The sequence below is a fragment of the Melanaphis sacchari genome, unplaced genomic scaffold (assembly GCF_002803265.2).
Source record: "Melanaphis sacchari strain LSU unplaced genomic scaffold, SCAv2.0 Contig143_pilon_pilon, whole genome shotgun sequence".
NCBI lineage: Eukaryota > Metazoa > Arthropoda > Insecta > Hemiptera > Aphididae > Melanaphis > Melanaphis sacchari.
The window spans coordinates 1,456-73,544 of record NW_020270614.1 but is presented as its reverse complement, the minus strand read 5'-3'; the positions used below and the strand labels follow the sequence as shown (position 1 = coordinate 73,544).

At 28.4% G+C, this 72,089-nt stretch overlaps 8 protein-coding genes, 1 long non-coding RNA gene and 2 pseudogenes across 9 annotated transcripts; 4 read left to right on the top strand and 7 right to left on the bottom strand.

Moving 5' to 3' along the window:
* Positions 1–2,660: 2,660 nt before the first annotated feature.
* On the bottom strand, positions 2,661–5,218 carry LOC112591828 (zinc finger BED domain-containing protein 1-like). Its single transcript, XM_025335767.1, has 6 exons — positions 4,922–5,218; positions 4,694–4,811; positions 4,065–4,385; positions 3,650–3,985; positions 3,088–3,482; positions 2,661–2,990 (listed from the first exon to the last, which is right to left on the bottom strand). The coding sequence occupies exons 1-6, from the start codon at positions 5,216–5,218 to the stop codon at positions 2,661–2,663; spliced, it is 1,797 nt and encodes a 598-aa protein (XP_025191552.1).
* A 1,012-nt stretch (positions 5,219–6,230) lies between these two features.
* On the bottom strand, positions 6,231–8,896 carry LOC112591834 (annotated as a pseudogene).
* A 4,858-nt stretch (positions 8,897–13,754) lies between these two features.
* On the bottom strand, positions 13,755–14,393 carry LOC112591835 (zinc finger BED domain-containing protein 4-like). Its single transcript, XM_025335773.1, has one exon. The coding sequence runs from the start codon at positions 14,391–14,393 to the stop codon at positions 13,755–13,757; it is 639 nt and encodes a 212-aa protein (XP_025191558.1).
* A 10,383-nt stretch (positions 14,394–24,776) lies between these two features.
* On the top strand, positions 24,777–25,653 carry LOC112591823. The gene is made up of 3 exons (XR_003114527.1): positions 24,777–24,820; positions 25,246–25,438; positions 25,506–25,653. It is a non-coding gene; the product is annotated as an uncharacterized LOC112591823 (long non-coding RNA).
* A 6,944-nt stretch (positions 25,654–32,597) lies between these two features.
* LOC112591822 lies at positions 32,598–36,893 on the top strand (annotated as a pseudogene).
* Positions 36,894–43,435: 6,542 nt separating this feature from the next.
* LOC112591827 (putative nuclease HARBI1) lies at positions 43,436–45,658 on the bottom strand. Its single transcript, XM_025335766.1, has 3 exons — positions 45,313–45,658; positions 45,089–45,207; positions 43,436–44,182 (listed from the first exon to the last, which is right to left on the bottom strand). The coding sequence occupies exons 1-3, from the start codon at positions 45,656–45,658 to the stop codon at positions 43,436–43,438; spliced, it is 1,212 nt and encodes a 403-aa protein (XP_025191551.1).
* Positions 45,659–48,916: 3,258 nt separating this feature from the next.
* On the top strand, positions 48,917–49,942 carry LOC112591820. The gene is made up of 2 exons (XM_025335760.1): positions 48,917–49,626; positions 49,700–49,942. The coding sequence occupies exons 1-2, from the start codon at positions 49,434–49,436 to the stop codon at positions 49,933–49,935; spliced, it is 429 nt and encodes a 142-aa protein (XP_025191545.1). The 5' UTR covers positions 48,917–49,433; the 3' UTR covers positions 49,936–49,942.
* Positions 49,943–49,967: 25 nt separating this feature from the next.
* On the top strand, positions 49,968–51,514 carry LOC112591826 (zinc finger BED domain-containing protein 1-like). Its single transcript, XM_025335765.1, has one exon. It carries the CDS (start codon positions 50,021–50,023, stop codon positions 51,512–51,514), a length of 1,494 nt encoding a protein of 497 aa, XP_025191550.1. The 5' UTR covers positions 49,968–50,020.
* Positions 51,515–55,054: 3,540 nt separating this feature from the next.
* Positions 55,055–58,473, bottom strand: LOC112591825 (zinc finger MYM-type protein 1-like). The gene is made up of 3 exons (XM_025335764.1): positions 58,320–58,473; positions 57,889–57,982; positions 55,055–57,095 (listed from the first exon to the last, which is right to left on the bottom strand). The coding sequence occupies exons 1-3, from the start codon at positions 58,471–58,473 to the stop codon at positions 55,055–55,057; spliced, it is 2,289 nt and encodes a 762-aa protein (XP_025191549.1).
* A 3,040-nt stretch (positions 58,474–61,513) lies between these two features.
* Positions 61,514–62,697, bottom strand: LOC112591824. Its single transcript, XM_025335763.1, has 4 exons — positions 62,640–62,697; positions 62,337–62,564; positions 61,696–62,195; positions 61,514–61,600 (listed from the first exon to the last, which is right to left on the bottom strand). Exons 1-4 carry the CDS (start codon positions 62,695–62,697, stop codon positions 61,544–61,546), a joined length of 843 nt encoding a protein of 280 aa, XP_025191548.1. The 3' UTR covers positions 61,514–61,543.
* A 6,443-nt stretch (positions 62,698–69,140) lies between these two features.
* Positions 69,141–71,558, bottom strand: LOC112591821 (putative nuclease HARBI1). The gene is made up of 2 exons (XM_025335761.1): positions 71,100–71,558; positions 69,141–69,914 (listed from the first exon to the last, which is right to left on the bottom strand). The coding sequence occupies exons 1-2, from the start codon at positions 71,556–71,558 to the stop codon at positions 69,141–69,143; spliced, it is 1,233 nt and encodes a 410-aa protein (XP_025191546.1).
* Between the last annotated feature and the right edge of the window lie 531 nt (positions 71,559–72,089).

The following is a 72,089-nucleotide window of genomic DNA, read 5'->3' as shown; positions in this document are numbered from 1 at the left end:
TAAAATTTAACTGCAGTAAAGGAACTGTAAGTAATGTTGTCATTACCTGGGTTATAGTTTACATGCCATACTATTCACTAAATGTATGAGTAGTATTCCATCTAGAGAAAAAAACAAAAAATACTTACCCGATGCATTCAAATCATTTACCAACTGCCGAATAATAATAGATTGCACTGAAATATACAGGGTATTTCACGATGAATTGACAATTGCAATTACTTTGGTTCTACTGTACATTTTCAACTTTTTTTTTTTTTTTTTAATTTGTCAATTGTCGTCTGCGCTACATTTAAAATATTTTTCGATTTTTTTTTTATATTATTTATGTAAAATTAAAAATTAAAAAAATGTCTATTTGACTTTAAAAAAAAATTGAGATAGCCATTTTGTAAATCCGATTTTTAGAAAAATTTTGGTGTCAAAAACTTTCAATATGGTCCAGTCAATAATTTTTAAACAATTTTTAAAATTTGTTTAAATTCAAATTTATTTCCAATTATTCAGTGTTACAGCAATATTATCGATTTTGAATTATTTTTATCCAAGAAATAACAAAATTGTTATCACGAATAATCAACAAATATGATACTAAGCCTTATACAGCTGTATTACAAATGTGGTACACTATAGGGTCGCAAGGTGAACCGTACCAACAATCGAAAGGATAAGTCGAGGTAGTTATTTTATTAAATATAAAAAAACAAACAGTTTCAAACAAATCGCAAAAGACGATATTTATTTTAATAAATATTGACTGACAAAACAGGGACAATATTTATTAGCGAAAGAAAAAAAGTAATGCGATGTCACGAGGTTTCGTGCGAAAACGTTCTGTAGCGGAAGGTGGAGGTAACAGAAAAAATCGCGGTCAGGGAAAAGACAAGGTTGTACGATCGGACGCAATAAAAACGAGAGGGACTTGTCGGTGCGTCGCCCGAGGCGACGTTAACACCGTGGCGAGTCGTACAAGATGGAAGGGGTGTGCGGTTGACAAAGTCGGGGACGCGATTGGCACACGCGATAAGGAGCGATACGATAATTTTACAATGTTTTTACAATATATTTACAATGATTTTACAATATATTTACAATGATTTTACGATATATTTACAAGTACATAATAATTGTAGTAGTGGTGATACTACGGTATCACCACACAATCATAGATAATATGGCGTGTCGCCGTTGTTGTTTGTGTCGGTGACACGAGAACGACGCCACGACCAAGGATGTCGGGTTACCTTATGATAAACTAGTAGACGAAAGTTTTTTAAAGGTAACAGCTGTTTTAATAATATTAAAGCATATTACAGATTAGACGATGTCGACAACGATAAAAGTGATTCGACACGCGGAAAGAAAACAAATTAAAACACATTAATAATAATATATATATCGGCGACGTGCGGAGTTGTCGAGTTCGAGCGAGAGACAAAAGAGAAAAACGCTGGCTCGGCACGGTGACCGATCGGCGTCGACTGCGGAGGTGTTGCCAACCATCTCAGCCGCGCTTATCACTACCGGCGGCAGCTATGTGGTGGTGACCCGCCACAATAATAAAAGAATGTTATCATACCAGCAATTGGAGTAATATTTTTATGATGTTATATTGGGTAATGGGTATCATAATATTATTATCAAAATCTCAATGATTATTATTCTTAGGTAATATTAATATAATTTATAACTGAATTATTAATTAGGTATTTAATTAATAGTTATATTCATAAAAATAAAAATTGACCTTATTGTGCCAATAATATTGGCTATTTATTATTTAAATATCCGGGTATTCTTGTGAGTTGTATTAACTGAAAAAATGCATACTTTAAGAGGACGTCTCACGGAAACGTGTAGACATACAACGCTCAAGAGATGGCGTTGTTAGCCATATCGCCGCCGTCACGGCAGGCCACGCCCCTAGGTCCGCGCGTCGTAATCGCGGAAGAGGCACATTTAGGGATGACAAAAATTTTCCAGACCTCGATATATCGATAACCGATATATCGAAAACCAATATATCGATACACCGATATATCGGATCAGAAAATATCGATATATCGCGTTTTTTTGGAATTGGAATTTTAAATTTTTTTTTCAATCACTAGAAGGCGTGTTTTGACCAACTTTTACTCTCACTTGTGATGATGCGGTTCAAATGAAAACTATATAAAGGCTTTCCATACATATTCCCAAATGCAAATACTTTCCAATCTTTCCATATAATATATATAGTATATAATACTATATTATATTATATTATACTAATATACCTAATAATAATGTTGAAATACTTTATTATTTGCTAATTAGACAGTTAGTAAGTTGATGAGAAAAATATTTATGTTAAGTTGATAAACAGTTAATAAACAATGTATTCAATACTAAAATTTTAGTCATAAGAAAATGTTTATTATTGTTTAATGTATACTGATTAGGTTAGACAGTTAGGTACTGGCAGTAACATAAAACAGTACCTACTAAAGAACATAATTTCAAATTGCCAAAATGTAAAATATTACAATAATAATAATAATAATAATAATAATAATAATAATGCCAATCTGGAAAAAAATTATATTTTAACAAATTATATTTTTACAATATTTAACACTGTATATGCACACAAATGAACATATAGTGGTGTTTGTATTATATCAAAACCAGTATTTATCATCAATTGAGTTTAAGAATAGTAATTTTGACAGCCTTTTTCCCAACAACCTGTTGCATTCTTTTGATAACGTGGCTCCAGCCTTAGAGAACAACCTTTCTGATGGAACTGATGTCGCCAAAATACAGAACATTTTCTGACTTTCGTTGTACAGTTGTGGGTACACCATTTTCATTTCTTCCCATGTTTCAATAGGATCTTGGGAGAGATTTATAACCGGTGTTCCTAAGTATTGCATAACCATTTGGTCTGATGCTGATTCCTGATTTATAGATGTTGATTTTGATGATTTTTTTTTTTGATTTTTGATGCGCTAGATTTTTATGATGTTCCCACAAATCAAATTTTTTTTCGACAGCCTCAGGTTGATCATCTTCAGAAGAAGATGATATTATATTATGTTGACATACTAATTTTTTTAACTTTGTAATAGCTTTGGAACAATCATCAGGATCTTTGAAATGAAGGTTCTTAAATCTAGGATCAAGTAATGTAGCAATAGGAAATGAATAGAATTTTTCAATATTCCCAAATCTTTTGTTTAATTCAGCAACTGCTACATCTTTTAATTTTGACCCCAATTCAGTATCAGGTGTGTACGAAGTTATGCTATTATTTAAGCAACTCACAAGTGGAAGCACTTTGCTAATAGTCACATTACGTTGCGATGACATCTCTAAAGTAACGTTTTCAAATGGTCGCAGTACTACTAGGACACCTTGAAGTTCTTGAAGGTTGATGGCGGAAGGCATTGAAGGTGCAGATGGACGATGTAGTAATATATCAGATATTAATGAAGACAATTCTAGAAACCGTTGCACCATGTAATATACACTGTTCCAACGCGTGTTGACGTCTAAAATTAGTTTTTTGCAATTCCCTTTTTTTTTTTCCTAAAATTAATGTTACATAAAAATTAGGATAATCATAATGTAAACTAATAATATAAATGTTCATTAAAATAATGTTTACCTTCGTCAATTTGCCTTTTCCTAAGCTGATCACTAGCATGTGTACTGCGTTTAAAATATTTTACAACTTCTCGCACTTTTGATAAGAGATTTAATAACGAATCAGTGTTTTTTATTATGTTTTCAACCACAAGATTGATTGTGTGTGCAAAACATGGAATGTGTTTTTCAACACCAAATAATTCTTTAGCTGCTTTCACCATGTTTGCCCCATTATCGCTAGTAATTCCTACAATTTTTGATTTGTCAACACTCCATCTAATTAAACAATTTGATATTTCTCTGGATATGTACTCGGCAGTGTGTGATTGATTAAGTTCAATGACTCCAAAAGTACCTGTTAAACAAAGATTGTTTTTGTTATTGGTACATTTTGCAAGTTAAATATTTAAATTAATGAAAGATAATACACAAACCAGATTGTAAAGATTGGTTTTCCAAAAAATGTATAGTTAAACCAAGAAAACTCTTCATCTGTTGGGTATCAGTCCAAATATCAGTTGTCAGTGAAAAATAATTAATATCTTGCAATGCTAAACGAAATCGCGTTTCAACAATGGAATACTTTTGGTCTATAATATTTTTCATTGTATTTCTTGAGGGAACTTTGTATAATGGACATACTTGTTTCATCATATGAAGAAATCCCTTTCCCTCAACAGTAGAAAATGGCTTATTATCTTTACAGATATAATAAGCAATTGATTCATTTATACGGTGATATTGGGAACCGCCAACTATAAAAATAAATTACTAATATTACTTAAGTGTAATTTATAACAAAATATTCATATAGTTATAGTTTAAAGTAATAAATATATACATTTTGTATAGACAAACTTTTTTTACATTTATAATTGTGTAAGCTATTTATATTTTGTATAAATTATTTATAATGCCAAGTTAAGGAAAATTAGAAGTATAAGCAGCATTTACAAATAACATAAAATATTTGATATGTGTATAGAACAACCTTTCTAAAAATGTATGAGATTCAAAAAAACAAGCATTAGCTCACAAATTTATCATTCATTGAATAACTTACCAGCTATTGATGATATCTGGCCAAACATTTTGTCAATATTTTGTTGTTTAGGAATACATATGCTTGACGGTTCAGCAACAACACCATGTCCATGTGTATCACTTGTGACGCTACAAATCTAAATGGTAAAAGTTAAAAAAAAAGTCTTAGAATATTATATAATCTATAGCCATTTTGTCAGGATACTATCCCAATCTGCTAAATTTTAAAACCTATAAGTAAAATTACCTCATCTGGATCGTCTGGATCATCAACCACATTGTCCAAACTAGATTTTTTTCGTTTTCCGTATTCCTGGACCTGGCTACTATTTTGGCTACAAGACACAAAGCTTGAAATCGCAACCTGTTTTTTCTTGGTTGTGCCTTCGGTTTCATCCACGTTCTTCTTGGTATGCTTTTCGAGATGTGCTTTAAGATTTGACGTATTTCCACTGGTTTTTATGATTGTGTTGCATAAGTTACACTTAGCCAATATTTGGTTTATTTTAGTAAATGTTTTCCACAATTTACTGGGAGGGGCCATTGTTCAAATATCAGTATATCACCAAACACGGCAAACACACAAGACAGTAAGACACAACTTTTAAAAAGTGTAATTTATTGTTTATTGTTTATTACTATTTACTAATAAACAATAAACAATAAACTAATAAAAATTTTATTAACCTATAAGGCTATAAACTACTCGTACTATAGTCAGTAGTCATTATCAATCGGCATTTGGCGGTAAATGGTAAATGGTAATATTGTCGCCGAGTCGGTGGCGATAATTTGATAAACTAATTATTATCTTTTATCGACAGTATCACCACCATGAAAAAAAGAGATTCTAGATTTTCAAAGAAACAAAACCGATACGTATCACGTATGACGTATCGGCTCGTACAGTCGTACCAATTGATAAAATATCGATATACCGATAATGTAGAAGAGAAAATATCGATGTACCGATATTATCGACAAGTAAATATCGATATATCGATATATCGGTGCCATCCCTAGGCACATTACTCGTTTACGGACGATCAATTAGAACGTATCATAACAATACAGTTCACCGTAGCGTAGATTGTCGCTCAATGCTAATCTATTTCTTACGTACCAATACGCGGCTCGCTCGCTCCTAGCTCACAGTGATCATCTATTTACCAATTTAAGCTCTTCTTAGCTTAAATAGTTTTAGCAATATATTGTATAAGTATTCTAATTAATATACCACGTTATAATTCAATTTATTAATATAACTTTATTACTTTTTTAAAATACGCGTAAAATAATAAATTCTTTACTATTTAACACGCCTTTAAGTAAATATGTTACGTTATTTACGTTATTAATTTTTTGTTGACATTATATCCATTTATTCTATTAGTAACCTATAGGGAATTTTAAAATATAATAGACCAGTAATAGTTACGTAGATGATACAGTAACTGTTTATTTATACTTGTATACTGCAAGTTTACTGTATACATGCATATAAAATAGTCAATTCTAATTAGAATTAGAAAAATCGTTTTTTTTAAAATTATTTTCTTGTTTTTTTCTTTTTGTATTTCTTCTAGTATATAGTTAGGTTCTATGATGTCACTTATTAAACACCGTTTCCCGTACTGAGGGTCGACAATCTCTGGCAGTAAGCATTCACAATAAAATCTGACAACAAATATAATTATTATTTTTTATTATGTGTTAAGTATGTAAGTATTTCGTATAATTTATATTATGTTTAGTATGTTTTACAATGTATTATAAAATTATTTTTAAGTTTTATGTACTTATCAAATTAAATGGGGGTAATAGGATTTTTGAAAAAAGAAATCAAATTATTTTACTTTTTAATTAGGAATAGGTATGTAGTAACAATTACAATGAGTAATGACCAATACCAGTTAGCTTTGCAAATAAGTATTTTAAAATTTTTTAAATCTTACCTTTTTAATTTCCATTCCATTTTTTCAGTCCAAAACTGAAAATCATATTCGATTTTTTGTATATGAGTCCAGTTTTTGCGAATACACAACAAAATAACATAGTACTTTTGATGTAATTTTTAACTGCCCAGTTATTTGATAAAAGTAACTATGGTCGCGCTTTAAAATAACTTGTCCGTCTTCTTGTATTTTTAAAAAGTTGATCTAATAGTGTAATATAGGCAATAGGTATAATAATATTTATCATAAGACAATACATTTTACTATTAATTTCTTAAAAGTAGCTAGTTTATATAGGCACTTACTTTTTTAGTGTCAATAGCCTCGTTTAGAGTTAGGCAGTCTCTTGCTGCATATGGACATTTAACTTCTAAAATAGTATTATCATCAACAATCCCATCTGCAATTTATTACAAATTTGAAATAATATCGTAGAATACTTTTTAAATTTTATAGATTATTGTATTTTATATACATTTAAAAGGTTAACACATTCAATAATAGGTTCGTGTAATATACCTGGAGAGGCTCCCAAATATGGATATTGTTCGTCAATATATAAACCACATCGACGTACTTGTACTCCAATTTTGTTTTCAAAATTTTTGATAGCTAAAGGTTCCATATTATTGCCATACTTGCATGCTATTGGTTCGTTTACACTACCAGATGGATTGTATAATTTATTGAAGACTGTAATTTTGCATGACGTAGTTTGGCGCATTTTACAAATTTTTCCAAAATCTGAGGCAGTTAATCTGTTAAGTCTTTCTGCGAACCATTTAGAACTGGAACTTTGTTCTCTCGTATCGACTTCTAAAATATCCCTTTGGTACTTGCTTAATGTAATTGATCTAATAAACTCATTTTTCTTCTCTATCAATTCTTCCGATGTGCATCTATCTTCAATCGGCAAAGGCTCAGCTAGACCATAAAATTCGTTGGGACCAGTGTGTTTATATTTTTTAAACGATGTTCTATTAAAATTAAGTCTTCTTTTTCTAGTGTTTTCATTTTTTATTTTTTTTGAGTTTAAGAACCGTTTTCTATCATACCTTCAAAAACAAAATTTTTTATTATATTTATTACATTGCATTATGGTAAAAAGTGGTAGAACAAAAAAAATTTTAGTGGTATTTATTGTCTTCGTCTTACAAATGCGTAACATAGCAAATTTACGCATTTACCATTGTTACGTCCTCTTAAGGTCTAAATGTATACACTTTTTAAGGTATAGTAGGTTAGGTTCATGGTAATTTTAATTCATTTTTATTTTATTTATACTATACACTATAAAGTAGGTATATAGTATGTATAGGTATAAATAAATTCTAGGCTATATCTATACTATATACTCAATATATAGTATAAATATATAGATTATAGGCTTTAGTTACAACTAATAAATAATAATAATATTGACAAAATATTCATTCTTTTACCTGAACTTTTTTCCATAATGTTTTTATGAAGAGCGTTTAGAAAATTTCCGTTGGTATTATATGAAATAATTGCAGCTTGAACTCGTGTGTTGTATGATTGTTTTAATGAAAAATTGATTCGCTTTCCTGCGATAAATTTGTTAATGATACTGTTAAATTGTTCGCACACATTATTAGTAACATCGAGAATCAAACTAACAGCATTGTCTACCACTCTTCTTAATATCGATAAAATCTCCAGCATAAGACCGCATTTCTCTATAGCTGGTACATGATTTTCGATGTTTTTGCGTGTTTTACAAAAATAAGCGTCACAATTCTTATGCTGGCCGAAAATATGATAAGGACTGTTTAAAATGTCCTTTTGTAGTCCTAAAATATATTAAAATAATTTTAGTAATTTTTAATTGATGTATTTGAGAAAAATAAAAACCTTTTATTTTATATGCATCACTTGCATCCAACTCCTCGCGATATTGTATAGCTTTTCGAATAGCCATGCTAATTTAGTTATATTTTTGTTATGATTTGTCTCAGATACATCGGGAATTTTATACATTTTGTCAGCGCTGATAATTTTGTACTGTAATTCCTTAAAATGTGGTTTCGACATTCAATTTTTTTAACCAATTGATTAGAACCATAGGGAACTAACTCCAACAATCGTTTCGAAACACTACTGTCTCCATCACCTTTAATTTTTTTTTTAATTATATTTAATGTTTACAATTTAATAATTATAATATTACCAATCAATCTATTAAACTTCAAACCATGTAATTCGACACTTCTTACGAACCCCTCGGCTATACCATCAGCTTCCATTCCAGTCGAAGCTTTATCCCAGTTTAAAAAACATTTATGATCTCTGACAGTTAACTTTAGTGCATGCGCTCTTTCACAAATGCAGCAATACCGGTTTCTTATTCCTACAAACAGTATTTTGTTTGTGCGAAAACCAATGATTGTGGCCTATTTGTTTTCAATAATTAATAAACATTATAATTAATATATTTGTATTGTGTTTTGAATACCCAGCAGGCGCGCACCCAGAATTTTCGTTTGGGGTGGGGGGGGGGGCTTAATAATTTTTCTTTTTTCCTTACACACAAGTAAACCTTATCGCGTAATATTGAACTATTATGTAATATATAATATGTGTATGTGTATCTAACATAATAATAAAATTTGAAAATAAAACATTATCATGTATCATTGTTATACTATATTTGCTATAAAAATGTGTAAGTTAATGAAAAAATATTTTATTTTTTTTTTTTTTTGGGGGGGGGGGGGCTTAAGTTTGAAAAAAAAATTGAAAAAGTCAATAATTTTCGATATAATGAACGTAGTCAGTTAAATTGATTACTCTGTAGTCTGTACCTATAATGTATATCGCAAACATTTTTTCTCAATATACTTACAGCTCCTGACAACGCATCATATTTTGATTTATAGCTGCGTTTTCCCCATTGACCGTCAGCTACAACAATGCATAACGGTGTACCATCTGAATCAATATCTCCAGCTTCTATTGCCAAACGTTTTTCTTCAGCTCCTGCCAATCTCATTTGTTCCCAAGCAGTCTGTTCAATACTTTGACTAACTTGCTCGAATAGCTTACCATATGTATTGCTAGAAAAACAAGGTATGTCTACAATAGCTGAGAACTCGTTAAGTTGGGAGTAACCAATTCCAATTCCAATGGCAGCGGCAACAGTTGCTTTATTCACTTCAATATATTTCCCGGTTTCTTCTGATTCGATTTTGGTAGTTATATTACACATTGAGCATTTAAATAACCATGCACAGTAATATCCATTACGAATCTCCTTGACTAACTCTGAGTTTATAAAAGAGCACCCAAATCCACCATCGTGAATATCATTTTTTATTTATTGAAAAATATAAAATACATCAATAATTCTACGACCAGTACTGCAATAATTTTTATATTAATATTTAATTATACAAATCATTTTTAATATTTTAATATTTAATTATTAAAATCATTTTTAATATTTTAGTATTCAATTATTAAAATAAACTGTTTGAAATAAAAAATAATATTAAACTTACCGATTGTTATCAAGGTTCAAATCTTTTTCAACATTGCTTGAATTACTTTCATGTAATAAATTTGGCAAAATTGTTGAACTAATTTGTTGTATAATTATAAAAACAAATTATTTATCATGAAATTAATACAATACAATAAACAATAAATAGTAGATAATAGATATTATAATATAAATTGTGATCATACTCGCAACTTTGGAAATCATTATCAATCGATTGGTAAACATCTGTATAATTTATTGTACTACTGTCTACATATTTTGTGCTAGAACCACTCTGTTCATAAATCATTGCGTCATGTTCTACAATTCTATTTGGTATATTATTGTGGAGCTTGAAATTGTCAATAAAATACATAAAATACTTTATATTCTAATATTAATAGTTTATACCGTTAATGTTGATACAAAAATATTCGCGTGGACAAAATACTTGAAAATTCAAAACAATATTTCACAAACTTGACCTTAACGTCTTACAGCCATTCAATAATTATTAAAATACATATTCACACATTTTTTTTTTTAGAAATTTGAAGTTCATATATTAATATATTGACATCTACAGTGGAGGGAGGGGGGGCTGTTACTGGCCCCCGTTTAGAATTATTTTCCTAAAAGAGATTATTTAGAATTATTTTAATTTAATTATTGAACGGGTAGAGCCTGAAATATTATTATTTTATTTTACTATAAACGTTTAAACAGACAATGAAAGTATTTAAATTTCTAAAATTTCTAATGTAATATAATATTCATAAATCATACTTACTTTATTTGTTTGCATCGTCGTAGTGCAAGAGAACTTGTTATTTTTTTTTTTGATGACCGTTTCCGTTTTTGTTTATTTTCTTTATTTGCCATTGTTTAAAAAATGGAAAATAATTATAAAAAAAAAATTCACAAAAATAATTTGAACACAATGGCACGAAAATCTCGAAGAAATTATGTGATTACCTACATCGAATTATCCAGGAGCAATGATTGTGTCGGTTGTGTAGAATGTAAATCGAAAATAAATTGAATACGACGTCTTATTTGTGTACAAATTATTGAAAATACAGCTGTTAGTAGTCAGTAATCATAATGTCATAAATAATTATTATGGCTTATATAGTTATATTAGTAGTCGTATAATTATCATGACTTCTATATTGACTATATTAGTCCAGTCTATTTCTGGAAGCGTCCGATAACCATCGACCGACCGTCACCGCACGATAGTTGTGGTAGTGGGGGAAAATCGCGGCCGACGTCGCGGCGGCTGGCAGGTGGCAGCACATTACGGTAATGAAAAATTAAATTGAACAACGTGAACATGTTTACGGAAAACAAACAAAACATCGGTAAAAAACGATTTTAGAGCAAAAATACCTATAATGAAATTTATAGAGCACAATATTTCGGAGACAACCTCATCGGGATTTTGTTCTATTTTAAATATACAGCTCGTTATAAAGGCACAAAAACATCTTTTTTTACATTTTTTAAACAACTGTTACTTTTTTAATAATTCGTATTTCAAAAAACGCCGATGAGATTGTCTTCTAAATATTGTGCTCTATAAATTTTATAATAGGTAGTTTTACTCTAATACCATTTTTTAATAGCATTTCGTTTGTTTTTCGCAGACCTGTTTTCACCGCTAAATATTACGGGTGAGACGTCCTCTTAAGTATAAATGTAATTGATTTAACTCGCAAAAACATTAAATTGTTATGATGGTAGAATGTAATTTTAATAAAATATAAATAATTCAATATAAGAGCTTACCTTTTTTGTTTTATCATTTGAAAAATAAGAGTCCAGTGTTCTCATTTTCTTCTTTTTAGGAACTGAATCCATATTTTGCACTTTTTAATGAAGTTTTTAATAATTTTAACTTAAAAATTAGTTAATTTGTAAATTGTAGGGCAACAACAGTCAACACTCAAGAATACGTGGACTTAGAAAACACAATATTTCGTTAACCGTTTGATAATAATTTATAAATAGTAATCGCACATTTCTACCCATGGTAGCTGAACACATTACCATTTACCTAGAATACCATAAATGTAATAATAATAATGTAATAATTTCTGTCAAAAGGTTGACGGCAGACTGCTTTTATAATCGCGTATGCTTTCTAAGTATTTTCATTTTATTATTATGTTTTTCATACACGATTCATATATAATATAAATACTATTATTAGTAATTTATTACTATATATTATTCAGCAATAAGTGAGATCGACTATTTATAATTACTTTGACTCGTCCGCGCTAACATGCAATCTGTAGGAACTAGCCAAAAGTGACTTAGCGATTAATGATTATTATTAATTAATAATCGTATTGTTTTTTTTTTCAATTAAATACCTCCTATATCATACATGACTTGTTAGGTACAATGATTGTCGCATAGTCGCTAAATACCTAAGACCAGCTTTATGTAAAAATACTTCCAATGTTGTAACTGACACAAAAATTTTCAGGGGGGGGGCAATGGCCCACACTGCCCCCCCCCCTTCCGGGCGACCCTGCATTTATCCATTTATTAATGCATGTGATATGGCAGTGAATTTAGTTGAAGAGAAAAATGCACCAACTTTGGTTAAATATATAAGACTACTAGATTATTGGGTAGAGCTTTGGAAATGATAAAGTATAAGAATGTAACTAAGTGGATATATATTAAGAGTTATTTAACAGATCCTTTGAAGATACTATAACAGCATCAAGTTTACAAATACAGTTAAATTCTATTAAAATGCGTAATGATGAGGATGTTAATGATTATTGTCATAGAGTAAAAAAACTATATTACAAATTATGTACTGCATGTACACTTAACAAAGAAGTATCGGAAGCGAGAGTAATACACGAAACTTTAAAGAAACAAACATTAAATATTTTTATAAAAGGATTAATAAGTTCTATAAGAACAATTGTAAAAGCACGAAATCCGAAAACTTTATAGGTAGCTAAGCAATTGGCTACTACTGAGGAGGTAGAATATAATGCAGAGAGAGAAAATTATAAGTATAGGAACGATTATTCGAATAATAAAAATAACAATTTTTTACGAAATACTAATAATAACTTTCAACGATATAATAATACTAATAATCATGGTAGGAATTTTGAACCAAATAATTTTAATAGACCTGTAATAGAATGTTACCACTGTAACGGGAATCATTTTGCAGCACAGTGTAGGAACAAACCTATATCTAATTATGATAATAATAACAGTCGTCCACCTGCTCGGAATAATTTTACGCAACCACCAACTAGTTATAATGTACGAGTTTTGACATGTACATATTGTAAACGAAACGGACATAGTTAGGGATGCGCAAAAACGACAATGGTTCGATATATCGATATATCGATGAATGAAATATCGATGTAAACTTTTTTATAGGTATCAAAATATCGATATATCGATATAATTTTATATATTAATATTAATAGGTCATATAAATAAATAACAATTAAATATTTTAATATATAATTTTGTGTACATTCAATATTATAAAATTTACAACTTGTAAGGTAAAACATTTAGAAAATTAGAAATTCAGAACCAATACTTATCATCTAATGATTGTAAAAATACTATACTAGTTTTGACAATCTAGAGCCTAATATTCTATTTCTACTTTTAGTCATAATGTTACCGGTCTTACTAAACAATCTTTCTGATGGTACTGATGTGGCTGATATAAAAAGATATTGTCTGGATAGTTTATATAGATTTGGAAAAGCTCCTTTGATATTTTCCCATTCAATAATCGGATCTTCTTTGAGTCCAATAACCGATTTATCCAAATAAGAATGTATCTCATCTTTCGCAAGAGATCCAGACTTTGTTTTATTTTTTTGTTTTTTCTCAAGACTCCTGTGTAGGCTCCAAAGATCAATATAATTATTACTATTAGTAGAATCAACATTATCTTCTACTTCATTTTTCAAGATCTCACCGTTGTTTGCAAATGGGTTTTGTGCCTCGATCAAATTTACTAGTGTATTTAATATTTTTGATTTGGCTTGTGGTTCTATAAAGTATATATCTTTAAATCTTGGATCAAGTATAGTGGAAATAGATAATATTAGGTTATATTCCAACTTCCCACACCGGTATACAAACTCTTCCAATAGTTTAATTTGTAAGTTTTTTGCAATATTAAAAACTGGTTTCTCGTTTTTAATTAAATTTTGAGTGCACAGTATAACAGAGATGATCTTACTTGACATGACATACTTTTCCGTTGATAGCTCCTTTGTTAGTTTTTCAATTATGCCAAGTAGCAAACAGATTTCTTTTAAAGACTGAAGATCTCGTGCCGACAACATTTCCGGAACTTCATTACCCGTTCGAGAAAGTAAAATATTTGAAATTATAGTTGACATTGAAATAAATCGTTCTACCATGTAAAATGAGCTGTTCTAGCGCGTTTATACGTCAAGTATTAATTTTCTGCATTTTCCTTCGGACACTCCTGTAAATTGAACAATAAAAAAGGAATTATTATTTTGTCATAAAATTATTAATAATTGTATTTGTTACCTTCTGACTTTTGAACACTTCTTAATTCATCACACGCCTTGGTACTTTTTTTAAAGTATTTAACAATACATCTAACTTTATGCAATAATTGGGGAACTCCTCCACTTTTAACTCTAGTTGTGGCATTTTCTTCTTGGGTTTTACTAATACCTTTTTCCACAATTAAATTAATAGTATGTGCTAAACATGCTAAATGTCGTTTTTCTCCAAATTCGTCAACTACTGCTTTTTTCATGTTAGCCCCACTATCTGTTGTTACAGACACTACATTATTTTTTTCAATGCCCCATTCTGATAGTGTATTAACAAAAACTTCACCTAAATATCTGGAAGTATGACTTTCATCTAGTTCGGTTACTCCAATGACTCCTAAAATAACATTAATACCTTATGATTCCGAATAAATAAAGAAATATATACGTATATCACCAGAAATATTATGAAATTTTACCCGATTCAATATTAGTTTTGTTAAAAAAATGAACAGTTATTCCGATATAACTTCGCATTTGCATGGTTTCAGTCCAAACATCAGTTGTCAGTGATACATTTTCAACTTTGATAAGCTTATCTCGAAATTCGGCTGCTAATACGCTAAATTTTTCGTCTACTCTTCTTTTAACTGTGTCACGACTGGGAATTTTATAAAGTGAACATATTGTACTAAGTAAATTTCGGAAACCAGGACTTTCAATTGTAGCAAACGGGACATTTTCTTTACAAAAATAGTATACCACTGCATCGGTAATTTTTACAGTATTCGAACCATCGGCTAAATTAATAATATTATATAATTATTATACACACCTATATATAATTTTCAAAATTATAACTAAAAGTATCTATATTTAATCATAAAAACGTGTAGAAAAAGTATTTATTTTAGATATTTTATACATCAAACTTTTTTAAGTTGTATTATATCTATGTAATATAATATATACCTACTAGGTATTATAAATATATTATTATTATTCGTTAAAATATAAAAATATATTTAAATAGGTAGAAAAATAAAGTTATATGAATACTAATTACCTGAAAATGAAGAAATGTTGTACATCATATTCGGCAAAGTTTGCTGTTTTTTAATAGGATTCGATTGATCGAAGGCAATAAATATAGATTCCCTTATTGACGAGTCACTTTTATGAAAATCCTTAGTAGAAAAAATTTTTAAATATAAATATAACAAAAGTATAATTTATTGTTATTTTGCTGATTGTTAGGTGTAATTTAGATTTTTAAAGTTAACTATTATCATTATTGAAATTATATTAATTATAATTAATATAAATAATAATTATTATACCCGTGAACATCCTGCGCCATCATTAATTGTTGTAGCTAACGATGAAGATGGCGAAAGTTCTGCTTCAGTCGCAGACGGATCATCAATATTAAATGCATTTTCATTTTCACTTGCAATTTCCTGTGTTTTTGATATTTTTTTCAAGATTAGATTATTAGTAACTAATATAAGTACCTACCTAGACAATTTTAAATTTTGATACCAAAGTATTTTTATGCATATAAATAAATAATAATTAATTAAAAATGTTTCTAATTTTATAAAAATATATAGGTATTACAATTATTCATGGACGCCCAAAATAATAAATATTAAAGAGCTACTATAAAATTATACAATATTTCAATACTAGCTAGGTAATAAAATATAAGTGTTGATTTAAAGAATCGAAATCTGTCGTATTAAATATTAAAATTTGTGCTGCAAAATATAATACTCCAGGCAATACATTTTTATTGTTATTCAGTATATTATATTTTATTTTTCAACACCTACTATTAAAATTAAAACTATTAAAATTTTTCAAAAAATTATTTATATATTTAATAATACTTTGTAAATATTATTTAAGAATATAAACCACATGTCCTCATAACAATTTTATTTTAAATTAATTTTTATTGCATTTGGACTTGATATTTAACTTTAATTTTTACTTAATTTTTATACTTACCGTTTTTTTACCCAATGTTTGCTTTTTATTAATATTTTCTAATGTAGGTTGTGATTTTCTTTTTTTATCTCTTCCTTTTTTACCCTCGGTTATTAAATGGCTTCTTAAATTTTGAACACCACCATTGGGTGTTTTATATACTTTTGTACAGATATTACACTTATACAAATATTGACTGACTTTAGTGAAATATTGTAGAATACGTGAAGAATTCCACTTTGAAATTTCATTAACATCAGTAATATTTAAACTCATTTTTAAAATTTGTTTTCCAAAAATCAATTAATATTTTAAATCGCAGCGATAAACAATTAATCGTTACTGACAGTATATCAACTGGTAAGCACCAAGTAGATTTAGATTTGATATATTTAAAACTATATGTAAATATGTTCAATGCTAAGTAGTAAGTAATAAACTAATAACTGACTCTTGAGTTCTTAACGACAAACAACAGGTCGACAGAGCCACAGAGCAAATAATATTTAATACCAATAATACCTATACTTCATAGGTAGTCTATTCAGAGTTACGATTTTACGACTTTACGAGTGCTTACGACTATCGATAAATATCGACATGTCGGTGTTCACTGTGAACTGCGGTGCATTCCAGGAATTTTATTGAAAAATAATCGTCGAGTGCCGAGTGCAAGACTTCCGGGTAATAATAATATTCACAGCGAGCCGCAACTCGCAAATACATATATACGGATACACTGTCCCGGTGACCGACAACGGCGACAACTGAGATAATTATAAATCCATTAAAGCCTGCATCAAGGCATGTCTGAGAAATAACTTGGAAAAATAAGTATGAAAAAATAGATGGATATATCGATATTATATATATGCATCGATATTATATCGATATATCGGTATAAAAATATCGATGCGATATTTTCGATAATATCAGACTGTAATATCGATGAAACGATATTATCGATGTTGTTTGCGCATCCCTAGACATAGTATAAATGAGTGTTATAAAAAACGTAATAATGAAAGTAGAAATAATAATTCGGGAAATGCAAACGCATCGAGCGAAGGTCACGGTACTCATTCGATAAACCAGATAATCGCGGAGGATATGCACGGTGCTTCCACATCGTCGCATCATTAGAAAATAATCATATAACATGTATATCACCTACAGGCTACAAGCAAAACGAACAAATTAAATTTATTAATAGATACAGGTAGTCAGGTGAATGTACTTAAAATTAAATGTTTACAAGGTCAATTAACTAAAGATGAAACAAGAAAGATTAAATTAAGGAGCATAAATAAAGAATTAATGGAAACAATAGGCAGAATAATGATACCAATAGTAATAAATAATGAATAGTGGAACAAAATATAGTTTAGGAGTTATTAAATAAAAATTGGGAATATAATATTCAGTTATTTAGGAGAAAAATACAAAATTATTAGAAGTAACATACATGTGTAATAACATTAATTGTTCGCAGATTTATTTATGTAATAATTATTAAGATGAAGGATTTTTTTTTATGTTTTATAAAGGAATATACTAACAAATTTTTTTTATTAAGTAATTGATGTATATGAAGTGTAACTGCATACATATAAAAATTGTAAAGATTTCTGTCTTGCAGATATAAACCTTTTTTTTTTGCGGGGAGGTGTTAGAATTTATCGTATCGTCAGTGGCGGCTCGTGTGCTTTGAAAGTGGGAGGGCGATATAAAATTGCTTATTTATGGAAAGTAGGTATCGAACACAAATAATATTAATAATGGTTATTTAATTAAATTAATTTAATAACATTTTTATGTGTGGATGAATCCATGATTAAAAAATTAATAATTCCAGTATATATTTTTGTAAAAAAAAATATCAAATTGAAATAATTGATTGCGAGTTATGACTGCACAAAGTAAATAATAAATATACGCAAGTTTGGAATCCATGTGTATCGGGCGATTAAAATCATCGCCCCGGCGGCAGTATTATTATTGTGTTCCCCCTTCTTAGTTTTTGTATTCCGATCATAGTTATGACGAGCGACTTTTAACATCGCCCAAGCATGGCGTGCGCTGCTAGCGGATCTTGGTAAATCGTTATCGGTTATCGATTTTCAGAAGCTACAGTGTTGAATGATTTATTTTTAAACTCCCATTATCTGATAATGTTTTCATAATACTTAATAATGTAAATATTATAGAAAACACAATTTTTATTTTTGATAATATTATACTACAATATAAAATTAAAAATTGATAATAAACTTATAAATTTGTAATAAATGATAATTTTAAAAGGGGGGCGATCGCCCCATCGCCCCTATCTACGAGCCGCCACTGCGTATTGTCATATATTATATACTACTGTTTTTTTTTTACGATACGATAAATTATTTATCCATATCGAATACGCGTCGTTTTGTTTTCAGTGTCTCCACAAGTGATGGGAATAATCGAATGATTACAATAAATATTATATAGAATGAAAATTGAAATGTATTACATAACCATCATAAATTCATAACTGATATATTCTTTGATATATTCACTCGATTAAAATAATCAAGATATTATTATGAACTAATACATAAATACATAATAATTAATAATCAATCAACAACCAACTTAATAATAAAAATTCGTAGTAATATTTTTAATTGAAATAACACTTTACATTTATTATTATAAATTATAAAATAAAAACAAAATACTTTTTAAAATAAAACAATTGACGATTTATATTTCATTGTGTTAGGCTTATAACAAACAACTACTGTTCAAAACTTACAAATAAAAATAATAATTAAAACTGATTGAGTATTTTACAACATATTTAAGTTACTATTTAAAAATATTATACAGTCTAAATTTTTTGGTGACAGCCTATTTCTTCGAGTATAAGTTAACAATTCAGCTTTGGAAAATACTCTTTCGCTGGGAACTGAAGTCGCAGGAATACATAAATATTTTAGTTGCAGTTTGTATAACTCAGGAAAAGTATGTTTATGCTGCTTCCAAAAATCTAAGCAATTTTTTCCACGTTGCAAATGAGGTAACTCTAGATATTGACGAACCATTAATGTTGCACTAATATCAGGGCGACTAACACTTCTTACTTGAGATAATTTATTGTCGAAATATTCCCACAAAGAATTTGAGGATTCGCGGATTACAATTGGGGATGCTGGTGTTTCACTTATATTGTTTCCAATGTTTTCATCGTCGTTATTACTATATATATTCAAAGTAAGTTCTTCTATTATCCATTTTTGAGTGTTGTCTGCATTATCAGCCAATCCAAATGCAGTTTTTTTAAGTCTCGGATCTAAGAAAGTTGATTTTGCTACTATACTATTTTTTTCTAGAGATCCTAAACGCCTCGCTACTACATCTAGTAATGTATTTTATAGCAATATACCTGCATGAGTATCTGGTTTTATATTTTTTACTGTGTATTGAAGTCCTCTTATTAGTGGTATTACCAAGGACAATGTTGGGTATTTTTCTCCGGACAACTCTGACGTCATATGTTCAAATGGTTTTAAAATTGGAGCACAATCTGCTATTAAATCCCATTCTGTCGCAGTCAAACAATTTGGTGCTCGTCGAAGAGACGACATTGCAGTAGATATTGGATTTTTTATTTGAATGAGCCTTTCCATCATAATTAAACATGAATTCCACCTAGTGCTCACATCCTGTTTAACTTTCAACTCAGGGAGGCCCATTTGTTTTTGAAATTCACGTAATTTCTCAGTTGCAGAACTACTATGTTTAAAGTGACCCACTATAATAGCTCGACATGTTTTTAATACCTGGAGAAGTTCTGTGTTTTTATTTATGGCATCATTAACACTTAAGTTTAAAGTATGAGCTACACATGGGTGGTGATATTTTTTCAGGTGCTCATTAATAGCATTTTTTATATTTGCTCCACTGTCAGACACTATTGTAACTATTTTATCAGTTATATTCCATTCATTAAAAATATATGATAGTACGAAAGCAATATTTTCTCCGGTATGACTTTCGCATACTTCTCTGGTAGCAATAACTGGCGAGTATAAATTATCGTTGTAAATAAAATGGCAAGTAACAGTAATATAAGACTTTGTGGAATCAGATGTCCATATATCTGTTGTTATAAACACATCATTTACATTGTTTAATATAGATTTGAGTTTAGAAACAATTATGTTATACTGATCAGGCAGCAACTTTGTGGTTAATAATTTCCTACTTGGAGGAGTGTAAAGCGGTTGTAACTTTTTTGTGTACTCTAAAAATCCAATATTTTCAACAATTGATAAGGGTTGATAGTCAGCCGTGATCATTTTAATTAAAGACTTATCAATATCATTCTTTTCCGTAATAGTAAGTTCAGTATGTTTAGTTGAACCGAATAATTTTAGTTGACGCGGGCGTTTAGCTGGAGGAAGAGTTAAAGATTGGTTTTGTATAATATTATGTGTACTTGTCGAAGAAGATTGAACATTTGAAAAATTGTCAATGGTCACGATATTTTGTAGATCAGAATTTGGATCGTCTGTTGTAGACACAGGAATAGCAATAAGCGTGGGATGTTTTCGTTTTATGTACTCTTTAAAAAAAATAATAGTTTGTTAAAAAATATAATATAGGTAAATATATAGTAGGAATTACGAATTAGGAAAGTATGTATAACTAAATAATATAATATAATATTGTAGTATCTACCTGTTAAATTGGTTGTATTTCCATAAAACTTTAAGTCCTTCTTACTATTTTCTACTTGGCAGGTTACTGTAGTTTTGTCACTATTTTTTTTTTTTAAATGCTCCCACACTATCGAACGTTGCCTATTTCCTGGTCGCATTTTAAAAAACTCGAATTTTTGCAAAAATTTATTATTATATTAGCTTTTAAATATTGTATTAGTACATCTTTCCGTGTGTTGCGGGGTCGACCAATTCTTCCGGGTTACCCCGGAGACACTCGGCCACTTTGTATAACCGCGAGGTTATCTCTTCCGGGCAGTAGCCCCGGATGACTCCGGGGGTCCCACGCGGGGCGCCGCCTCACCTCGGGCGCCATAAAGAGTGACCGCCGCGGCCAGGGCCCTACGGATTATCGCCTGAGTCAAACCCCTTCTACTAAGGCGGTACTCCTACAACCACCACGAGTTCTTCCTCAAGTGTGCCTTTCCCGGTGCGGGCGAGCGCGTGTCTTCAGTGAGTCCACGCGGTCGTGCGCCTCGGGTCCGGCACCCCCGGAGCGTCGAGGCGCTATTAGCAAGCCGACTCGACGGGGCTTACTCCAGGGCTTATTTTAAGGTATTTTTAGAAGTGCATATGACTTAAAATCCTCCACTCCCCTCCTCTAACTTCCCTCCTTTATCTCCTAATCACACCAAGCAAATAATTTCTCTTCCTATCATTTCTCAATAATCTTTCCCATCCTCCAATACCATATTGGTAATTTAGATTAAGATGTTCAAAATATGGATGAAAGATAAATAAACTGTATTAATTCTTATATTTTATTAGCTCTTTTTTAATATCAAAAACAAAGAATGTATATTTATAATATTATGATTTATACTTAATATCAATAAATTCTTAACACAATTTTACAATTTTTTTTTTTTTGTTTGATTGATGAGCATCCTCAAGGTCACGCTTTTTTTCTAAATTTGAAGCTTCTTCAAATATGCCCTTGAATCATTCCTGTTGTCTGGCCTTTGGTGTGTGTCGAACTCGACGGTCAGATGTGTTAATCCATTTAACTATAGCTGGTCTTGGGTCCCATGACATTAACGGTGGCATGTTTAAATGTAGGTAAAGAAACTGATTTTCAGTTTCAACACTAAGAGACTGCCGATCAATAGATTTCAATATATTACTAGTACTAATGAGTCTTTCAACATCTGCACTATGGGGTTTCACAACCAAAATTCTTGCAAGAATATTTAATACATTTTGATAGTATTGTGAATCAGAAATAAATTTAACAAGATCTGTTAGATTCATTTTTTTTTAAATCTGAAATGTTATTAGCTTCAAGTAATTCTCCATACTCTAAAGAAAGGTCTTGAAGTGAAAGATCGTGGCCAACTAAATTATAAACTTTCTCTATATTTGCTGTGTTATTCGTGTTAACAAACGACTTTATTATATCAATATAAGTTTTATCAATATCAAATCTAGAGTCTAAGAAATTAATTAGAGTATCAACTACCTCGTCACATACTGTTTTTAATTCTCTTCGATCTGAGACAAAAAGATGGTGTATTTTCCGACGCCTTTGACATATGGTTTTTAATGGTATTCCATGGATTGTTGATGAATTTTTATTTGATTGTACTATGCTATCATTTAATGCATTCACCCATCCACCTATCAATGGTTCAGATTTTAATAAACGTAATCGATTTTTTACAATATCCGTTTCTTTTGACAGGTCAAGAATTTTTACAGAGTCTGATTGCATAATTAATTGGTACCGACTAAAAACTGTTAAAACATCAGCCATAAAAGCTAAAAACTTAAGTTCATAATCGTTTTTTAAAAATTGACTATAGCTCTTGGCTTCGGTCTCTACAGATGAATCCATATATAAAATTAGTGCATTCCACGAAGTTAATACTGAGTTTAATAAAGAAGCCGTAAACTCTGTCCATCTTCTTTTAAAGAGTTTTGGAAGTGGTAATAATGCACAGTTATTTTCTTTTCCTATATCTTGTAATGATTTAAAAAGGAAAAGGTAATGAAGGGGTAATATTTATATCAGAGGTTATTGACTATACACCTTTAGATCAATTAGAAATCATTACATTATCTTTCTTCTCTTGGCAATGACTTCTTTGTTAATGCTGTTGTGAATAAGGTGACCAGTGCACGTTGAATAATTATAAGACTTTTTTCACTTAAATACACTTATTATTTTTATTATAATTTTTCTTTAATACATTTGACTTTAACATAAATTTATTTTAACACTTACGTCTTTTCGTGTATACGATCTGCGTAGTCTTTTACACTGGCTTATGATCATTTACACAAAAAGACGGGAAGAGCACTGCGCCTGGACCGTTGGTGACCGGCCCTCTTATATCGGGTGTCCTGTGTGTGTGTTTGATCCGACTATAGGTCATTTTATTGTTTTACATGATTATATTAATAGATGACTTATAGCTAAAGGTTATACATTAATTAAATATTTGATTTTTGTCATATTGATAAATTACTTATAGCTAAAGGTCATAATTTTATTATATAAATATTTAATTATGATTGCTTGGAGCACATCATTACATCCACCCTAGCCTTTTTGTGATGTGTCCTCACATCAAAATAATAACATGTATGAAAGTTATACAATGAAGAAAATTTAGACTTATTAACAATTATGTTTGTATGCATATTGAAATAATATTTAAAAAAAAAATTTTTTTTTATACTTATTATACATATTTATGAAATAATATATAGACTAATGGATATAATATAATATAATTTATATATATACAGAGTGATTTTTTTTATCGTGAATCAGTTAATACCTCGGGAAGTATAAGGAATTTTAAAATAATTTTTTTTTTTTAACTTTTTAGGTTTTACTTTTTTACACTGTATTACAATTTTGATAATTTTAACTTACTCCCTTATTTGATAAAACACTATCAACTTTTGATTTTCAAATAGCAAAACCTATTTTCGTTAACAAAAATCTATAGACATACTGAAAAAAATAAATTTAACGTTTATAGAATTTAATTTGAGTAATCCATTTGCGACTTATTAATGTTTCAATATTCGTTTAATTTACTGCTACTGGGCAATCTTACAAACCCAACAGTAAAAACCAGAAGTCAAAACGAAATTTTATTTCAATTTAACACTAGCCATTAGGGTCATAATTGATAATAACAAGATAGATAAACAATACTATTAGATAAAAAAAGTGTTTATAAAATGGTTTTATAAATAGTTATCAGCTATATGTAAAGTATAAAAATAACATTTTACAATTAACCATTATGGTTACACAATATAACACTGGTTACTGTTTCCTGGTATACGGTCTTATCACGTATTAGTAGATAAACGATAATAAATGCCGGTAAACTGTTTTTGAAAACATGTGGTTTTTGGTTAATCGTTAATGTTAGTTTCCATTATCAAATATAAAATATTAATTATTAATTAATTACTATTCTTAGAATGTTTAACCAAAGAATATGTTTTAAGTAAATACTAAATAATGTGTATAAGTGTATTATTTAAAATATAAATTTAAAGTTTAAGCCAATTATTCCAATGTATACCTATTATATTTTTTGATAGTGTTTTAATGTTGTAATTTGGTTAACAAATTTGAATTTAATTAAAAATATACTTCTATCCAATCAGCAATATTATTATGTATATGGAAATCAGATTTCATATTTTGCTGACAACTTTATTTGTATAATTTATTGGTAAGTTCAATCTAAAATTAATATATTAGAATTTTATTTTTTTTATTAAATGATTTATACATATTATTGACAAATAATAACCATAGTTCAAATATTTTAATTTTATTTCAGTGGAAATTAGTAGAGTTTATATAATTAATCAAAAAATACAGTGAACTATATGACTGGACAGCTCAATTTGACCAGCAATTAAAGCAAATTTACATCGCTTGCTACTGGTATCTGATGACTTTAAAAGAATAAAATATCCATATTTCTTTACATATTATATTTTAACCTTTAAACAAACTAAACAATTTATTATGTAAGTATGAATTTTTTTTATAAAATAAATAATTTGATGTTTATCATAATTTTTGCTTATTTTTTAGAAAATTAATTTTGTTTTCTTTCAAATTTCAACCGCAATTAGTAGTACTAACTTTTAATTCAAATATCTATAACATGATTGGATGAACAAATACAATTTGTTATTTTGGTTAGTCACAGCATTGGACATGTCACCTAATAACTTAATACGTATGAATAAATAATTTTTTTTTTGTTTATAGAATAAATAATTTAATGTTTTTTTTTTTTGCATTTAGATAAAAAAAAAACAACGCAGCATCAAGACCAACTACTTCTACATTTGTAAAAATGTTTGATTGTTACATTATTAGTTAATTGTATGTTTAAATAATTAGGTTAAGTTATTGATTTACTATTTTCCATAATTAGGGCTATGGAGTTTTTACTAACCTAAATTGGCAAATTGAAAATTTTTTTTAATATGATAGTGTCATTTTTATGTAATATTAAAAGATTTTTACTTCATAAAATATTAATTAAAAATTAACATAATTTCAAAAAAAGTGTAAAAATAAATAATTTTTTAAAACATCCATAGTCCTAAAAATATGTTATATGTAGTCTAGAGTAGATAATAAGTATAAAGTATGTTCAATGTTCATTTATTTTTATTAAATTATCTAAGGTAGTGGACATGTTAAGTGTTAATATTTTTTATTAGTTATGACCTTACTCAAATCCTGCAAAATTTTGCACTACGGAAATTTGTTCATACTCTAGTAAAATTATTGATAACTAATGTGTGTATTGCCTTTGATAGTTTAGTATTGAATTAATGTCCATTATTTGGTCTATCCATACACAAGATAGTTTTGATATAAAATGCAAATTATACATTATACAAAAAATATATCCCAGAATACCTAATATTATTTATAAATGGAAAGTCTATAGTCCCACATCAGATTAACAATACAGGACTCACTTCCTCGATGCCCAATACATTATAATATCAGTCTGATGTAAATTATTTGTTGTGTCACTTTATTTGTGTAATCATCAAAATAACTTCCCACACAGCAATTGTTAATCAATACGATTGTATAAATATTTTTATTTGATTTAAATTCAAATATTTAAAATTTATAGCTGAAACGATATTGAATATATATTAATTTTTATTGATTGTAACCAAAATATTCATCAATCATTATTAAATATTTAAATAATCATATTTTATTTTAAATTAATATTTGAGGTTTAATAAGTTTTAAAATTTAACAATTATTAAATATACTGTGTTTCAATAACTATTTAAAATTAAAATTAGACGTTTATCCAATATTTATATTTAAAATTAAATGTTGGTTTTGTGTTGTTTGGAATAAATATTTTTATTTTCAACTACTATTTAATGTTTAAACATCGTTACAAATTAATTTAAATTAAATATTAACATATTATATTGATATTAAGTTAAAAACTGCTTTAATTTGTATGTTATATAATTATAAATTTATTGTAGTCGCCTATAATAGGTATCTATATACATATATATATATTTTATAATCATATTACCTATATTATCTATGGTAATAAAAGGGAATGTTTGCACTTTGCAGGCGTATGTATAAGTACAAATGTACAATCCTGCACTCTTACTTATATATTATTATTATAATTACCTACTTAAAGTATAGTAGCTGGTACCTATATATAATAACTGTATAAATATATATTTATATTATACAGAAAAATCTATCTTTTTCTTTTTATAATTATGTTTTATAATTTTTAAAATGATGTAAAATATTTTTATTATATTATATTATATTTTGAACAAATGAATGTTTGTCAATCTAATAAAATTATACTAGATGGCAGCGATAGAGATTAGTACAAAATATAATGTTTTGTTGCAATAATTTAATTGATAGACGTTATTTTTATTATTAATATTTAATAACCCTATCGATTTTTGATTGTATCTATACAATTTAAATATATAAATCTAATAACCTGCAAGGATTGGGACTTTACGAATTTGCATATTTGTTCATTAGGTGAATATAGAAAAAATCTGGTTCGGTATAAAAATTTGTTTTGTGTTGTCTGGGTTTGAGATTTAAAGTTTAAACATCATTACAGTGCATATTTTTGATTTGTTCTATTAATGCATATTTTAATAGATTTATTGATTTAATTATTGCTATACTAACTGCGTCATAAAGAGTTAAGATACTTTGTCTAACTCTAAATTAACAACTTTGAGTTGGTAGTTTGGTACATTTAATATCTTGATACAGGCTTGATCTAGACGTTTTAGCTAGTACCTAAGTGTTTTATATAGTTGTATAATATGTAAGACCTACTTCAGCCTCAGGTTCCTTGTGATTTTATTTAATTGGTTTTAATAAAACAGTACCTATAGGTATTTTACATTGTCTCTGTATCAGTAGTTGTAGACTGCAGTGTATCAAAGGTAAGGAATTATACTCGCTATTATTAAAAAATGCAATTAACTAAATGCAGGTTAAAAGCGTATAGACTATAGATGCGGTTAGTTCTACATTTGTTTTATTTAAATGTATCAGAATATTCAGTGTTATTTTTGTAAGTATTATAGCCATTAAAACGTACAAATTATAATATTACAATACAATATTCAAAATTCAGTTTGTAAGAGATGATACTGTTTAAAATAGTTGTAAAATATAGTAAATTATTAAGCTGCGTACACTGCATTAGCGAGCCGAACCTCTTGCAAAATGCGAACTATTTGCGAACCGTTCGCTGCACGAATCCATTTACCGTCGGTTTCTTTTGACCAACTTCGAGCAAACTTGGTACAAATTTGGACGTCACAAACGGTTCGCAAGAGGTTCGGCCTTCGGCTACGTCTACGTGGTTACGCGGCTTTACAATTGTCTATTTCAAGTTATAAATATAGAAATCTGTTGTTGTTGAATTATAATTTTAAGTAATTTGCGGGGAAAACCATAAACGACCGTTGCGTCCACCGTACTCCGCACTGCCCATGTTTATCGTTCGGGCACGGCGTTCGTCACGCACTCACACTACAAATAACAATACGACATCGGATTTACCACATACATATTATATTATTATTATTACATACACTGATTCAAATGTCAAATAATTACAATTACATGATTTAACATAAAACATTCAACATACGTATTCGTCACTGTGTAATTATTAATTAATAATATTATTATACAGTATATTTTATTGTGTCGTTCGTTTTTGATGATGGAAGTCATAATATAAAAAATATCTGCAGTTTACAGTTCACGTTCACATATGTTTGTCTACATTTTGGTAAGTATACTTAAAGTTTTCATTATCGGGCTCATTATTGTTAATTGTTATTAATATAAGATATAAATTATTGTGATCACCTACTAAAACGATGTAGACAGAATCAGAATGAATAGTTAAGCATAAAAAATAATAAGTTATTTAATATAAACAAATAGGTATTACATTTTGTATTACGCGTATATTGTTATTACTATGTAATATGTAAATATATCTAGTGGCGGACCAGTTTCATTATACTCCATGATGCAGGTTAAGTATAGTATAGTATTAAGTAATTCATTTGTTTTACTAAGTACCTATATTAATATGTATCAATGTAAAATTATATAAATTAATTATTGTGGTTGCCGGTTGGACTCCCTACTTTCACTATAAGCTTATTGTTTGTGTATTAAATTTGTTGGTTACCTACACATTTTGACATTTACTACAATCTGTAAAATATGTAAATACTAAATGTATATAATAGTGTTATAGTGTTCTTAAATTGAATTAATTTAAATGAAAAATATATTAATAACTATTGGCTATTACTTAAGCAAGTTGTTTGATAACTTATAAATATATAATATACCTAAAATGTTTAAGTACTAGCCATAGTGGTGTAAGTAGCTGATAGTGTAATAAAATTATAATATAATATATAAATCATATTATGTTCAGAATTAATATTAATGATAGGTATTGGAATAGTCTGCCATTGGTAACAATACTCTGGACGTATAAATTTTTAATTACAATTTACAGTTAACTATAAATTTGTTTTTCCTTTTAAAAAGGTTATTGGATGAAGTAAAACTTGAGATATTCGCAAGTTGACAATTATTGTAATGTACCAAGCTATAAACATTGTACATTTATGTCAATAATTTATATTTATAACAACAACTTATAAATTATAAATTTACAGCTTCAGACACCACTATAAATTATTAATTTATATCAATTGGGATTTTGGTAAGAATAAACAAATTAAATTTACAATTAAATATTAAGTAGATAATAATTTTTTTTTTTTTTTTGTCATAAATTAGTTACCCTAAAGAAAATTCCATACTGTATGCTGATGAATTCAATGCTTGGTATTAATCGAAGTATAATTATTATAGAGATGGTATATTAGTATATTACGCTTTTATCATTTATTATATTTATATAAGTTTCCAGACGCCAACAAAAATATAGGTAGGTACACAGTATTATTTGTATATTATTTTCAACGTAAATTTTATTTAAGTTAGTAATAAGTTTAATTTATTTGTTTTACAATAAATATTATTAATAGTTTGAAGTTAGCTGGTAGGTAGTAAAGTGTTTTCATATCTACTATTATTTAAATAATATTTACACTAGTAGGACTTTTCTATAATATATCATACATATAATAATAAAGTCATTATTTTATTTTATTTTAATGACAAATATGTCTAGTAAATCTGATAGTAAATCTACTAAGCGTAGAAGATATTTGAACGATATGGAAACTATTGATTTTATTGTTGAAAATCAAGAACAATTAAACTTTTTCCCACAACCAAGTACATCCCAGGATAATGGTAATAATTTGGTTGTAGAAAGCCATGATAGACCATCTCCCAGCGTAATTGTTAATGATGAACACCTTTCTAACAGTCTTAGTATTGATACATCTACCTTTCCTTTTTCAAGTATTAATTTTGATAACAATAATGTAGACATATCTGATTATGGTGATCTACAAAATGAATCATGTAGCTCCGATTCAAATGATGAATGTTTAACAAATGCTAATAATATTTTATATGATGATCAATGTTCTATTCTTAAACTTATTGCTAATTGGACAATTGAACATAATATTACATTATCTGCACTATCTTCTTTATTAAAGGTTTTAAAAAATCATAAATGTTTTAGTCATTTTCCAGTTGATGCTAGAACGGTGTTGAAGACACCTAATAAACCTAACAAAATTCAAACTATTCAATCAGGATATTATTACCATTTTGGTATTGAAAATGGTTTAAAATCTCATTGTAATTTTTCAATTATTAAAAAAAAATATAATTAAATTGGTTGTTGGCATTGACGGTTTGCCTTTGACAAAAAGTTCCTCTAGCGCCTTTTGGCCAATTCTCGCATATGCTCTGTACAGTTCTTTTAAATCTAATGTGTTCATAATTGGTCTTTATTGGGGGAAAGAAAAACCACAAAACAGTAATTTATTTTTAAAAAATTTTGTTGATGAACTTAAATTTTTAGCAGAAAATGGTATGGATACTGGTTATGGTAAAAAATATGTGAAGGTAGATACATTTTGTTGTGATACTCCAGCCAAGAGTTTTATTTTATGCACCAAAGGTCATGTTGGATATTATTCCTGTCCAAGGTGCACCGTTGAAGGTGAACGTATAAATAATACCATGTGCTTTCTAGGCACAAATTTTCGCAATAGAACTCATTTAGATTTTATAAACCGTATTGATGATGAACATCATATAGGCAATACAATATCAATTTTAACTGAAATACCTTATATAAATATGGTGGACGATTTCAGTATTGATTATATGCATTTAGTATGCTTAGGCGTTGTTAAGAAATTGATTTTATTATGGTTGGGTATATTTAAAAAATCTCCTGTACATGTTCGCATACAAAGCCGATATACAAATATAGTTACCAATCGTCTCTTATTTAATAAAAAAATATGTAACTGTTGATTTTTCAAGAAAACCTCGGGGATTAAATGATGTAGTGAGATGGAAAGCAACAGAGTTTAGACAGTTCTTACTTTATACTGGACCTATAGTGCTAAAAGGAATTTTATTGGATGAATGTTATATTCATTTTATGTGTTTACATGTAGCCTTTAGAATTCTATTATCTTCTAATAGTACTGAAAAGTTGGTAAATTTTAGTAAAAAAATGTTGATACATTTTGTTGAGAAGTTTGAAGAAATATATGGATCTCAATTTTCATCTCAAAATATCCATGGATTAATCCATATTGTAGATGATTATAGGAAATTTGGCTCCTTAGAGGAATGCTCTTGTTTTCCATTTGAGAACTATATGAAGTTTTTGAAAAAAATGGTAAGAAAACATGAGAGACCACTAGAGCAAGTAATAAAACGCTATCAAGAATTTTTAACCTTTAGTGAATATAAATTAAACAACAATCTATGCAATGAAATAATATACAAAAAAAAGCATGTTAATGGACCTTTACTTGAACACTTTACTACCTCTCAGTTCCAAATAATTGTTAAAAATAGAATTAAAATAGATATAAATTCTGTTTCTGATTGTTATATAGGGTTTGATTATGATAAAAAATTATGTATTTTTAAAGTTATAAATATTTGTAAAGATTCTATTAATGGTAAAAATGTATTTTTGGTTAAACAATTTAATAAAATTTGTTGTTACTTTAAAAAACCTATTAATAGCTTAAAGTTAGGTGTAGCATTAGTTGATGAATTATCTGAAGATTACACAACAATTGATGTAGAGTTAACAGAATTTTCTAAGTATATGATATTAATTGATAATGATAATAATAATGTAGCATACCCCATTTTACATACTCTTGATGTTATTTGATTATTAATTGTAATACAGTTATTAATTTTATGTGTATGTTTTAACGTCATATAACTATAAATAAATTGATCTTATTATTTATTTTATTTACTTTTTATTATTACGAATTCTGAGTTGATAAAATACAATAATTGATAATATCTAAATAATATGTATAGGTATCCTTATAAATTGTAATTTATGCTATAATATTTATTGTTTAACAAACATTATTTATTGTTGTATTATTATAGTATTAGAATATGGCAACCTATTCAGTTGTTCACTTTTATGGTAATGACTCTGTAGAACCTGTACCCAGTTTTTGGTTCATAAAGAATGGAACTTGTGCGTGGCCAAAAAACCGAGCTTTGATTAAGAAATTTGTACAACTTAAAACTATTCCTAATGAAATTGAATTTGATTACCACAAAGCAAGAATTCTTAAAAAAAATATCAGTAAAAAATATTTTTTGATAAAAAATTTCCAAACTATTAAATACTTTTAAAATTTGATACCTTTTTAAACTATAGAATCATTTGGAGAAGCTAATAATTTGGCAGAAAAAGGGTGTAATCAAAGTGACCTGTCAGATATTGGTGAATTAAATAAGTCTAAGAGAAAATTAAAAGTAAAAACCAATAACCAGTCATATTCAGATTGTCCCGAGTATTCAGGTTATTATTTTTATTTGTTCTCCTAATTAAATAATAATATATCTATATTTTAATTTATAAAACTTACCTATCACAATTATTATTTTATTTAGATTCTGATGATGAAAAATTCAATAAAAGTAATAAGTCTGATCGTACATTAAAATATGCAGGTTGGTCTCCTTCTCCAAAAAAGTTGAAAAGTAAGTTTTTACTTGTTATGTATTATAATAAATAAATAAATATCTATTGTATGTTATTTTTTACTTATAATATATATGAATATTTTTTTTAAAGTGCTGAAAAATCAACAAAAACCATCAATAGTTAAACAGCTGTCTTATTATGATATACCATCAAATATGACTGATAAGTATAAGAATGATGGTAAGTCATAATGTATTTATTATTCAATATTCACTATAAAAAAAAATAATAATAATAATTATAATAATCGTTACAAATGATTTATATCAGTAGGGTAGATGTATATTATTTATAATCATGTTCTGTTTTTACAGTACCAACATTTAATTTAAACTATGATAAAATTGATAGTAATGAAGAAATCATTGAAATTCAATTAGAATCTTCTGATGTTCATCTTGGTGAATATTATTTTTTTTAAACAATAAAGTTATTATTTTTATTTAAATTTCAATTATATTTTAACAGATGAAAAAAATTCAGAAGTATGTTTCAGAACACCTAAACTATTAGACATATCTACAGAAGCTATTAAAAATAGTACACCACTAGGTAATTCTTCAGTTTGATTTAAAAATATACTTTATATTTATATTTACAAATTTCATACAGGCACAGATTATCAAAAAGAAACTTTACACATGTTGACATTTATCAAACATGAATTAAGACGTATCATAAACAATCAAAGGGATATGGCTCAAAGACTTGATTTTATTGAAATACGTTTAAATAGCATGCCAACAAAAGATTCTTCTATGAATGGAATATCCTCATCATTATTAAATGATATGACTTGTTGTCCGTTACCCATCGATAATATGGCAGATCTTGATACATTGGAATATAATATTTTGGGAGAAGGTACATTCCGCATAAACTTGGTAAGAAACTAAACTATCTTTGATTTACTTATCAAATGGTTGAAATATTGAGTTTTAATCAATTATAATTTAATTTTTGTAACTATATAAGTATAGTAATTGTAGAGTAATCGAAGAAACAAGAAAAAGTTCTGTGCTAAATAATATTATAATACGCTAGGTATTCATAATAATATAATATATATTACTATTCAAAATAATATTAAAAATACTATAGCTATTATTATATACCTATAAATATTTCTAAAAAAGCAACTAAGTAAAATAATTACCATGGATATATATTCGTCATATAGTTTAAGAGGATGCTACCCATGCATTTGTTGTCTCTGTCTTACACACGTACGACATATCAAAATTTTGTTCTATAGTTTTGATATTAGGGTGAATTGACCTTTTATACAATTTTTAGATGATAACATTATTTGTGCTTAAGCATTGGCTTTTACTAAATATGTATTTTAATTTTCAAGAGAGATATGAGCATTTTTAATTTTTGATATTCACATACCCATATCTTGCTTTAAAATGAAAAAATTTAAAAATCGCCAACGCTTAAGTACAGAGAATGTTCTTACCTAAAAGTTTTATAATAGGTCAACTCACTCTAATATCAAAATTATTAAAACTAGTGAACAAAATTTTGCTATTTCGTACGTGTGTAAGACGGAGACAACAAATGCATATGGTGTAACGAGACAAAAAATGCATCGCACAATAATACCAGTACTACAGTCACACTCCCGCCCCTAGTGATGAACAGCGACACTACTATCCGTCGAATACTGTTCGACGGCAGTAACAAATAACTATAGATGGCGTGAGTGTGCCACGACCTTTAAAACACTCAAAGTTGCTTTACAGAAAAGGGAGAAAACCTATCTTCTAGTTGCAATAATGGCAAGTTCTACCTTTTAACATATTAAGAATGACATCTCACAAAAACTGTACACCCAATATGATTAGAAAAGAACAATAAAGAAGCGAAACGACGTTGTACGGGAGGCATAACTGGCACAGATATGATGACCAATACGTACACATATACCACCCGTCCGAATGATCATAAGTAGTAGTAGTGTTACGATTGTATATTCGTGGACAACCGACTATAGCAAAACGCATAGTATACGGCATCGATCCACGAATATATATATCCATAACTTTGAGTACGCCACATAGAGCGACCAGTTAATAACTGCTGTTGAAGAGAAGCCGCCATTTGGAAATCACGAAGCCAACCATACCACCAGTCAACCACCATCGCAGTCAGGAGCCACATCCAACGCCGAGGGACTACTGCCGATACTTCCAGACTAACCCAGGTAGAAGTTTACCCAGTATAAGGTACGTACCACTAGTCATTCGACGTTCCCACAGACTACGTTAAAACACGTAGTAGACTGTGTGGAACAAGTCGACATTAGTACAAGTGTCATTCCCAACACCTCTGTACTAACGTTGTAAATCTAATGGTACGTACGTATTGTGGTAAGATAAATATTATCACCCAATATATAGTGAATTGTACGAAATATTTGTATTGTAAGTTCTTTAATGAACATAATCGATTATATTATTTTATTGTACATTCCTAAAGGGAATCTAATTTTGATATTATATGTAAATGTATCCATAATGTACAAAACCTAACCTTGAAAGTGAATAAAACAAAGAGTAATCATTAAACCATTCTAAGTTTTATTACAATGGGTACTGGGTAGTCTTAAGGACTTGGAAGATCGTGGCCAAGTTTCTTATATGTATACCAACTAATATTTGTTTACTCAGTTATTTAAGTATAGAGGATAAGTTGTTTTTATTTTCATTTATTTCCTTGGTTTTGAAATTTGAGAGTTTTGCCTTTACAATTGTTTTAATATATTTACATATTTATAGGTGAATGAACTATCTTATATTGGTGGAAAAAATGTTAAATCTATGGTAAAAAGGCTTATGGCTAAGTTATTTAAAGATGAGTTACTGAAAGACTTCTCTTATACAGGGAAAAAGGGAAAACAGAAATTTTCAAATTTAGCAACTTGTTCAGTAATATTTGGTAAGATGTATAATAATTATAATATACTGTAATATATAACTATTGATTTTATTGTGTAGTGATGTGGGGAAAAGATGATTTTTAAGCAATGGTTTTTAAAAATGTATGGGTGGGTGCACCCATGATGCTTAATTTAGTAAAACGTGTAAGTCAATAGTGCGGATAATACATGCTCAAACTACATAACTACTATAATCATTTATTAATATGATATTATTATCAGGTACAATATAATAATAATAATGTTCATTTATTATATAAATATAATTCATTTTATAACTAAAATAAAATGTGTAAAATATATCTTATTAAATCAAAATTTAAGTTAACTAATAGTTTACCAGCAATAAAATAAATAACTATAATAATGTACACACATACATTTTAGTAAAACTATTTGCAGATTTTTAAACATATAAAATATGCATATGTTTTAACAGGTTATATAAATCCATCAGGAAGAATATATTATATATCCTCATTTATCATAAATATAATCTTTGCTCTTAACCATAAATTAGTTAAACACACTAATGTGTAATTTCTGTTTAGTTATAATGTATAATGAATACTACTTATATGCTATATTTACCTATTATTAAAACTTTCTTATTTAATTTTTAGATGCCATCAAAACTCAAGGAAAGTTTAAACATAGTACTCAAAATGAAATGGAAGATATTATTAAGTATGTACTTGCTCAAGCTCCATTTAATTTGAAGAGGCAAATTGAAAAAAAAAACTAACCTTTATTTTTTATCATTCAATACTAATTCTTTTATTTAAAGTTGCATCAATTTTTTTTTAATCCAAGTTTGAATATTTTTTGTTTTTAAGCGATTTAAATATATTAAAACTTAAAAGTTTAAAATAAATAATATATTTTATTCAATGATATATTGAATTTTTTTTTTTTTTTAGATTGGAATTTCCTTCATTTTTAATTGTTTATTTAAAAAAGTATTTATATATTATAATTTACAATACCTAGACATTAAATACTTATTTAATTTTCATTTTATGTTGTACTTCATTTTTGATTATATAATATTAATTAATGAAAATAAAATGTTTAATTACTATTAATTGCAGTTGTTTATTTTATATTTATTTAACATTTGTTTTCCTCGTATTCAATCTAAGTTAACGTTGATGGTACATTTATTAACCATTACAAAATCATAAATAAATATAAATTTATAAATATTAATTATTTTTTTTTTACTTTCATTAATAATTATACAAAACCAATATTTATTAGGAATTATATAATATATAAAAATCTTTTATCTATGAAAATTTTACATTTATTTAATATTGAATATTTTTTTGAAATATTTATTTAACTTTGTATAAATATATCATTGCTGTGTGGGTTGACATTAAACCATAAGTTCACAACAGCAGCAGAAACTACATCAAGCTTTTACTCGCGAAATCATAGTTCAAATTCTAATTTTAGTACAAATTCTAATTTGAGTTCAAATTCCAGTTTTTCTGAAAATGGTGTCTACGTGTATCAAGAAAATGATGATTTTGCTGGCAACACAACTAATCAACAACAAACTCAACCAGAAAATGCTGCTTGTTATATAACTAATTTTATGAACTCACTTGAAAACTAAACTATGTACCTACATATTATAGATTTAAATAAATATTAATTATATATTTCATAATTCATAATATGACTTATAATCAAATAAAAAAATATGATGTATTCATTACAATATTTTGTATTTTTGTGTACTTACCCTTAAATATTCTTTATGTAGCACTCGGTACAAAGCATCACAGGTCTCTGGAATAATTTTTCCAAGTGCTTGAGATGAAATAACTGAAGTGTATTTTAAGTCTTCGTAAGTCCTTCCAGTTGCGAGGAACCTTAGGGTAACTGCTAACCTCTCATGCGGAGAAATACTTTTACGCATTACAGTGTCTTGTTTTTGTATTAAAGGCGCAACCATTGACAGAAGATTACGATAAGTATCCTCGTCCATTCGTAAATAATTTTTGAAATCCAATGGTTCGAATCTCAGTTCATTTAATAAATTGACATGACTGTAGGTTTTTCGTTTTAAGAGCCAATCTTTGGTCCATTTTTCGCGTTTTTTTTGTTTTTTGTTTTTAAGAATTAGAGCTAAGCCTACCAAAGCTTTGGCGTCGTCATTTAGGGCTGACATATTGAATGTGAATTTAAAAAAAATAATGTGATAAATATGTTAGAGAATCTAATTGAAAAAAACGGCAAAAAAATATAAATATTTTGAACATTCGACGACTCGCAGCTGAGGACTATTGGCCGGAAAGCATGAGACTGCGCAGACCTGCGTATCCGGCAAATCGTGGCGTGTATGTCGTCATCGGGAATCGGTTAAAACTGTACAGGTTAAACTGCGCAGTCCGACCTCTCCGGCAAACCGGATCGTGTATGGCTACCTTAATATTAATTCATACAACGCTACCTATTGGGAGCTATTATAAATAAAATTTTAGTCACCGAAAATCCCTATACCATTGTCTATCTGTCTATTCTATAATCAATGGTATAACTATATATTCTATGAAATAACTAGTTAAAGTATAATTTTCATGTATTATTTCATACTTAAACTAACATTCGTGGATATTTCATAAACTGCCTAGTTATTTCAAAAAAATAACAGAATTCACCACTTTTACTATAACACACATATATATATGTCGTAGGCCATATGGAAAATTAGTTTTTATGCAAAGACTAGATTCGTTGCAATGGGGTAGCCCGTTTGCGAATTACTTATTATTTTTCTAAACAGCCTGCTATTTTTCAGGCTCATTCCATACAGACTAACTGCAGTTAAACCTTTTAAGAACTACAATTATAATAACAATATAAATTATATTATTTTAAGGGTGTACAGTACATTATATGGAATATGTAAACTGAATAATTATATACGGTAGTTTATTACTTTTTATACGTATTACTTATTAATTTATTACTTATACAGTTATACAGTTATTGACTATTGAATTACTAGTTTTATTATACATTACTAACTAAAAAATATGTGAAATATTTATTTTTGCCTACAACTTTGAAAATATTATATTTTGAATATCTAATGGTCCACGATCTACTTTTTTAATATTGGCTAAAACATAACTTCCTAGTTCCTATTCATAAACTGTATGAATAGCGTATTTATAATTAATTATTAAATTATTTTTTATTTATTTAATCATATCAATCGTATACATTTAAAATTTTTGGTTTTTACCTACATTATTAGTAGGTACCTACATTACAACCGGCTATTTTAAGAATTTAGATACGGATTGACGACGTATACCTACCTAATAATTGATGGAATCTACAAGATAATGACTAATCAGTAGATTAGATTATAACTTTTCATTGTACCTATTTTTGTAACTTACTGTAGGTAGGTACGTACTACAGTAAGTAACATACTGGTACATACTACAGTACTATTCGTTAGTAAACCGAGTGTATTTCATCGAGTGCGTTAATATTTACGAGTGCATAATATGGAAAATGTAACAGTAGTGAACAAATTTAACAATGAAGTTACTAATTATTATAAAAATAAAACGAACGCAGTTAAACAACCATGGACAATAGCTACAATATCCGATGCTGTTTCCAAAAATAGGACTTTCTAGCAAAAATTTACCTAATGATATCTTACAGTCGATAACAACAGAAGAAGATTTAAATGAGTTAATTAATACTGAAGTAAGTGATGAAGTAGATAGTAACGAAGAAGAAGATAGTGAAAAAGATAACCAAAAAATTAATGAAAAGGATAATAACATATATGACTGTAAAAATTGCAATTCTAAAATGTCTATCATAAACAAAGAGTCTTTGTGCGATACATGTGTAAAAGAAAAACAAATTCAGAAAGAAAGAGTAAAAGCTTTTGAAGGACAAAAAAAAGCCGCAGAAAAATGATACAAGCTAGTGATAAGAAATTAGTTATAATTGAAGTTGGAAATTATGTTTTAGTCAATATTCCAAAGGTAGACCGTGGACCATTAGACACACAAAATATAATTGGTAAAGTTATCGACAAAAAAAATAACGTTTACCAAATTGGTACAAGATTTGGAATTATAAATACGTGGTTAAGCAGAAATGTTCTACAGACAACCGATGCAGAATTTCTTGACAATTACCAGATACAATGTTAACGTTAAGAGAAATAGCGAAGAGACATTCTCAATTTGGAGGACAGGGTTATCAAAAATGTTTTTGCAAAACATTGTGCAAAACAAATAGATGCGCTTGTCGCAAAAAAAATGTACTATGTAGTTAAAGATGTCACGAAAAAACTACATGTAACAATAAGTAAATACTTTATATAATACTTAATATTGTAATGTAATAATTTTTGTAATATTGCAATTTAATTTAATTTAATTTAATATTTTACATATATAATATATATATATATATTTGTTAGTAATATAATATAATACAACTAGTAATTCAATAATCAATAACTGTATATAAATTAATAAGTAATACGTATAAAAAGTAATAAACTACCGTATATAATTATTCGGTTTACATGTTCCATATAATGTACTGTATTACCCTTAAAATAATATAATTTACATTGTTATTATAATTGTAGTTCATAAAAGGTCTAACTGCAGTTAGTCTGTATGAAATGAGCCTGAAAAATAGCAGGCTGTTTAGAAAAATAATAAGTAATTCGCAAACGGGCTACCCCATTGCAAAGAGTCTAGTCTTTTTGCATAAAAACTAATTTTCCATATGGCCTTCGACATATATATATATATATATATATAAATTTAGTGTTATTTTATTGTATTTTACATCTTAAAATTCTGATTATTTTTTTTATATAATTATTAAGATAAAAAAACTCGATTCATATATATTATGTTTACTTAAGAATAAAGATGATAACATATAAAATATTTTAAGAATTAAATAGGTTTTATATCACATTTATGCATATGTGTTTAACCACATTTAACTCAAATCAATATAAATGTATAGTATACACAAAACACATGATAGTAAGGATTCATGATGCATAATTGTATTCATATATATTCATATATAGTTTTAAAACATACTATAACACAAAAATTTATATACAATTATAAATATAATTATAATTATTATTATTTATATATTTATATATTTGTATATTATGTTTAATATTCAATTATAAATTTGGTGTTATTTTATTGTATTATACATCTTATAATTCTGATTATTTTTTTTATATTATTATTATTATCTCATTTATTTTTTACTACCAATACACAATACATTGTGCGTTTTACAAGTGTTTACTCTAATGTTAGTATCAAATATTTTACAAAAAAATGGAATAGTATCACACTCACCGGGATCAATATAAATGCATACTAAATACAAAATATATAATAGCATCATTTTATAAAGCATAAATATATTCATACGATAACACATTAATGTAAGTATTAAAATCCTGTAAAATTATACTTCTATATCTGATATATATGATATTTAAACCACTACTTGAGGCTATAAATTATATTTCATTCTTAATAATGAATATTACATTTTTATAACTTTATCAGACTCACCATAGTTAATGGTCACCAATGACTGCAAACTCCATCAAAAGTATTAAAACGATTTAAGAACAAAACTTTTGTTATTTGTGTTTGTAATATATATATATATAAGAATCTGTTAAATCTAACGCATGTCAATGATCATATGCACATTTTTATTATTCACATAATTGTTTTATACACTATCGAAACAATACACGCGATACCGCAAGTACACATTTTCTGAACACGACGGTGACATCTACGAACCGAATTCGGGGACAAACAGCACACACGCGATTCATAAAATACACACGGTACGCGATTAGAAAACACACAAAAGCAATAGTGAAATCGACTCATTCTGAGAGAAAAACACGTGGCACATGTCAAGGGACGACCGACTTCGTTATGCTAGCTCCACACTCTCGCCGAGGCGAAGCGAGGCAGCGCGAGCACGAGAGTGTAGTCGGTTCACTCGTGTCGTCTCGTCTCGTCTCGTCTCGCCTCGCCTCGTACGCGCTCCACTCCGAGTCGGTATTTTGGTCGCGAGTAGAGATGGGACTTATCGTTCACTTGGGTGAACTAGTTCGTTCGTTCACCGTTCATCAAATTGAACTAGTTCACTGAACTAGTTCAACTGAACGATTTAACTAAAACTAAAGTAGGTACTGAACGAGTGACCGATACCTAAAGCCGGGTTCACACGTGTCAGTTAAAACGTTCATTATGACTGATTCATCAAAACTGAACCAGTTATGAACGTGTGAACACTTGTTTCAGCATGACTGAATCATCAAAATTGATTATCAGTCATATAGAAACTATTTCTATTTTGCGACATTTCCAATGATCAGTATCGCGTCATGAAAGGCAACTGAAACGTGTGAACTTGATTCAAAATCATTTTGAATTCATTCTATTATATAAATATTTTATAATTTCAGTACTTATTCAAATTATAATATTAACTATAATATTAATTAATATATTAACCCGAAATAAATTGTTAAAATGGTTTTTAAGTGGCGTGATGATTATATTGAACCATTTTTGGACCAATACAGACAACATGAGTGTTTATGGAATATAAGTAGTGACAATTATAAAAACCGAGAAAGGCGAGAAGAAGCATACGAAAGTATGCGCTCAGCTTTGAATTTACCTGGACTGTCAGTTGATGACATCAAAACCAAAATAAAAACAGTTCGTACAAACTATAAAAGTGAGCTCAACAAAATTATAAATTCGGAAAAAAGTGGAGCTGGATTGGCAGATGTTTATATACCTCGTCTATTTTGGTTTAAAAAAGCTGATGAATACCTAAGAGGCGTTAGTGTAGTAAAAAACAGTATTTCGAATTTGGTAAGTAATAATATTTAAGTTATAATTACAGTACAATTTCGGTATTCGGACGTGAAAACCCGTGTTATTACTTATTATAGTTATTTTTTGTTGTACCTACCGATAACGAAAACTGATATCGAAAAATTTTATCGAAAACTGATTTCAAATACAACTACATTGAACATATTTTTATTACAATTCTAATATATAATATTCATAATATTTGCAAATAATGACCAATACAACAAATTTCATAAACAAATAATAATAATTATTCTTGCATTTTAAAACAAGTAGGTACATAATATGTACATTATTTGTATTATTAAAAAAACATTAAATTGTATTGATATAAACAAAATTAAATCATGTTAAACTGCCATGGTACAGCTTCCGTCGTCATAAATTTGTTTGCGTATGTATCACGTAAAATCCCTGCAGAGGTACTGTAATGATTGCTTGAATAATTCGTTAAATTTGTTAAATGTGCTGGTGTTCCATCAAAATCATCAGAATCCGCATATGTTGTTTGAAAATATTCATCTGAGGTTTTCCTTAACCAATTATGTAATGTACAAATTGTTTTAATAATTATAGGTACATTTTCAACTAAAATCGGTATAGGTTTTTCAAGTATTCGAAATCTAGAGGTAAGAATACCGAACGCATTTTCCACTGTCCGCCTAGCCCTTGACAAGCGATAATTAAATATTTTTTGAGTTGTAGTCAATTTTCTAATTCTGCTATAAGGTTTTAGCATATCTTTTCTTAATGGAAATGCATCATCTGCCACAAATACACCATTTGATGGAATTTTTAACGTTTTGTTTTCAAGTGCTTCGTAAAAAGATGATTTTGAAAAAACCCTAGCATCGTTTACACGACCATTTGTACCAATATCAATATAAGAAAAACAGTAATTTGCATCGACAACAGCTAATAATATTACACTAAATGAGTGTTTGTAGTTAAAATACTCGGATCCAGTGTTTTTCGGACAACGGATTAAAATGTGTTTTCCGTCCACTGCTCCCACACAGTTTGGAAAATTCCATCGTGTATAGAATTCGTTTTGAATTTTTTTCCACTCGTCCTCAGTGTTTGGTACCTAAAATAGATAAATAATAATACAATAATTGTTTGTAAACTACATCAGTAATATGTTTATTTTAATAGTGGGGTATATTTAATGCTATGCCATACCAACATTGTATATTATTACACGTTATATGATTATACTAAAATATACTAACAATAATTGGATATTAATATTTGTAGTCTGTTAAGTCTTTGGAGCAACCTAAATCTCAAGTTATAAATGATGTCAATGACGAACAACCCACAGTTATTGATGAACCACAATCAGAAATATCAACGGTTGAAAATGAAATCGTAACAGTTGCAGAAAAATCGAATATAACACGACCTCGAAAATCTGCTAATAAAAGATGTTATAGCCAAATTGGTCAAATAGAAAATTCTATTAATAAACTTCAGGCTATAAGTAATTCATGTAAAGAAGACGATGATGAATTCGATTTATTTGCCAAAAGTATTGCTGTTCAGTTGAAAAAAATGCCACTCGATAGAGCTTTCGTTTGTCAAGAAAAATTGATGGATGTTATGAAACAAGAACGTTTATACCAACTCATTAACCAAGGATCGCAAAAATATGATTACATGGCACAATCATCTCCAGATTTATTTTCTGAGCAATCAATGTCTTCATCATGGTCACACAATATGTCAGATAACGAAAATCAACCTCAAGCAGAAACATCAGCTGATATTTTAGGTACAGCAATAAGAAATGCGTTATTATAATTAATTTTGTATTTAATTATATTTTTGCTTATGTTTTGTTACTTATATATTTAAAAATATTTACAGAATAATTTGATTTTGTTAAATATTTAAAGAAGGAAAATTATTATATTGTTTTGTTTTGCTATGAATATAATTTAAAAAATATTTAAGATTGAATATTTAATATTATTTAGTTAAAAAATCTCACCTTTATATACTCGCTTAAAGATTCACAAATTGATGTACAAACTTCTGGAAGAAATACGGATATGCTATTTTTTGGTATTCTATATAATGCAGCAAGTGAAGAAAACCAGTCTCCCGTAGCTATAAACAACAACAAAATACAATAATAATAATATAATATAAAGTGTCTTTTGATTCTAATCTAAATATTTTTTTATTTTTAAAAATTTTAATATTTTTACTTGCCTAAGTATCGAAGAGTAATTTCCAATTTTGTACGCGCTGGTAAAGCAGCTCTCATAACTGTGTCTTGCTTTTGAATTTTTGTAGTTATCCGATATAGAAGTATTTCAAATTGATCTTTATTCAATCTTAAATGATTTCTGTATGAATCTACATCTTCTGTTGATAATTCTTTTAATAAACGTTCACTAGCGCCCAACGTATCACGTCTTGAAACCCATTTCCTGACCCACCATCTTCGTGTTTTTTTATTTTTAAATTGGTTTAATATATTTTGTAGTTCTTTTGATATTTGAGCACATAATAACCTAACACTAGTTCGCATTAAAGACTTTTGTGAATTCGCCATCGAAAAATAATACAAGTTGGTAATACAATAAGAGATGTGCTAACAACCACGTGCAACAAAAAAATGCCACGATTCATACGATTCATTAAGAATGTTCAGTTAAATATTTTCATTATTATTGAACCGTGTGAACGATTTGTTCAGTAAAACGGATCGTCAATAGAAATGAATCAGTCATGATGAACGTTTTAACTGACACGTGTGAACCCGGCTTAAAATGACTTTAGTTCACTGAACGACTGACCAGTGACCGATACTTAAAATAACTATAAGTAGTTCACTGAATTGTATGAGAAAATTAAGTCCAACTCAACGACTGGAGAACCCCTAAAAATATAGTTCACTGAACGACTGAGCAGACCGCATAAAAATGAATCTAGGAAAAAAAATCTCAAAATCAACAATTTAGAATAGAAGTTATAATAAACATATACAAGTAAATTATTATTTCACGGGTGGGACGGATGATCACGGCAGATCAGAACGCGATATCCAGGGCGGCGGATTCAGATCGGCCCGTTAAGACCATCAACGCAATTTTTTTCATATTTTGTATTGTCTATTAAACATGTATTATGTCGGTAAGGGGGCAAGTCGAGGTTATTTTCTCAGTCTTCCCTCATTATTAACAATGTAATTATTATTTGATTTTAAATAAACGATGGCGGCGCTGCGGAAGTATTGTGAAAACAGTTCCCACGACGTTGTCGGTTCAAACAGCAAAAAAAAAAAAGAAAGTAAATTATTACCTATTGAAATGAAAAAAATGAAAAAAATTTATATAATTATAATATTATATAAGTATTTATATATTTTTCCGATTACCTATCCATAAAAATATAGTTCCTATCTACCAAATTTACATTTACCCTCCCTAACCCGATTTTATAATTCCTGGTCTAGAAAGAATACATAACAATGCAGAGTAGCTATATAGGTTCAAGTGTTTTGTTCACTCGTGTCTAATAAGTAATAAGACTTTGGAAAATTATATTCACTATCTAGTATCTGTGAAGTAATATGTAATTTTTAATTTTGTATTTATTAGATTATACTATTATATTATAGTACCTACCTATCTTGTTTTTTTTATTAATTAAATTTTAATCTACTTTTATATAATTGTTGAGCTGTATTAGTTGTACCTAACTTAAAGCTATCAATAAAAAAAAAAGATTATACTAGGGGTAGCAAAATGTTTATTGGCAGAAATCTACTACGAAAATATTTCTCCTTGAGAATCGTCTTCCGTAAAAAAAAAAATATTAGATACGGTCAATATGAATCTAAGAAAAAAAGGCAACGGAAAAAAGTGGACCAAAAAATCGAGCATATTTTTAGTGTCGGACAAAAAGTCCTAAAAAACTTAATATTCTATTAAATTATCATCTGTAATTGAATAATTTATTATATAGGTAGTTAGGTAGTTAGTCCTATATACAGGCTCATTTATATCAGTGTTGTTTAATATAAGAATCACACTGAATATATAATTATAATATATTATAATCAATTAGGTAAAAAAAGTTTGTACATATATATTTTATTATTTTTTAATCTGTGTTTTTTTTCTATTTTCCTACTTTTATTATTTCGTAAAACTAACAAAAATATTTATTTATTATCATAATTTATATTAATTATATAATTATATATTATATGAATTACCTTTTTGCCTATTGTGTGTTTGTGACTCATTAGTAATAAAGGTGTCCCGACTACCCAAATGTCAACTTGTCAAATGATAACATTATAGTGTTTTATAGTGAAATTAAATACTAATATACAGCTTAATTTTGAATTTCAGTCTACCTATACTGAACCCAAGATAATATTATAATATTACGTTATACACGCATGAATACATGATACACACACACACACACACATATATATACATACCCTTATATTAAACGTTTACAATTATAATGGGCCTTTTTTAAAAGAATGTTTTTTGGGAGGGAATCAGAAATTTATAACATTTAATAAACGTTTTTAATGTTTATTGTTTGTTTATTTTTTGACTTTGTGCGGTGAACATTAGTTCGTTTCCTAATATTATTTCAATTTTATGTGCATTGCGGTTTTATTTTTCAAATAAACAGCAATTGTATAAAAAGGTAAGTGTTTTATAATTAATTTTAATATTATGAGTAGAGCATGGATTTATATGAATTTAAAAAAAAAAATTTTAATTATGAATTATACCTATAAATTAGATTGAAAATAATCATGATTTTGACGAATTTTTGTCAGTATTTGAACTTAAATCGCTAATAAAAAAAAATTGTGCTTATGTATGCTTATAATTTTTGAATCACTATAAGCCTAACTTATGAGGAACTTTGTATTAAATTTTCAAGTATTTTGACTCTGCATAAAATTTTTTATCGATATTTATATATAAAAAACTAAACAAAAACGAATATTTCAAATGCCTTTATAAATAGATTAAAATAAGCGAAATAATTTGAAAATTAAATCATGTAAAAAAAAAAATGCTAATCTAAATAACTGGTCAAATTTTAGTCAAATTCAAGTATCTGCAACTTATACTTTTTTAGTAATAACAAATATTTAAAATCATTGAGGATAAATCGTTATCGTTACGCAAATTCGTAAAAATTTGAACTATAAACAATTATAAAAAAAAATTGTAGCTAATAATTTTTGATTTTTTTTTTAATTATTATAAGAACAACTCATAAGGAACTTTGTATTAGTTTTTCAAGTTTTATTGGTTAACCAAATTTTTATTTATCAATAGTTCAAAAAAACATACTTTTCTGTCATTTTTTTTTTTGTTTTTCTCGATATTTTTGAAATTTGATTAACTGTTGGAAAATATTTACTTTTAACCTCTATAATGCAAAGCTGGGCACTAACTAGTTGGAAAGTTAAAGTTAAATTAGTTTTAACTTTGTAACTTAACTAGTTGAATTTAATGTGTAAAATAGTCTAATTTAACTCATTAGAAAAAAAGTAACAATAATTATTGTTACAATTTTATTATATTATGTATTTTTTTTTATTTTGTTTCGCCTTTCATTTTCTAATAACCAACAAGTGATATACCTATTAATTTTCAAGAAATTGAAAATATTACTTACTTAATTAGAACGTTTTGACAAATTACTATGTGTTTAATTCAATTTTTTAGTTTTATTTCAATCAATAATTGAAGTTAGATAACTTATTATTTACATTTTAACAAAAAAGTTTTTTAATTTATAAAAAAAATTAACTTCTACTCTAACTTTAGTTTCTATTTTCACCAAACTAACTTCTAACTAACTAAGTTAGAAATTTTGACGTTTTCAGAAACTAACTTATATTCTAACTTAGTTAGTTTTATTATTAAAGTAACTTAACTTCAACTAGTTGAAAAAAATGACTAACTTGCCCAGCTCTGCTATAATGCATCAAGGATATACACTTTGCCATCGGTAACCACCCACGAAATTTGAAATTGAAGCATTATTTCGATAAGTTATGCTATACACAGATACAAAAAAAAAACACATTATTGTAAAATTAATACATTCATAATTTCGTTCAGAATTTAAAAAACCATCAATGGGTGACTTACAATAATTTTTTTTTAGTTTTGTTCCTAGTTTTTAGTTTATACTCTTATTATGCCAAAAGTACAGATTGTATTAACTGTACAAAACATATAGGACATAGGTAGTACTTACATATTTAATTAAATATAAATTTAAAACATTTAATTATAATTTTAGAAACTAAATAAGTTTTATTTATAATTAGCACTATGGCACCTCATCGATCCAAAACTAGTGAGGTATGGAATCATTTTACAGAAATCGAATATCAGAAGGCAAAGTGCGGATATTGCAGTATTATCCTCAGCACTGCAGGAGGATCTTTAAGTAACCTTAAACGACATATGAAGTCAAAACATTATACGATTCCATTAAATACAAATCAAAGGAATGCAACAGAAGGTTTGTGCAATTGTGTTAAAAAATATATTTTATAAAGTATTTTTGTAATGGTAGAAAAACTATATTTTTTTAGATATTGTTGATGACCCAATTATACCCGGATCCGAATCTACTCCAGGTCCATCTACATCATCTGAATTGACTCAAGGTCCATCAATATCTGATACTGCTGGACCATCAGGAACATCTCGTCGTCGCATAAATGGACAGTCCACATTATCTAGTTATTTCAGCAACACAAAGCCACTAAATGTCAATCATCAAAAAAGAGTAGATCAACAACTGATTAAAATGATTGTTAAAGGGTAAATATAATAATTACCTATAATAATAATATGAAATTTATATACACTAAAAAGTCACTATATTTTTATTAAATAAAAATGGTAAAATTATGGTTTTTTTTTATAGATATTATCCATTTGATATAGTAGAGGATCAAGAGTTTCAAAACCTTTTGAAGATGTTGAATGGTGGTTATAAGCTTCCTTCAAGAAAAACCGTATCCAACAGCATGATACCTCTGCTATATCATCAGACACATGAGAAAGTGCAAGCTCTCATGACCAACTGTTTTGCGGTGTGTCTGACAACAGATGGATGGACGTCAATTAAAAATGAGAGTTTTATGGGAGTTACTGCTCACTTTATTGACGAAAATGTATCACTTCAGTCAGTATGTCTTGGGTGTGAGAAATTTGATGATAGGCATACATCTCAAAATTTGGCTTTATTTTTAAAAAATACTATTCAAAAGTGGAGTATTCAGAACAAAGTAGCTGCAGTTGTAAGTGATAATGCTCCTAATATAGTAGGAGCCATTAGAGAATGCAATTTTCGGCATGTATCTTGTTTTGCCCATTGTGTAAATTTAGTTGTCCAACAAGGTCTCAAAGATATTAATAACATTAAAAAAAAAGTCAAATCCATAGTGGAATATTTCAAACGAAGTTCACATGCACAGTCTAAACTCCTGGCAATGCAACAACAAATGGGCTTGTCGCCATTAAAATTAAAACAAGACGTGGTTACAAGATGGAACAGCACACATGATATGTTTAAACGTATAATAGAAATTAAAGATGCTGTTGTTTCTACTTTAGCTATTCTTCAATGTGATGTGGAACAATTGACTGTGGCAGAATGGCAAATTGTTGAATGTTCAGCAAATATTTTACAAATATTTGCAGAAGTCACAAAAGAAATAAGCAGCGAACGATATGTTAGCATGTCCAAAATTCTTATCTTCATACGAGCAATGATTGACACAATGGTTAGTTTTCAAAGTAATACAGCATTACCACATGAAGCTTATGAATTGGTCAATACATTGTTGGGAGAATTGCAGTCAAGATTTTCAGGCTATGAAGAAAATGAAATTGTGACACAATCAGCTCTTCTTGATCCGAGGTTTAAGAAGATGGCATTTGACGGATATAGCCAAAGAAAATTGGAACTAGCAATTGACCAGTTGAAGAAGAAAGTCTGTCAAGTGACTTTGCCTGGTACGGATAATCCAACTGCATCAACCAGCTTTGTAAATGCATCTTCTTCTTCATCATCTTCATTGATATGGAAAAGGTTTGATCAACAATATGAAGCTAATCAAACTTCAATTAATCCCACAGCAGCTGGGATTATCGAATTGGATAGGTATTTACAGGAGCCACTTATAAGCAGATGTGAAGATCCCTTAAAATGGTGGACTGAGCATAAATTAATGTATCCACGTTTGTATGTGATGGTAAGAAAACGGTTATGTGTAACAGCTACCTCAGTTCCATGCGAGAGACTGTTCAGCAAAGCAGGCATGGTCATAACTGAAAAAAGATCACGAATACTAGCCTCCAAGTCTTCACAAGTATTATTTTTAAATCAAAACCTGTAAAAATGTACATATTACTTATCACTTTTAAAGGTTGTAGGATTTTTGTAGTTTTTATAGTATTGACCACAGTTATTCTGTTATAGTTTTATTTTATATATTTAACATTTTAATTTTTGCAATTTATTTATGTACCTATTAACAACATAGATATCCTGTTACAATTGTTTTAATTATATTTTATATTTTTATTATTTTATTTTTGTTTTATAGTTGTTAGTTGTAATTTAGTGTTTATATTTTGTTTCTATCTATATTGGACATTTTTATTAGAATTTAATCATTTGTTTTTTATGTATATAAAATGTTTAATATAAATGTTTTTTTTAACAAGGGCTTAGTTATTATTTTATTTTTCATATAAGTATGCAATAGTTTTTTATAATATGTAATAATTATTTTGTAATTTTGGTTTTATTTAAAATATGATTTACACAATCTTACAATACAATCTTAAGTACCTATTATTAGTAATAACACTAATAACTTATGGTTTATGGATAGGTAGTAAGATCAATTGCGGTGGTTTGCTTCACAGTTTAATTTAGTTAACACATTTTTACATTATGCTTTTGTTTTTTTTCTTGGGATGCCTTTACATATACCTACTTAACACTTTTAAGAACAAAATGTATTTAATAAATAATGATAGTTGATATCTACAAAAATAATAATGAATACTTACATAGGAGTGTGTGCATCATAAAACATAAGTCATACATGTATAACGAGACATAAGTAGGTACATAACCATTAATTCACTAAATATGAACAGTAGGTACTGGACACAGTGGACAGTGGACAAGCAACAACAGTAAAAAAAAAAGTATCACCATTCGTTATCATTATTCAGATCTAGTTGATTATAGTGAAAGCAGAAAGAGTAGAAAGACGACATTGTTCACCATCTGGGTGTGAACGTTTTAGTAGTTGGTAGTAGTGAACGTAATATCGGTATGGCGGTGACCGTTCAGTCTGAACGGTCTCGTTCAGTGAACTTCGGTGGCGAACACTGTGAACGTTTTATTAAGGTGGTGGAAACCGTTCTTCTGTGTACACTGTACAGTGTACAGTGTAGGTGAACGATGAACGACGTCGTTCATCTAAATGTGAACTAGTCCTAATCGTTCACTTTGGAGAATAGTTCAATTGAACTAGTTCGTTCACGAACGACACATCTCTACTTGTAAGTCGTTTGTACTCGTATATTATAGATGGCCGTTTTCGTCAATTTTTCTGTTTTTTATATTTTACATATTATTGTGAACATAAAAAAATGGCTCATAATAAATTATCCAGCCAAAATATAATGGACTTATTAGACGGTGACGAATCGGAACTAGATTTTTCTTATGATGAAGATGAATTCCCAAATGATGAACTAGACGAACTTTTACAAGAATTTAATAGTAATTATAGTTTTGATACTGAAATAGATAATTGTAATGCTAATAATATTAATGATGTGCGTACTGTTAATAATATTTTGCCTATGATCACATCAAAAAAAAATATTAAATGGATACAACAACCATTTAATACTCCTAATATTGTGTTGGATAATCTTGATATAACTGATCCAGTTATTTTTTTACGTAATCTGATCAATTATTTTATGTACTATTTTAATGACGATTTTTTTGAAACTGTTGCATTCAATACTAATTTGTACGCTATTCAACAAAATTTAACCAATTTTAAAGCAACAAATCAACAAGAAATACGAGTGCTAATTGCAATACATTTAATTATGGGTTGTCTTAAATTTCCTAGAGTTAGAATGTATTGGGAAGAAAATTTTAAAGTACCAAGTGTTTTTAATTCGATGCCAAGGGACCGTTTTTTTCAACTCAGACAAAATTTACATATAATTAATAATTTAGACATTTCAAATAACAATCATGATAAATTTGTTAAAATTCGTCCGCTGTACGATCTAATAAAGAAAAAATGTAATGAATTACCAAAAGAAAGAAATCTCTGCATAGACGAACAAATGGTACATTTTAAAGGTAAATTATCAGTTAAGCAATATATGCGCGGTAAGCCATGCCCATGGGGAGTTAAAATATTTGTTTTAGCTTCAGAAAATGGAATGATTTACGATTTTATACTGTACCAAGGAAGTTCTACCGAATTAAGTCAAGATAATTTACATTTATTTGGTCTTGGAGCATCAGTTGTCTTGCATCTCGTGCATACTGTAAAAAAAAATATGTATTTTTTATTTTTCGACAATTTTTTTTCCACATACAATTTATTTGAGCAGCTTTATAATCTTGGTATTTATGCGGCTGGAACAGTAAGACCAAATCGTTTCGCTAAACCTCCTTTATTACTTGATAAACAAATGGCAAAACTGGGTAGAGGAACCACGTTTGAAATAAGATCTGACGTTAAAAATTTATTTAGTATAGACTATAGGCTTAGTAAAATGGTATGATAATAAGGCCGTGACTTTAGGTTCAAATTTCATTACATCAGGAACAATTGATACAGTACAAAGATATGATAAAAAAAAAAAGAATATATCACTGTAGAAAGACCGGAGATCGTAAAATTGTACAACTCAAGTATGGGCGGAGTAGACAAAAGCGATCAATTAATAAGTTTTTATAGAACTTTTATTAAATCTAAAAAATGGACTTTACGCCTTATCACTCACGCTTTTGATTTAGTAGCTAGCAATTCGTGGCTTCAATACAAAAAGGAGGCTACCGAATTATCGGTACTAAAAAAAAAAATATTAGATTTGTTACACTTTCGTCTACAGTTGGCAGATGAATTAATACGTTCTACGCGAAAAATAGCGACAGCAAAGAAAAATAAAGTGGGACGACCAACAAGATTAACTTATAGTTCACCAAATTTTGATACTGCAAGTACGAGTTTTAGTCATCTTCCTTCACCTTCTCCTACATCGTCATCATCATCATACTCTTTAAGCCAAACAAAAAGTCGCACTGATAGTCCAATCGCTTCAGATGCTGTTAGGTATGACCGAATAGACCATATGCCACAAATGGATAGCTTGAAAAATGCGACGAAGTGCAAAAGTCCAACGTGCTCAAGAAACCAGGGCCGTATTTGGACAATTTGCGCCCCGGGGCAACATATTTCTGCCCCCCCCCCCCCAAATGCTATTTCTTAAAATATAAGGTGTAACTATTTTGTTGTATATAATTTTGGTTCACAGAAAATTAAACCAACTACATAAACATAATAATATGCTACTCTCACTAATATAATATTGGCAAATTAAATGTATATACAATATAGGTACACTATTATATTATATTATATTCATGTGTGTAAATAATTGTAAAATGTATTATGAATAATAATTACGATCATAAAAATTTAACAAAATATAATATAATATCTCTATAAATATTAATATTTCTTCTATTATAATTATTTTTCTACATAGGAAATAACCAATGTTAAATAAAGAAAATAGTTTCAAGTAAATAATGTATTATTTATTGTTAAGTATTGTATTTTTTATTAATAATTATAATCTAAATAGTTATATAAATACATTTATAACTTTCTCCTTGACTGAAGGTCTGAGAATAAAATTATCATTTCTTCGAAATCTGTTTTACTGGTTATATCAGATTCTATTGTCAATAAAGCCAACGCAGAACATCTTTCTTGATTCATTGTTGACCTTAGATAATTTTTTACTCGTTTTAGAACAGAAAACGAACGTTCAGCTGAACAGTTAGTAGATGCTGTTGATAAAAAAATACGTATCGCAATTTCTACGTATGGATACAAAACTATGAAATTGTTACTTCTTATCCATAACATGAGTTCCAAAATAGTTTGAGGATTATTGTCAGAAGTTCCTAAGCTATGGATGTACCCTTGTAACTGGACCACCTCACTAGCCAAACTTATATTTAGGTCATTTGGATAAGCTTCATATAATTCCTTAGCACTTCTACGAATTTCATTAATTGAATGCTGTGTTATATTATGAAAAAAGGAAAATTTTTTTACCAAATTATCATAAGCAGACTTGCGTTTTTGTAACTCTGATAGTAAATTGTCTAGTATAAAAAAATATGTCATTACAATAAAATTTTCTCGGCCGGATAATGTCACATCATTGGATCTGGTTTCGCCATGTGGTAACTTTCGTCTTCTTTTTCGTTTCTCATTTTCTTTATAGTCACTTAATCCAGACAAGTCTTTAGCAGAATTTTCATAATCCATAAATCTATTTCTATTGCGAGCCGATTTAACATAATATATTGTTGAATCATAAAGCTGAACAACGGTGATTAAATCAATACTAACAGATTGTAACTTTTTACTTGTTTTATTCAAAATTTCAAGAATATCACCCCAAAATACAGCCATCAGAGCACATTCTAGGCGGTTTAACTTTTTCAATAATCCTTTGGCTTCACAGCGTGTGGTTGGTTTTTGACTAGTATCGTCCAAAATTTTTTTCAACACTCCAATGACCAAATCCCAATTTTTGTTAAGTGATCTACAAGCATCTTCGCGAGCCGACCACCGAGCTGAACCTTTTAACGTCACTTTTGCATTCAACATTGCCCACCGTTGAGTTGATGCCGTAAAAAAACAGTATACTGCTTGTAACAGTTCAAAAAAATGACAGGCTTCGTCACAACAATTTGCTGCACAACTACCAACCAAATTTAGAGAGTGTGCAGCACATGGAGAATACTCAGCTAGTGGATTAACCTCCTTGATTCTTGCCTGTAGACCTGAGTAAGCTCCTGACATGTTACTTGCATTATCATAAGATTGTCCTCTCAAGTTGGCTAAATCAATGTTATATAATGCAAGAGTGGTTAATACACTATCAGCCAATTGTTCAGATTTATGACCAGTATTCTCTAAAAAACACATGAACCGTTCTTTAGGATACCCATCGAAAACATACCTTATTACTAATGATAATTGGTCAGTATGGGAGATATCTGGTGTTGAGTCAACTATTATTGAAAAATACTTTGCTGTTTGGACTTCTTTTAGAATATTTTCCAATACTTTGTCACTCATTAAAGTTATAAATTGTTCATATGTATGGAACGATAAGTATGATGTTGACCCTTTTCCTTTATTAGCATATTTAGAAATATGTGATGCTAAAAATGGATCAAATTGTGCTATTAATTCCATTGACATTAAAAAATTTCCATTGTGTGGGCATCCAATTTTCTCTGAGTTACCTCTAAAAGCTAATCCTCTTATTGCCAAGGTTTTTACCACTACAACCACTCTTTTCAAAACATTTTTCCAATAATTAACTTCATCATTAATTTGATCCAATAATCCACTGTCAATCCTATTTGTTAATGTTCCTCGATTTTTTAGAGTCAATGTATTTGATTTGTGAACTGGCGATTGCTCGTGTGATGCAATTCTATTACTCGCTCTTTTCCAATCTGAAAATCCACTTGTAGCAAAAGCAGAATTTGCTCCAAATAATTTGCAAGGGATACAAAAAATAGCACCTGTACTTTGAGAGTATGCAAGATAATTTCTTTGAATTCTTTCACCATTGATAAGAACTGTATAAAAAAAATTGGCTGAACAGTACCTAAAATGAACTTGTTTTTTCCCTCGAATAACATTATTATAGATTCTTTTTGAATTTGAAAAATCTAATTCTTTAATATTTTGTGATATTCCGCATGTAGATATTGTGTCTCTTGTAACATCATTAATGATACATAGTGCAGGATCATTACTATTAAAATCTAAAATATAAAACTTGGTTTATAATTATTGTAATTAGAAAATAAAAAATATTTAATTAATTATCAACAAGACAACAACAAAAAAATATGTAAAATTAATTATTTTTTATTAAGTTAAATCACTAAAACATTAATAAGTTTTGGTAATATAAAAAAATACTGAATCATTGTAAGAGGTATGGGTATGATATTTAGGTAATAAACTAATAAAACATTACATTGAAAGTATAAGAATTCAATGTTTGAACAGCAAAAAGAGTATCTGTTTTATATATTTAAATACATTTCAAGTACTTGTGTTTATTCTTAATTATTTTTGCCCTAATATATTTAAAAAGTATTTTTAATTATTTTTATACTAGTGTATTTTTTGTACTAAAATTATATAGCTATGAAGATTATAAAATTAAAAAAGCATTTATCACAATAATATAATATTAAATGTAGGTAATGACTTAATTAATTCAATCCTAACATAAGTTTCTGAATTTTCTAAATTATTTCATTTGTTAATTATTTGTTTCAAAACTAAATAGGTATCTGTACTAAAAACACAGGACTACTTCATATACATAATTTATTATAGTAATTCATAAATAATGTTTTTAATAAAATATGAAATATTTAATTTACCTGGGTGCTTTAAACTGATCAACATTCACCAATATATTATCATTGTTTGCTTCTAATAAAATATTTTCTCCATCATTAGAATTATCAAGCACTGCTAAATAAACAAGTCAATATAAATATTTTTAATTGGTAACAAAAAAATAAAATGACATGAAATAATATATCTAATAATATTAGATACCTACGTTCCCAACTTCTCATATTTATTTACAGACTTGTTTATGTATTAATATAATATAATAATAACAATATAATATAACAATACAATATAATTAATATTTAATTTTATATTTCACTCATACAATATGAATTAAAAGTATTTGTTTAATAATATTAAACAACAATAAGAGAGTGAAGAACTGAAGACCCAGTTATTACTTAACACCTACTTATTAGTTATTACTTATAACTGTTATTAATCAATTACTTACTCGAATCCGTAGTAACACTAGCTCCAGAATTAGAGGTTGAAACAGAAAAAAATTGTTTAATATTTTCAGTCTTGACAACAACATCAGCAATTTGTCTAGCCTTTTCTTTGGCTTTTAACCGGTATCCAGCACCACTAAGTTTTTTACGATCCATAACTTCCGTAATCGTAAATAGAACCGTAAATGGAAAAAACTTAAATTTGACTGTGTATCGTTTAATAAAAAAATAAATAAACGTATATCTGTCACCAATTCACCAACAGATGTAAATTTAAAATTTAATAATTTAATATGTAATAGTAAGACGCACGCGATTCGGCTATACCGAGAACCAGCTTGTTTTCACGATAATATGGGCACAGTCGCGGTGGTGCAACACTCATCGTTATCGACGTTATCGTACATTCAAAAAGTCTAATCTATTTATAGATATAATAATACTTAATATTAAATAATAAAATTGATTATAAATATTATATAGTGTTTGTAATCAATGATAATAATTATCCAATAAATGTATTGAAATATAAATAAAAACATTTTTTTTTTTGTTATTAGATACGCCATAATATTTCGATATAAAATTTCCGCCCCCCTAATAAGCTAAAAAATTTGCCGCCCCGGGCAACAAGGTACACTTGCCCCCCCTCAAATACGGCCCTGCAAGAAACAACAGAACACATTTTTTTTGCAAGAAATGTAATGTCCACCTATGCTTAACGAAAGACAGAAATTGTTTTGAAGAATACCATACTAAAGTCTAAACAAAATTTATCAATGAAAACAAATTTATTTTATAATGCTACAAAGATTGATTTATTTTATTTTATGCTACAAAGGTTGATTTACTTTATTTTATAATTAAAAATTATAAATATTTATTTCACAGGTGTTATTAGTTTTAAGAAAATAAGGTTATTTACGAATAAAAATTAAAAATCATTTTTAAGTTGTTATTACATTGTTTAATAATTTAATAAAACAAATTTAAAAATAAATAAAAAGTATTCTTTTGTGTCCCGTGGGTCATTATAATGACCCACTTCAGATCTTAGAAAATTTAAGTGCAAAAATTTTGAAAATTGGCAAAATGATTTCTTTTGGGGTCCTAAATTGAAATATTGCAAAAAAAAAAAAAATTATCGGCCAAAATAATTATGGGTTTGAAAGGGTTAAACTCGATTTGCTAATGCCTAATACATAAAACAATTTTTATATTATTTACAAATATTACGTATTATGTAATTTATTAATTTATATTGTATTCGAAGATGTACTCGCGTCTTTTAGTCTAAACTATCTATGTCCTATACTCATTCATAGATAGCTAGATGTATATAGTATCCTAATCATGAGTTTTTTCTGTAATGCGATTTGAATAAATGTATGATATAACAGATAAATAATCCAAATAGCCTATTATACGGCGAAGGTCGATCATTCGCTTGATCCGTATAAACTTTATATTTTTATTTGTTATCGACACTTATTGCCTCGTTTACATTCAGCCATTTCCGCTGCTCCTCGCGCTGCTGTAATTCCCAAAATACTTTTGTGGCAGCGTCGTAGGGCAGTGAGTGTTTACATTGCCCTACTAATAATAGCACCTTAGCCGGCAGCGCGAGCGCGATTGCGTGTTTACATTCAGTTGCCGCTAAACGCGTGTCAAAGAACTATACACTTGCGTATTATTTATATTTTATTATTTAAATTTTGGTGCTCAAATAATTTTTTTTTAATTGTCAATATGCAAGCTGATTGGAGCATTGAAACAACCATAAAATTTTTAGAATTATATGAGGGTGAACGAGTTATTTGGGATACAAAAGATAAATACCATAAATTAAAACATAAGGTGCATGATGCGTGGAAAAGAATTAGTTTTGACATGTCTATTCCGATTGATGAACTTAAAGCCAAAAAAAAATCACTAATGGCTACATTTAGGCCTCTTCTAAAAAAGAAAAAAGCGTCAATAAGATCTGGAGCGGGCGCTGACGACGTGTTTCAGACAATATGGTTTGCATAATATGATGTTATGGAGAGATTTTTGGAAACAAATTATGATGTCGAAGAAACAATAAATACCGAGATAAATACGGAATATGAGGTGAGTGAAAATACATTTATTTTAGTAAACATAAGTGATAAAATATTATTATATTATATTATATTATACAGATAAAAAAATATTAATTTTACATCAATAATATATAAGTAAAAATTATGTGAAGTGCATATAAGTGTTATAATTTAAATTTTTAATATATAGTAATACCTACTTAATTTAAATTATGTAAATAATCAGCAAATTCTGATAGAATTTCCATAATATTGCTTGATGTTCGTCTAGCCACATTTGGTATTGGCCTTATACCTGACGATTCGGTGTGGTCTTGTCTCCAAGTGCCATTAACAAGTTGTCCGTCCATTATGTAATCGAAAGTTCCTGGAGGTGTGTAAATGTTCCGAGAGGATTCACTTTTTCTTAAAAAATTATGCAGCAAAATACAAGTCATAGTTACATTTGGTACATTTTTTATATTGATCTCCATCGGTTTCTTAAAAATTCGGTAAACAGATGTCAGCACCCCAAAAACATTTTCTACAATAACGCGAGTACTTGAAAGTTTTTGATTGAAAGTATGTTTAGCCGTGCCTATATCGTGGTTACCAGCAGTGGCGCCGAAGTCCTAAAAATGAAGTCGGGCGAAAAATATTTGAAAAGGCATCAATATATAAATATCGGCCCCAATGCCACCGGTGAGAGGGGGGGGGGTAGTGGTTTTAACCCAAAAAATATTGATGTTCAATTTTAAAAGAAAATGTAAATTATAAGTTTTTTGTACTCCCCACCACCTAAGACAGCCTAGTGACAATTTTGGGTTTGTCTCTGAAAAACCTTATAGCCTATTTTATTTTACCATACACTTATAAGCAATTAGCTATTCATCCATGTTTACCTAAACACCACAAACTAAATAATATTAACAAAACCAATTTCAAACATACCTAACAAAAATATTTTACTTATAATTAGGTAATAAACACCAAAACACCCATGATAATATATTCTGATATATTCTACACACATATATATTGAAATTATTAATTAATATAATTATACAATATATTTAATAATATTAAAATAAAATAACAAAATTTCTTGATAAAACATTTTTTTTGCCAAGAATCATAGTGGTACACAATTATAAATATTAATATTAAAATGTTAGTAACCTAGATAATACTGGTGACTTTCTCGCAAATATATCTGTTACCTAAAACAAACAAAATAAAATATATAGGTATTATAATTATTAATAATTTTGTAATAACTGAAAAAAGAAAAATACGAATTTTGTATCATTTTTACCTTTGACACATCTATGTTTATATCCTGTTCACAAGAAATAATCATTAAATTCTCTAATCTATTTTGATCCATAGTGGAACGCAGTCTTGATTTTATGATTTTTAATTTAGAAAAACTTCGTTCTACAGTACAACTAGATGTAGGCAATGTTAAACTTATTTTAATTATTGTGTACAAATGCTCAAACTCCGATTTAATATTCATAGTATTAATTATTTCAAAAATATTTCTTAGGCTTCCAAAATTATTTAAATCTTGCAATTCTTCTTCATCTTCTTTATTACTTTCATCTGAACCACTTGTATATTCTTCAGAGTCATCGTGCAATTTAGCTGGTAATTTTTTCAATAAATTGAGATCTAAATCTTTGATTATACTTTTGAATAGTATGTAATCATTTCTTACAGACTCTTGATTAATTCCATAGATATCACATATTTTACTAAATGCATCTTGAGGCACAGGACCAACTTCTTTTATACGCTTTAGGGATAATATACCTATATCTTTCATAACAGATATGGTATTTTTATCAAATCTATCGCTGAGTTGTTGTACAATAATATCAATTATCAAAAAAAAAATTGATATTTTATAATATTGTTTAGGATTTTCAATGGATTCATCTATGCAGAGTTCACCTGAACGCCGAACTACATTTCTTTTTCGATTTCTAAATGACATTAAATTATTTAAATTAAAATCACCAAAATGTTCTTCAGAAAATTGTTTTGCTTCCTCAAAAATAGTATTAAATTGTTCATCAGTACGCATCATTGTTATTTTTTGTTCCGCCTTTTTTAAATAATCAACTGCTGTCAATAAGTCCAAATCACAAGATTGAAGTACTTTACTTAAAGGTTCCATGACTTCAAAAATATGTTTAAATATAAACGCTGTTAGTATAAAACGAGATGACTGAAAATATAATTGTAACCCATTACATTCACTACCAATTTTAAAATCAGCCGGGCCTTCAACATTTTTTACTTGCTCAAGCATATCTAAAATTGCTTCTAATGTTTCAAGAGCAAGGTTAGAGGTATACTCTGTTCCAAAAGAGAACGGTCACTTTTGCGCATACAACTGATGGCTGCAGCAGTACCAAGGCCAAATTTCTTCCACCTTGCTACACGACGTTTCACGAAGACGTTGCCGAGCTTTTACGATTACCGAAACGCGCGAAAGCCTGCGGCTGTTTTAGCAACTACTAATTACTAATTAGTAAGGCCAAGGCGCACGCACCCGCAGAATCGCGCAGAGATGCACCCGTGATCGCACGCACTCCACCACGCGGCGCTCGACAATCCGCTTACGGGTAATTGGTGGGAGATGCGCAGCGACCGACGAAAACCGGTCGGCCAAAATGATCGTTCTCTTTTGGAACAGAGTATAGTGCAAATGAGTTGGACATCCATCTAGTAGTTCCGACTCTTTTGATTGCCTTTAATTGTTTCTTTGGATATAATTCCCTTTGATTTTTTCTGTAAATATCGGATCTCTTTTTACTACCCACAATAAAAGAATATAGTTTTTCCATGTTGCCAAATAAATCTACTGCTTCTTTACAGCAACCAACAGCAGATAACACTATTAAATTGAATCTATATGCATGGCACCAAACATAAAGAGCTTTTGGGTTTTCTTTGATAATATGTGCTTGAAGTCCACTATATGATCCCCTCATATTTGCTGCACCATCATATGACTGTCCAATTAAATTTTGACTCCAATCTAATCCAAATTTTTCCATAACTGATTTAAAAAGTTCAAAAAGTGATTGACCTGTAGTATTTGATGATTCAGATAATGCAATTAGCCTTTCATATATTTTGGAATTGAATAAATACCTGACTACAAAAGAAAATTGTTCCTTGTGTGAAATGTCAAATGTGGAATCAGTACTAATTCTAAAATAACGAGATGATCTGAAACCATATTTCACCCAGGCATCATTTGAATTATTTCCATAAATTATGCAATACAGACAGAACACTTTGTTTAATTTTGGAGAATATGTAAGCCAGTTACGTTGTTCAAATGTGCTATCTAATAATTTTCTTGAATACCAAGATGAATGAAAACTTCTTTTGGAGCTGTCTTTCGGATACTCATTATTAGGCAATTCATGTTCCTTAGGTTGACAAGGTCCCCATTCTAAAAACATATTTCTCAACTCTGGAGTTAATTGTTTAATTTGTTTTAAATTTGCCGGGTCATTTTTCCATATAGAATTTTCAGTTAAAAATTGAAGTTCATTATCTTTGGTTGAAGAACTATCATTCTAAAAAAAATATATTGTTCATAAATTAACATAAACATTTAATTTGTGTGTGGATAAATTATACAAAATTATCTAGTGTAAAATACTAAAATCTAACAAAAGTTTTGAAAATTTTTAATATTTTTGATAGAGTTTTAATTATAAATTAAATATATTAATTTGTGTAGAGCGTTATGATCTTTTGTTACTTTATTTTGTATTAATTTAGTGTAGTGATTTTTGATAAATGTAATTAATTAAATTTAACTTTTCTGATATACCGATTCAAACGTAGACAGTATTTGGATAGATGTAACTTCAATATCATTATTTTCTGATGGTAAAACTTCTCGTTCAACAGGAAAAATGTCGAGATTGGATTCCTAAAAATAAATTATTATAGTCAGCATTTTTAAAGATTTTTAAAAATATTATAAATTATAATTGTTGATAAATGTATTTAATTAAATTAAATATTTCTATCATACCGATACAAATTCAAATGGAGAAGATATTGCGATGGATGTAACTTCCATATTATCCTTTTCTGATGGTAAAACTTCTTGTTCGATAGGCCAATTGTCTAGATGGTATTCCTAAAAGTTATTACTTATTACTTATTAGTTATTACCATAGTTTAAATTTCAAATTATAAAATTGCATGTGCAAACCGTATCTAAAGCTGAGTCTTGAGGTTGTTGAAGACATTGAAGTTGTAGTTGATTATTTTCATCTGTTGAAACATAAATGTTTATTAATTTGGTTGACTTTTGGGTACCTATATTATTTTAGTAAGTACCAATTGACACAAGAGTAGCATGTGAAGAATACTATATTAATACAAATAATAAAATTAAATAGTTATGTTTACAATTAAACATTTATTACCTACACAAGTTCAGTGGTATTCCTTAGATTTATTAGTTAGGTGCCTATAATAATTACTATTTAAGAAAAAAAAAATGTTTAATAAATTACTTTGTTTCTAGATACCTCATTGTTAAAGTTAAAAATTGATTTAAATTATTGTCATGTATTTGTATAAATAACTATCTATATAAAAAAAATTAATAATGTCTTAATAGAAATCTGTTAAAATATTTAGATTAAGCTTAAATTATACAGATTTTTATACAATGTCAATATGAATAATACACTAATATTATATGACATAATTAACTCTATGTAATCCAAGACAAGAAGTAGGTATCAATAAACAACCTAAATTGTATTTATTTACAAATTAAAAGAAAAATAATAATATCAATATCCTATATTACTATTATTATAAATATTTTGTATCCAATGATCCAATATTCCACTGGGTAAATATTTAACTCCTCAAAGCTTATGTTTAAAAATTATTTTTAATTTGGAAAAAAAAATGAATTAAGTGAATAGGTATTATATAATGTTCTGTACATGAAAATACCAATGTACTTAACATAATATTTAATAATTTAATATTAATAAAAACCATCAATATCACAATAATTAATATAGAAACTTACCTTTTGGGGCAGAGTTAAGACCAAATGACAACTTTTTCTGTTTAGGATCATTTCCTGCAGCTTTAAATTCTGCGATCCGTTTTTGCCGTAATTTTTCTGCTCCGCCTTTGCGATTATTGCATTTTTGATTATTTTTATTCATGTTGATTAGAATTTAAAAATATAAGAACTCTATGAATTATGAATCTATATTCATTATGGTAATGATAATATCAAATGTTTTTTTATAACTTTTACTCGTTAGTGGTCAGTCGTTACGAACTTACGAACTTGCGCGGTTACATTGTAGTAACGCACAGCAATACAGAATTACAAATGACAATAAATCAACATTATATACGTTATTCCATCTAAGAATGAACCGCTTTCGTGCACACACTGCACACAGACTGAGCCGCCGTTTATCGTCTGACCCCCTAGGCGATGGCTATGCGTTCTGTGATTGAAGATAATCATCGTCGATCGTCGTCGATCGTCGGCGCCGGTGCTGCTGCCGTGTATACAGAGAGTCATAAAAGCTTTTGCGTTTTTCGCAATCGATAATACAATACGTATTTTCATTAGTAATCAGATTGGGATATCAATTCAAACAAATAGAAAAAATATATTATTAATTCAATTTTTTTATTGCTTACATAATAAATTAAATGAGACAGTATTCGTATTTAATACTTATATAATATAAACAATATAAATGTATTAAAATATTTCGTAATAAGACAATCGGTGACGGCGACGATTTCATTCGATATTTTTCAAAGACACCACAAATAAATAATATAATACAATATATAATAAAATTAAAAAAAACCTTATACGTCAATATAATACAATTTAAAAGGAATGAATACGTCAATATAAAATAAAATTAAAAAAAAAAAATAATACGTCAATATAATACAATTTAAAAGGAATGAATACGTCAATATAAAATAAAATTAAAAAAAAAAAATAATACGTCAATATAATACAATTTAAAAGGAATGAATACGTCAATATAAAATAAAATTAAAAAAAAAAAATAATACGTCAATATAATACAATTTAAAAGGAATGAATACGTCAATATAATACAATTTAAAAGGAATGAATACGTCAATATAAAATAAAATTTAAAAAAAAAAATAATACGTCAATATAATACAATTTAAAAATTAACACAATATAAAAATTAATCAGATTCAATGTCGGAAGATTCGTCTGATGTTGTATCTCCGATTGTCATTACCACCGATTCCACCTCTGCCGACAATACGTCATCTACGATGAAGTCGATTTCCCAAAATTTATCTTCTTCTTTTTTCGTGTGGCTAATAAAATTCTTCCACATGTCAGCATTCACACGTTCGACGCCCTCGATCAATAATTTTTTTACATCGGGTAATTTGTAGGTTTTATTGTTCATCTTGACGTAGTTTTTAACCGATGACCAAGCCAGTTCAATCGGGTTAAGCTCGCAATGATATGGAGGAAGTCGAAGTATAACCCGATTTTTTTTTTTACCAGTTCGTCAATTGCGTACTTTTGATGTTGTGGTTTGATCTTTTTCACAATTTCCAGAAGTTGTGGAATAATCATGGGTCTGTCTATAATTTCGCCTTTATCTACCAACCATTTTATAATATCATCCTTCTTAGTTTGCGACGTAGGTGCTTTATCTATCTTCACAGAATGATATGAGGCATTGTCCATGATTATAACACTGTTCTCTTTTAATCGAGGCAGTACACCCTCCATCCATTCATAAAATGTGTCCCCATTCATTTCGTCATGATAATCTCTGGTATTTTTTTTTGACTCGAAACACAATAGTGCGCCGGGAACAAAGCCGTCTTCTGACCCTATATGCAATACGATGAAGCGTTTGCCTTTTCCTGTTGGATTTACGGCACCAGTTGTTACGCCTTGTAAAAACGCGTCTCGAGGTGATTTAATTGTTGTATCGATCCACGTTTTACTTGTACATTCACCAGCATTTACCCAGGTCTCGTCGAGATAATACAAATGTCGACCCTCTTCTCGGTATTTTCGCAATTGTTCGAGAAACCGTCTACGCCACAACACTATTTCAGTTTTTTCAGTCAACGCACTATTTCGACTGCGTTTACTGTACCTAAATTCCATGTCTTTCAAGAGTCTAAAAAGATTTGTCCTTGAAATATTCGGTAAGGAGTCGTCATCGGAAACTGCTTTATGTATTTTGTCAACCGTAGGAATTTCGCGTTTAAACCAAAAACTGTGCACATGTCTACGAACCACATTTCTCTCCAACTCTTCATATGTATCGCGGAAGGATGTTTTGATACGAGTTTTACTAGGAGATATTACCGTTTTTGAATTGTTGTACTCCGTAATTGTTGTGGAAATTGTTGTTGCTCCAATGCCCAATAATTTCGATAACTCCTGCCGGATTGTTCGTAACGACTTTGTTGGATCTGACTCCAATTTTGATTTGTATGCATTTATGATCATTTGTCTCTTACCAGAATCTACTCGCTGAAATTGTAACATTTTATTATTATAAAACCAGAATAATATTCTATAAAAAATATTCATTTAATGCTTAAAAAAAAATTCATAAATATTACAAAATATATTTTTTTCTTACCTTTCCTTTCGAATTTCTTTTTACTGGAGACCGGCCTACAGGTTGTTGATCCATAGTAATTAAAAAATTACAAAACAAACAAAAAAAGCTAATATTTTGCTAAGGAATGTAACTAATTATCAACAAAAATTTGTGGTGATCGCAAAAGTAAACGTATACGCGCAAGTGAAATCAAACAAGTGACACCGTGTTAATAAAACACTCCGTAGACAGCTGCGAACAACACCAACGCTCGCGGCGCTGCGGCGGCCGTGCCTGGTTTTATAGTGGATGCGCGAACAAGACGAGTTTTCGTCGACCGAGCGGTTCATTCTTAGATGGAATAACGTATAGTGCTTAGTAATATTTGTGTTATCACGTGTGCGGCGCATGTTGCACACTGTGATAATATCAATGATAAATATTGTTCGTTATATTAATATTTTTAAATTCATTTAATTACTTTAAAAAGTTTAAAATGGCTGAAAAGTGGAATGCGCAAACCACTATAAAGTTTATCGAGGAGTTTAAATCACATGAATGTCTATGGAACGCTAAACACAGTTCTTACAAAAACAAACACATGCGTGAAGCGGCATACCAAAAAATTGTTGTCGAAATGGCTATTGACGGTTTCAATGTAGCTGAAGTGAAAAACAAAATGAGAAACCTAAAATCGACGTATTATCAAGAAAAAAAAAATTGAAAAATCAAAATCATCAGGAAGTAGTGGTGACAATGTGTACGTTCCAAACATTAAATGGTTTACAGAGATGAACGCATTATTAAAAGATTCGGATGAACGTAGGAAAACTATTGATAATGTAAGTATTGTATTATGTTACAATTTCTTAACACTCAGTTTAAAATTATTTTTGGTATAACTAATTATTTTAGACTCTAAGTAGTTATATACAATTGTAATGTTTTTAATCATAAAATATTTATTACATTTTAGTTAAACTGAAATTTATTTTTACCTTAGTATTACAATAAATTTTATAATTATTATTAAATCTAAAACTTAACTGCTATAATATTAATATATAAATACATATTTATTATATTATGGAATCTGTTGAATTCAATGAATCATTCTGGATTGCCATGAGACAGCACCTTCGTTTACAAAATATTTACTAAGTTTTTCCCTTATTTCTCTGGCCTGTCTTGAATAGTGATTACTTCCTACTCGGTCAATACTTGGCATTAATGTTAGGTTTTCCTGTCTCCATGTACCTGGTATAATCTCCCCAGTGTCTACATTTTCATAGTCTACATTGTCTCTAATTAAATAATTATTTGAAGTCTTCCTCAGCCAGTTATGTACAGCGCAAGCTGTACGTATGATTTTATCTATTGTGGACACATCTGTTCCAATAGGTTTTTCAAAAATCCTAAATCTGGACACTAGGATGCCAAATGCATTTTCAACTATCCTCCGCGCCCTAGATAGTCTGTAATTAAAAATCTTCTGTTCGTACGTCAGAGGTGAGTGTTTGTAAGGTTTCAATAAATACGTTTTGAGTGGAAATGCTGCATCTCCTACAAAAAAACCACCAGTTGGTAACATGCCATTTTCAAGATCCTTTAAAATAGAACTATTTTGGAAAACACCGCCATCCGAGCATCTCCCATTAGCTCCAACATTAATATAGCTAAAACAATAATCATCATCAACAACCGCTAATAAAATTATACTGTTTGACCCTTTGTAGTTATAAAAATCACTGCCACAATCAGGTGGTGCACGAATCATTACATGTTTCCCGTCTATGGCGCCATATGCCCCCGGAAAATTCCATCTTGAATTAAAACCTCTTTCTATAATATTCCATTCGTCATGAGTAACAGGTACCTGAAACATTGTATTTAATAGTACATTAATTAATTGGTAAAGAAATAGTCATTATTAATTTTTTAAAATGTTATGAAAAAAAAGAAAATCTTATTTTTTACATTTTTAGTGCACTTCTTTATGTAAATTTAATTTATGCATAAATTTACATTATATACATAGATATATATTTATTTATACATTTATATACTAATTTATTATTAAATATTTTTATTTTCAGACCGTAACGAATTCTAGTTCGGAAAATTATACTCAAAGTATTGAATCTCAATACATCCAAGAGACTGAAGAAACTAATATTGACATTATACCTATGAATTCAGGAGAAACATTCGAAAACAATAGAGAACCTAGCAAAACTAACAAAAAAGAAACCAATAGGAAAGGCATTTTTCGTGCAATTAATGAACTGAAACAATTACAAGAAATTATAAAAGATCAGCCAGAAGTACCAGAAAATCAGTTTGATTGCTTTGGGAAGAGTGTGGCATCCCAATTAAAACCATTAAATTATGAAAATGCATTGATCGCTCAATCTAGAATACAAACAATATTGACTGAACTGGCTATTCAAAACTTTAGGAGGCCATATTCTAGTATGTCAAGTATGACAAGTTCAACTGATAGATCAGATCCATTATCACCTGATGATGATAATAATGATATTTTAGCTAAGGCAGTAGGCATCTCTTTAATCAATGATGATGATCATCAATATTAAAACATAACATATTTCCTATTATAATTTTAATAGTAAGTTGTAACTGTTATTATTATTTGTTATTTAATAATAATCAATTCTTATAAAATGTTTTTTTTAATGTTAAAAGTTTTAAAATTTAATTTGCTATTATTATTATGTTTTTTTTTGTTATTTAATAATAATCAATTCTTATAAAATGTTTTTTTTACTGTTAAAAGTTTTAAAATTTAATTTGCTATTATTATTATGTTTTTTTTTGTTATTTAATAATAATCAATTCTTATAAAATGTTTTTTTTAATGTTAAAAGTTTTAAAATTTAATTTGCTATTATTATTATGTTTTTTTTTTGTTATTTAATAATAATCAATTCTTATAAAATGTTTTTTTTAATGTTAAAAGTTTATCGAAGGCATGATTTACTACTTAACAAATAAAATATATTCTTACATTACATGAAGTTTTATTTACTATTTCACTTACTTTTATATAATCTTTAAGGATATCATACATAGCGTCCAAAACTTCTGGAACAAACACACTAATGGCTGGTTTTGAAACCCGGAAAAAGTGAGATAAACTCCTATAACTATTTCCGGTTGCTAAAAATGATAATGTTACTTCTAATTTGATTTTTGCAGGTATCGCAAGTCTCATGACTGTATCTTCACGTTGTATTCGGTGTCTTATATTTTTTAACAAAAAGTCAAATTGAACAGGTGTTATTCTCATAAACCTTTTGTATTCCATTTGATCTTCTACTGCGAGCTCTCTTAATAGACCAACTGAATTGCCATGTGTATCCCTTCTAAGTAACCATTTTTTTGTCCAGATCCGTTTTTGTCTTTTTCTTATTTCAACTTCTAGTTCATCTATGATTGATGAAATTATTATGTTTGAATAATATTTCACACTTTGTTTTACGATATGACGACGGTCCATTATATACTTCTTCACTTTAATATATAAATGTAATTTAATATTATTATCAATGATTATCATATATAAATGATAATAAATATGCTACTTTTTACTAATACTATACACCCCGTGTAAACAGTAAAAAAACTGTGCTTAGTGCTTAGTGCGAGTGCGAGTGCGAGTGTCGTGTGAACGCTCAATCAATGAGCGAGTGCGAGTAACAAGTGCCAGTGACAAGTACTAAATGACAAGTACTAAGCATCGTATAAACCTGGCATTAGATATATATCACTTATGGTACTATTCAATTACATGTTAAAAGCTTAAAAGTCATAATGTTTTAAAAAAAAAAATGTATTATATTTAACCGTATGAGTTATTATATTTTTAATTATTTTTAATTTACGAACATAAAAAATTTTTTTTACATTTTATTTTCTAGTTTCTTAACATAAATTCATTATAAAGTTTACTTTAATAAGATTATTTTTATCCATATCTATCAATATATATAAATTAATAAAAAAAATAAATAGTAACAATAAGTACTTA

Excerpts from the sequence above, each read along its gene's own strand:
- LOC112591828 (XM_025335767.1), bottom strand. The coding sequence starts at position 5,218 with ATGGCCCCTCCCAGTAAATTGTGGAAAACATTTACTAAAATAAACCAA. Across the intron at positions 3,986-4,064 it reads AAACCAATCTTTACAATCTG|GTACTTTTGGAGTCATTGAA; the intron begins GTTTGTGTATTA and ends TTTGTTTAACAG. Across the intron at positions 2,991-3,087 it reads TTACAAAGTTAAAAAAATTA|CGCATCAAAAATCAAAAAAA; the intron begins GTATGTCAACAT and ends ATAAAAATCTAG.
- LOC112591835 (XM_025335773.1), bottom strand. The coding sequence starts at position 14,393 with ATGTCAAGTAAGATCATCTCTGTTATACTGTGCACTCAAAATTTAATT.
- LOC112591827 (XM_025335766.1), bottom strand. The coding sequence starts at position 45,658 with ATGGCGAATTCACAAAAGTCTTTAATGCGAACTAGTGTTAGGTTATTA. Across the intron at positions 45,208-45,312 it reads AATTACTCTTCGATACTTAG|CTACGGGAGACTGGTTTTCT; the intron begins GCAAGTAAAAAT and ends TGTTGTTTATAG. Across the intron at positions 44,183-45,088 it reads CTTTAAGCGAGTATATAAAG|GTACCAAACACTGAGGACGA; the intron begins GTGAGATTTTTT and ends TATCTATTTTAG.
- LOC112591820 (XM_025335760.1), top strand. The coding sequence starts at position 49,434 with ATGGCACCTCATCGATCCAAAACTAGTGAGGTATGGAATCATTTTACA. Across the intron at positions 49,627-49,699 it reads TCAAAGGAATGCAACAGAAG|ATATTGTTGATGACCCAATT; the intron begins GTTTGTGCAATT and ends ATATTTTTTTAG.
- LOC112591826 (XM_025335765.1), top strand. The coding sequence starts at position 50,021 with ATGGTTTTTTTTTATAGATATTATCCATTTGATATAGTAGAGGATCAA.
- LOC112591825 (XM_025335764.1), bottom strand. The coding sequence starts at position 58,473 with ATGGATCGTAAAAAACTTAGTGGTGCTGGATACCGGTTAAAAGCCAAA. Across the intron at positions 57,983-58,319 it reads TAGTGTTACTACGGATTCGA|CAGTGCTTGATAATTCTAAT; the intron begins GTAAGTAATTGA and ends TTGTTTATTTAG. Across the intron at positions 57,096-57,888 it reads GATCAGTTTAAAGCACCCAG|GTACTGTTCAGCCAATTTTT; the intron begins GTAAATTAAATA and ends AGTTCATTTTAG.
- LOC112591824 (XM_025335763.1), bottom strand. The coding sequence starts at position 62,697 with ATGCTTGAGCAAGTAAAAAATGTTGAAGGCCCGGCTGATTTTAAAATT. Across the intron at positions 62,196-62,336 it reads AAATGTAGTTCGGCGTTCAG|GTATATTATCCCTAAAGCGT; the intron begins GTGAACTCTGCA and ends TGAAAGATATAG. Across the intron at positions 61,601-61,695 it reads TAAACATAGATGTGTCAAAG|GTAACAGATATATTTGCGAG; the intron begins GTAAAAATGATA and ends TGTTTGTTTTAG.
- LOC112591821 (XM_025335761.1), bottom strand. The coding sequence starts at position 71,558 with ATGGACCGTCGTCATATCGTAAAACAAAGTGTGAAATATTATTCAAAC. Across the intron at positions 69,915-71,099 it reads TCCTTAAAGATTATATAAAA|GTACCTGTTACTCATGACGA; the intron begins GTAAGTGAAATA and ends ACAATGTTTCAG.